Genomic DNA, 72089 nt, shown 5'->3' with positions numbered 1-72089 from the left:
CCACCACCAGACGTGCCCACTTGTGCAAGAATACTGCTTCATCCGCACAGGCTCATCCGGCTGGGCTAGTAGGTGGACAATCACGATGCGAAATTTTAACCTAATCGCACAGGTGCCAGAATGGTCCATTGCCCACTTACATTGAGAGATCCTACGTGAAATGCCCAGCAGGGCAACGCGCATGGCGAACCAGTTCATCAGCATTCATGGAATCAGAAAATCTGTGATAAAATGACATGTTATTCAGCAAGATTTCATGCATTAGACGAAGACAGCATCTCGATTGGACACATCGAGCCCAGGAGGCCGAGTCAACTTCAGCAAAAAAAAAAAAATGGTTCAAATGGCTCTGAGCACTATGGGACTCAATTGCTATGGTCATAAGTCCCCGAGAACTTAGAACTACTTAAACCTAACTAAACTAAGGACATCACACACATCCATGCCCGAGGCAGGATTCGAACCTGCGGCCGTAGCAGTCGTGCGGTTCCAACTTCAGCAATATACAAAATACACAAGACGGCATCTTAGGCGTCGGTCGCCATGACAACGCTGGGAAGGAAGGTGGTCTCAGTATATTCAGTGTCAAAAGTCCTGCTGTGTGTAGTTGCATGAGGTGTTCCAGCTTAGTGGCAGCTGAAAAGTTCTATGTCCAGTTGTAGTTTTTTGTTTAGGATTTCTCCACGCCAGCTCATTTCACCTTCCATCTATAGTTTCTAGCTTGAGTCTTTTTTATTTTCTTTTGCGGTTACCGCTGACCCGGCTAGGTTTCGAAAGTGGCCGCTAGAGCGGAATCGACACAGGTCTCGGAATAGCTCAGTGGGGAGCTAGTCCCGTCGGCAGTGCTTGGAGCAACGGACATGAGGTGCAAACCGCCACGACGTCGTCTCTGGTTCGTTGTTCGCTCTTCTTCGCCAGGACTGGTCAGAAGGCAAAATATTTGGCTCGCCTATGCGTGCATTTCTGGTTGTTCAGTTCTGCGCACCGATTTCCCTTTCCGCAAGCTCTTTGAGTTGATGTTCCTGTTTAGATTCATTGAGCCGCCTTGTACGCCATTGTTGTTTGACTCTTTGTGAATCTACGAGAAGTTTACTGTCCTGTCTGCTCTGTATATTTTTTGAAGTAATTTGTGTTAATACGCTGGCCAGTTAATGTTATATTGTCGATTGGTGTCACTGTGTTACGACCAGCTTTCACGCATAATTAATTACATTCCTGGAAATGGAAAAAAGAACACATTGACACCGGTGTGTCAGACCCACCATACTTGCTCCGGACACTGCGAGAGGGCTGTACAAGCAATGATCACACGCACGGCACAGCGGACACACCAGGAACCACGGTGTTGGCCGTCGAATGGCGCTAGCTGCGCAGCATTTGTGCACCGCCGCCGTCAGTGTCAGCCAGTTTGCCGTGGCATACGGAGCTCCATCGCAGTCTTTAACACTGGTAGCATGCCGCGACAGCGTGGACGTGAACCGTATGTACAGTTGACGGACTATGAGCGAGGGCGTATAGTGGGCATGCGGGAGGCCGGGTGGACGTACCGCCGAATTGCTCAACACGTGGGGCGTGAGGTCTCCACAGTACATCGATGTTGTCGCCAGTGGTCGGCGGAAGGTGCACGTGCCCGTCGACCTGGGACCGGACCGCAGCGACGCACGGATGCACGCCAAGACCGCAGGATCCTACGCAGTGCCGTAGGGGACCGCACCGCCACTTCCCAGCAAATTAGGGACACTGTTGCTCCTGGGGTATCGGCGAGGACCATTCGCAACCGTCTCCATGAAGCTGGGCTACGGTCCCGCACACCGTTAGGCCGTCTTCCGCTCACGCCCCAACATCGTGCAGCCCGCCTCCAGTGGTGTTGCGACAGGCGTGAATGGAGGGACGAATGGAGACATGTCGTCTTCAGCGATGAGAGTCGCTTCTGCCTTGGTGCCAATGATGGTCGTATGCGTGTTTGGCGCCGTGCAGGTGAGCGCCACAATCAGGACTGCATACGCCCGAGGCACACAGGGCCAACACCCGGCTACATGGTGTGGGGAGCGATCTCCTACAATGGCCTTACACCACTGGTGATCGTCGAGGGGACACTGAATAGTGCACGGTACATCCAAACCGTCATCGAACCCATCGTTCTACCATTCCTAGACCGGCAAGGGAACTTGCTGTTCCAACAGGACAATGCACGTCCGCATGTATCCCGTGCCACCCAACGTGCTCTAGAAGGTGTAAGTCAACTACCCTGGCCAGCAAGATCTCCGGATCTGTCCCCCATTGAGCATGTTTGGGACTGGATGAAGCGTCGTCTCACGCGGTCTGCACGTCCAGCACGAACGCTGGTCCAACTGAGGCGCCAGGTGGAAATGGCATGGCAAGCCGTTCCACAGGACTACATCCAGCATCTCTACGATCGTCTCCATGGGAGAATAGCAGCCTGCATTGCTGCGAAAGGTGGATATACACTGTACTAGTGCCGACATTGTGCATGCTCTGTTGCCTGTGTCTATGTGCCTGTGGTTCTGTCAGTGTTATCATGTGATGTATCTGACCCCAGGAATGTGTCAATAAAGTTTCCCCTTCCTGGGACAAGGAATTCACGGTGTTCTTATTTCAATTTCCAGGAGTGTATATCGGGGTCCCATGAATTATTTAGTTGTTAAAATATTGAGTTTGTTTTTAAATAGTCGTACGGAATAGAAATAGTAGTTTTTACTTTGTTTCACAAACTGGTGGCCTCTCTCATATTAATACTATCCAGCCCCTCAAGTTTTGTGTGTTGTGACCTCCAGGTAATGGTAACACCATAGGGAGTTCCTATTTATACCTTCCTGCAAGAATTTACAGCTCCCTTTGAGTAGTTCTCTTTCACACCTTACATTCTTAGTGAAGCTTATTTGTTTGGGCTTATGATCTTATTGGAAAGGTTCTACAAGTGCAGTCGACGGTAAACAGTGACGTTCAGTTGCGGTGTAATTCAGTGAGACGTTTATGTTCGGTGTTTGCTTGACAGCACCAGCAAAGATGCGGGAACAGCGTTAGTGTCGGCGGCCTCTTGCGGCGTGGGCCTCGCTTGCTGCGGCCTTGTAGACGGCTCTCCAGCACTTCCTAGCGCGGCTTGCTATTTTTTTTGCAGTCGTGTGTCCGGACTGTCTGGACTCTCTGTGCTCAAGTTGAGTACCTTGTGTTATCTGATTAGCGCTGTAAATGATATTTTATATGATTGATTGGCTTTGTGCAGGAATTTTTTATTCTTTATACGTGGACAAGGAAAAGAAATTCCCGGAATTTTCCTGGATTGCATGGTTAAAAATACACTTTCTACCGGGTGAAAGTACATTTTACCTTATCAATCCTTTGAATGATTAAGGTTTTATACACGGGCTTACAATTTCCCGGCACTTTATAAAACGAAACTCAGGGATAAAGACACTGTAACACTACCGCCCCGTCGGACGTGCGTTAGTTCAATAAAGCCTGTACTGTAATAAGTTCACGGGCTTCACCTTGTAAACAAGGATTTAGTACATAAGTTGACCGCGTGTACCTAATGGAAGCAATTCGGACTTATTCAGTCAGTAACTACAGTGATGCGTCAAGCAAATGTAAAGTACAATTACGCGTTCGCATGGACAAGAAGTACACACAGTAGATACTACCAATGATTAATAATACGGTCGCCAGCCTAATTAGGCATTGAGTGAGTTTTTCCCTGTACAAGTGGTAACATGTACAAGCATAATGACATGTAGTAATGTTGCGTTTTTATGGCAAAATTTAGAACCAGAAAGAATCTACTGAACTAAGGTTTTCTTCTTTTGTACTAATTTGGATGAGCTAAATTTACACAACACCACACAGCAATGATTACTACGGGCTGCACTTTGTATATTGATCAGACTGAAATCGGGCATAGATTACCCTAGAATCAGCAATTTTGAAAACACACATACAATGTCACTATTAAAATTGGAAAAAACACTGATACACTTAGGTTTAATATAGAAATTAATTTTACTGTTCAATCCTGATCAGCACACTTCAAAATGTGCAAGAATGGGCAAGAGAAAGGGGGGGGGCCTTGAAACTGTTATAGTCGTTATACTGAAACTAGTAAGCCCTGAAGGTACATTAACACTCAAAATTATCAACCTATGGATTACTATTCTTTTGTCACGCTTCTGGATTAATTGACTAACATTCTTTCAGTCTCAAATGGATTAAATAACATTGCTATCTCAATTCAAATCTTATCTTTCAATTTAACCACACTGTTGTTCTTTACTAACATTTACATTTGCACTCCTAACTTTCAACTGCTTTATAGCTTAAATTGGTCTGCAGATAATTTAGTACTAAATGTAAACTTTCAGTTCGGGATACTCGGGTTGCACAATAGGTGGTAAGGACCCTGTCTAGGTCAATGATAAGGATAAGTGATGGCTAAAGCAATTCTGGTAAAAGTCACGTTATTATTGAACAGTTAAAACAGATTCGACACTGGTCCACACAGATACACTTCTAAAGATGAAATAAATATTTGACCTGTGCACGTCGGTGCGGCGGATGGCGGGCAGCGAGATAGCGGGCAGCACAGCACACATACAAGCACGGCTAAGGCTCTCACAGTATCGGCACTTTCATTCTTCTTAGCGTCGTAATCTTTCCACTTTTGTGCCTAAGGATATAGCCATGCCAAGTAGTCGTCGGAATCGGCCCATCCGAGGCTTAATGGTATCCACTTTTCCTAGATAGCCTCCTCGGTACAGTACATGTTCCTCTGACCGATGCCCAACTCCGACTGTAATACTGAGCCCGTTGTGCCGAACCGCGCCAGTGTGCGTTTTCCCGCGCTCGCCTGCATCCACCTTTTCCCGCGCCCCTACAGGTAGGGTATTCACCACAGGTTTTCTACTACACATATTCTAATGCATTATCTACGTATGGACCAAGTGTTTAAATTACAATTTTCACATTTTACAATAGTTTTAACATTAAATACATTTCCTTTTGGTTATCAAATCGCTTGAAATCTAACATAAATAATAACATTCATTTCAAAAGTTGTGTACAGTTTCTTTAACATGACACGAAAAGAAAAAAAATCCAAAATAATATTTACATTATTTTACATAATTTCAGAAAGAAACATTTATCTAAATGCATAAAGAAAAAAATTATTATAGGTACATTATTGTTACACATGCCCCTGTTTCCATAAAATTTTCTTAAGTGTAAATTTTATGGGAACACTAAATTTAACAATGATACACTGGTTCTGAATCTTTACGTAAATGTTCAAGAAGATTTACACTACATATTTCCTTCCACTCACTGTATATAGGTTCATACTATTTTAACATATCAAGACCAGTTTATTGTTATTTATTTAAGTGCCTTTTGCACAGTCCCACTTCCCATTCTAACATTAGTAAAATAGCAATTTAATCATTTTTTTCCCAAATTTCTTAAAGAAATAATTTAAAATTCTGGAATACACACATTTAACTACAAAAACAAATGCATATTTCGTATACACTATAAGATAATTTGTCGCTGCTTGCTTTGAATAGCAGTCCATTTCTTAACTTATTAAACAAAACACACACAGAATTTTCAGAAAATTATTTACACATATTTGCTGCCTATTATGTGGATTTGGGCAGTCCATTTCATTTCATATTGTCACATCCTCTGGATTACATTTACTATTTTCCATCGACTATTTATCTGCCCCCATTGGTATTTGGCAGTCCTTCATATTATGGTTCATACACTGCCCCTTTTCATTTTAGACAGTTCCATCTTTTATCTGGCTGAAAGCATTTATCCTTTCCTTTCTGTCCTTTCCTCCATACATTTTTACAGTTACAGTACAATTGGTCATCTGAAACTCACATAACTACATTAGTAAACTTTCAATGGTATACAGACATTTACAAAGATTAGTTACATTTGAAATAACTTGGGTTTAGCATAAGATACAGCACAATTACTCGTTCCTGGGAACATACAGTTTCAGATCCACAATATTTCTTACACCTAAAGGTCTTTTGGATTTTGGGTAGATTAGGTAGTAAGCATTTTCGTGTGGAATGTTCTGTATTATATATGGTCCGTTATAAATATAATTAAATTTTGAAATCTCGTGGTTTAGTTCACTAGACTTTTCGTGGGTTTTTAAAAGAACATAATCTCCAATTTTAAATTTTGAAACCTTTAGATTTTTATCGTGTCTTCTAGATCTAGATTCAGCTTTTTGCTTTGCCCTTTTTATTACCAATTCTTTCTTTTGATTCAATCCCAAACTTGTACAAGGTGTAAACTCTAATTTTTCTTCAATTAAACTTTTACTACTTCTGTCTAACAAAATTTCTTCCGGTGGGAATCCTGTAGTTTCATGATGTAATGTGTTCATGACATTCTCAAAATCCGATATGAATCTGCCCCAGGCTCTATGATTGTGACTGCAGTATGTTCTACACAATCTCCCGACTTCGCGCATGTACCTTTCAACCGGATTGCTTGCAGGATGGTAGGCTGCAATATATTTAACCTCCACACCATTTTTCTCCATTCCCTCTTTCCAAATTTTGGATATGAACTGGGGTCCATTGTCCGATAGTACTGCCTTGGGTTTCCCGATGGTCCTGAAGTATTCGACCATCCTACTAAATACAGCTTTTGCTGTGTCTTTTTTCAAGGGGTATAGTTTCACAAATTTAGAAAATACTTCCATAATCACCAAAACATATGCACAATTTCCCGAAGTCTTTGGGAGGGGACCATATAAATCTACCGATAATAAGTCTAGGGTGTCTTCAGGCAATGTACTTTGCATCGGTCCCCTACTAGTTTTGTTCGGTACTTTGGTCTTTTGACAGACATCACATGACTTAATCCGTTCCTTTACCTTCTTACTTACACTACCAGTAATCACTACGACATTATTCAGTTTATCCAAACATTTTTTCGGCCCACTATGCCCCAATGCCAAATGAAAATAATCTATGACATCAGTATCAAATTGGTTTGGCCAACATACCCTCCATTCCTCAGTAACTAAATCTTTCCTCCTAAATAAAATGCCTTTATAAATTTTGTAATATTTCTTAATTTGAGGATACTGCACACTGTCAAAATTTACCTTCACTGATTTCCAGGTTGAATCCTCATTCTGATGGTACCTCATATTTTTACATATCTGCTCAATTTTCCTATTTCCAGAAATCTCTTTCATATACCTTATCTGAAAAGTACCCTCTTCCCCATTTTCATTGGGCACTTCACTCATACCATTAGGCAATCGAGATAAGGCATCTGCCACATAATTCTCAGTACCTTTAACATAGCAAATATCGTAATCAAATTGTTGCAGGTACAAAGCCCAACGAGTCAGCCTACCATTAAGTAAACGGCACTCTTTAAGAAAAGTCATAGCTTTGTGGTCGGTATGTATAATGAGCTTATGGCCCCACAGATAATTTCTAATTTTCTTTAGCCCCCATACAATGGCTAAAGCTTCCTTTTCCGAAATAGTGTAGTTTCTCTCGTATCTTGTTAGGGTTCTACTGGCAAATGCGATAGTCCGGTGTTCGATTTCTTTGCCCTCACAAATTTCTTGGAACACTTCTATGCCAATTCCATAAGCACTGCTGTCTGTACTCATATGGAAAGGTTTTGACAGTATGGGGTGATGCAAAATATTGTCATTCAAAAGTTCCCTTTTAAGTTTTCAAAATCTCTCATGCATTCTTCAGTCCACACAAAAGCACTATTTTTCTTAAGTAAATTATTCAAATGAGGACTATTAAAAACTTGGCCCTTGACAAATTTTCTATAGAATCCACACAAACCTAGAAAGGCTTTCAACTGTTTTCTATTTCTAGGAGCTGGACATCCCGATATTGCACTTAACTTTTCCGGATCCTTGCCAATACCGTTTGTAGTAATAATGTGCCCCAGAAATTTTATTTCCGATTTCACAAATTCACACTTCTTCCATTTAAGTGTCATGCCCCCTGCTTGTAGAGCAACAAAACCTTTCCGTAATAACTCGGCATGCTCCTGCCATGTTTCTGTAGCAATCAGTAAATCGTCTACATAAATGGTTAACCGGGAACTCAGTTCTCTACCTAACACAAAGTCCAGTGCCCTAATAAATACTGCCACAGATGTGCTAAGCCCAAACGGCAATACTTTATACTGATAGCATTTCCCGGCGAATAGAAAAGCGGTATATTTACGGGATTCTTTACTCAACGGGATTTGCCAGTATCCGGCGGTCATATCCAGACTGGTTAAATATTTTACGTTATAAAATTTTTGGAGCATTTCGTCCAGATTCTCAGGCCTATCTATTTCCTTCTTTACAATTTTGTTTAAAGTCCTAGCGTCGATAACTACTCTCACTCCCCCATCCCTTTTGTTCACTATGATAAGGGGACTATTATACTCGCTGTTACTTCGTCCGATTACCCCCCACTCTATCATCTTATCTATTTCCAATTGAACAGCCTGCCTCTTTGATATGGGTATCGAAAACGGTCTTACGAAGAAAGGTTTATGCTCTATTGTCTCAATCTGGTATTCAAAATTCTTAACTAGGCCAGGTTTGTCCGAAAATACGGGGCTGTTACTATCTAAAATTTCAAGTAATTCTGCTTTCTGTTCGGGAGATATTCCCTCTAAATTTTCCACCATTCCCTTAAATTCATGCCCCTGCTTGTCACTCTCATTTAATAATTTCTGGACATGGTACACCTCGTACTTGTTTGTCAACCCATCATTCCCTTGGTCAATCTCCAACAACAAAGAATCAATTTCTGAATCAAACACTTTCCCAATTCCCTCAAAATTTAATTCCAAATTCCTAAATGTACTATTAATTTTGATCACTCCCTGGCTACAATCAATAATAACCTTTTCTTTATCCAACCAATCTATCCCCAAAATCATTTCAGTACTCAGGTCTGGCACAACCAAAAAATCGTGTTCAAAGTTTTGTCCTTTTATACTAAATTCAACCAAAATCTGGTTCTTTACCGGCTTGCTAGCCTTGCCAGTAGCCCCAACAATTTTTACACCTGTTACTGACATAATAACTAGCCCAGGCTTATCACAAATGTGTTCGAAAACCGATTGGGAAATTGCACTTATCTGAGACCCAGTATCAAGAAGTACTTGCAATTATATATTATAAATTTCAACTGGTATTATTGTTTGTTTAACCGTCGAATGTTTTTCATTATCGTGATCTTCCTTGAGCAAATCCGGGTCGACGATTACATCGTCCCAAGATATGCTTTTAACATTCACTTCACATATATCAGGCGGTTTCTTTGGTTCCGGGAGTTCAAAGTCATTAATTACCTGAACCCTTTACGAAATAAACTCTGAGTCGTCCGGTGGTTCTTTCTTTCTTTGTTCGGACTCAACGTCTGGATTTTGTTTTGACACTTCATCATCATTAGGTACAATATCGTACTTAACTACATCCCCTTTATTTTCACTGATTTTTTCATATCCTCTTTCGGTAAAAGTATATTCACTTTCTTTTACCCCAAAAAATTCATCTTCACTAGAGTCATCACTACTCTCTTCCTCAACACCAGATTCATTTAAGTACGCTACTTTTGCACAACAGGGAAAGTTAGTATATTCAATTTTGTCTATATTAGCGTATCTTTCATCTTCTGAACTATCGTCGGAATCCGACCATTCCGGATCGCTATTAGGTTCTAACATAAAGGCTTTTCTGAGACAGGCACTAAGTTCCTCCTCAGTATTGTCATCAGGCTTAGATATTAATTCAATCTCCTCTTTTGGCGAAACGGCCTCATCCTCAGCTTTATTTACCTCTACTGTGACTTCATATTCGGTGTAATCCTCGTGGACTTTAATTACTTTTATGTAATCATCTGCCCCTTCTCCACAGTGCCTCTCGGTAGCAGCTTGCACTATTGGCGAATTGTTAGCAGAAGTTATTTCTTCGTCAATGCTGAGGATTTCATCCTCCAACTCCTCCCTATTATTAATCTGCGTCCTATTAGCAGCACGCGTACTTTGCACGGCGCTATTTATTCTCCCCTCTTCGAATTTGGGCCACGTCACTTTATTGGCGCCCCTATCATTTCCCTTCCTATTAGCTAATTTCTTCGCCTCATACTCCTTCTTAAAATCCTCCCACTCACATTGCTTTAGGCCCTTGTACAGATCGTCTATCTGCACGCGCCAATCATTTACTTCTGCTAATTCATTATCGCCCTTTACCACATTGCGAACACTGCTAACCGCAACTCCCTGTGTATTCACAGTCTCATCTATTGTTTCCTTTGCCACGGAATTATCACTCGTAAAATTTTTATTATCTCTTACGGCTACGTTCGCACCTACTGCTGCCGTATTGCTAGCTGCTTCTCTCTGAACAGATGTTCCGCTAGGCTGGGCCGTTGCCCTCTGATACTCCACTCGCCCGTTAACCTGGAGTATGCAGTGCGGCCGATATGACTCATGCTGGCTCGCACCTGACGCTTGTCTCGCCACTACATGTTGCGTCGCTTCACGCCTGTCTCTAACCTGTCTCATTACATTGCGGTCGGTCCGGTATCTTTTCTTAAATCGGGGCCGGTATGTATTGTCCGCTTCCGTTTGGCCCGCAACGTTCGCGGAAATTAGTTTCCCGCGTCGTTATTATTTTGCGCGGTGTACTCTCGACCGCGACCTGGATAACTTCCTCTGCCTCTTCCTCTGCCTCTTCCTCTCTGTATTACATTGACGCGAAATCCGTCGCCGTCATTTCTTTCGTCATTGTGTCGGGTATTATGGTTGCCAAAATTTTGATAATTGGCACGACTTGCGCGCCAATGATCTTCGTCTTCGACCCTTTCCAGAAATGCTTGGAAGCTACGATGGTTGCTTCCTACATACCTCTTTGAATCTTCTGGGAGCTTTTTATACAGTTCCCAGATAATTTCTGAATCTGATCTCCGGCCTCTTAAATGTGTCAATTTCCGGTACCAATATTCACAGAAATCTTTCAAAGAATTCCTGCCTCTGTTATCATGCTGTTTGGCCATGATAAATTCGCGCCATAAATGGTCCTGCTTTTGTTCAGACCAATATTCTTCGGTAAATTTTTGCCTAAATTCTTCGAACGTCATTCGTTCGGTATTTAAATTTATTCCCCAGCGCTTAGCGTCACCTGCTAAGGCGCTAATTACTACATTTATCTTTTCCTGATCAGACAAGTGCTCAGGAAATACTCTCTCGCAATTTTTGATAAAGTCTAACGGATGCCACCCGTTATGTTTCTTGGCTGGATCGAAGCGTTCCTCGTCTTCTAACAGCTTCGTAATTGGTGCGCCATTACAGACCACACCAGGCCTATCTTTAATTTTGCTCTCTAGATCGAAAATTTTGCCTTGAATTTTCGTGCAATTTTGAACACATCCGGTTACTTTTTCACCTAATTCTTTTTCAGTGTCTACAACTACCTTTTTCAACTGAGATATTCCGTGTTGACATTCGTTTACGATCTCAGTTTTAAGACCGAAAACTTTTTCGTCTACCTTAGTTTCAACCAGAGGTTCTACTTTCTCTTGTATGTTGAGAATTTCAACATCGAATCTACGGTTAATGTTACCAATTTCCTCCTGCATAGTATCCATATTTTTGTTAATAGTATCAATTTCAAATTTCAGAGTATTTACCACAGAACTTAAATTACCTACTTTTTGTTCTACTTGTTCTATTTGTTTACTAATTTTAATTCCCTGTCCTTCAACCTGTGCTTTAATTTGATCACTTTGTGTTTTTAGCTGCTCGTCAACGTGTGTTTTGAGCTGATTAACCTGATTGCCGACTTGTTTTTGAAGTTGCTCATTCTGTGTTTTAAGTTGCTCAGTCTGTCCTGCAATTTGTTTGGTTAATTGTTCTAATAGATCGTTCATGCTCAAAATTTTTACACTGTTTTGTTGTACGTAATCCGTGTGTTCCGAACCTACTTCAAAAGTTTCTTTCGGTTCTTTCTTTATCTGCGGTGAATCAAATATGTCAGTGGATTCGTTCACGTACCCACTATCATCTACAAAGTCACCCTCTTCTTCCCGTTTTGTCCCTTGCTGTGTTCGAGGCGATCGCGACATTTCAATCTGTTCATTGACGTGTTCATGGTATTGTATGTACGCCAATTGTCTTCCGCTAACGCCATCTGTTATCTGGCCGCGTAAACTCATGCTACTACTCGCCGCATTCTCCATTTCGCTCGGCACATCTACCCTGTCTACGTTCCTGTCCATATTGAATACCAACTGTACCACACTATTATACTTGACTCACACTGCAGTTTACTTTGCAAAACTTTATTACTGTTCGTGCCACTGAACATCCACTGTTCGGTCTTTACGTTAGTTTATAACCGACAACAACTTGATGTCCTGTCACCGGGAAGCCACTTGTAACACTATCGCCCCGTCGGACGTGCGTTAGCTCAATAAAGCCTGTACTGTAATAAGTTCACGGGCTTCACCTTGTAAACAAGGATTTAGTACATAAGTTGACCGCGTGTACCTAATGGAAGCAATTCGGACTTATTCAGTCAGTAACTACAGTGATGCGTCAAGCAAATGTAAAGTACAATTACGCGTTCGCATGGACAAGAAGTACACACAGTAGATACTACCAATGATTAATAATACGGTCGCCAGCCTAATTAGGCATTGAGTGAGTTTTTCCCTGTACAAGTGGTAACATGTACAAGCATAATGACATGTAGTAATGTTGCGTTTTTATGGCAAAATTTAGAACCAGAAAGAATCTACTGAACTAAGGTTTTCTTCTTTTGTACTAATTTGGATGAGCTAAATTTACACAACACCACACAGCAATGATTACTACGGGCTGCACTTTGTATATTGATCAGACTGAAATCGGGCATAGATTACCCTAGAATCAGCAGTTTTGAAAACACACATACAATGTCACTATTAAAATTGGAAAAAACACTGATACACTTAGGTTTAATATAGAAATTAATTTTACTGTTCAATCCTGATCAGCACACTTCAAAATGTGCAAGAATGGGCAAGAGAAAGGGGGGGGCCTTGAAACTGTTATAGTCGTTATACTGAAACTAGTAAGCCCTGAAGGTACATTAACACTCAAAATTATCAACCTATGGATTACTATTCTTTTGTCACGCTTCTGGATTAATTGACTAACATTCTTTCAGTCTCAAATGGATTAAATAACATTGCTATCTCAATTCAAATCTTATCTTTCAATTTAACCACACTGTTGTTCTTTACTAACATTTACATTTGCACTCCTAACTTTCAACTGCTTTATAGCTTAAATTGGTCTGCAGATAATTTAGTACTAAATGTAAACTTTCAGTTCGGGATACTCGGGTTGCACAATAGGTGGTAAGGACCCTGTCTAGGTCAATGATAAGGATAAGTGATGGCTAAAGCAATTCTGGTAAAAGTCACGTTATTATTGAACAGTTAAAACAGATTCGACACTGGTCCACACAGATACACTTCTAAAGATGAAATAAATATTTGACCTGTGCACGTCGGTGCGGCGGATGGCGGGCAGCGAGATAGCGGGCAGCACAGCACATATACAAGCACGGCTAAGGCTCTCACAGTATCGGCACTTTCATTCTTCTTAGCGTCGTAATCTTTCCACTTTTGTGCCTAAGGATATAGCCATGCCAAGTAGTCATCGGAATCGGCCCATCCGAGGCTTAATGGAATCCACTTTTCCTAGATAGCCTCCTCGGTACAGTACATGTTCCTCTGACCGATGCCCAACTCCGACTGTAATACTGAGCCCGTTGTGCCGAACCGCGCCAGTGTGCATTTTCCCGCGCTCGCCTGCATCCACCTTTTCCCGCGCCCCTACAGGTAGGGTATTCACCACAGGTTTTCTACTACACATATTCTAATGCATTATCTACGTATGGACCAAGTGTTTAAATTACAATTTTCACATTTTACAACAGTTTTAACATTAAACACATTTCCTTTTGGTTATCAAATCGCTTGAAATCTAACATAAATAATAACATTCATTTCAAAAGTTGTGTACAGTTTCTTTAACATGACACGAAAAGAAAAAAAATCCAAAATAATATTTACATTATTTTACATAATTTCAGAAAGAAACATTTATCTAAATGCATAAAGAAAAAAATTATTATAGGTACATTCTTGTTACAACACGTTTCGGAAATATCCTTGATCTGCATCAACTTGTAGGCTGCCTATTTTCATATTACATCGGAATTCCACCAAACACCGCATGTTACTTTCTGAATCATTGAAATCGAGATTGCAATGCGCTTTTGTACGCCGTTCGTAGTTCATGTCACGTGATCTCGCCAGGCGATAACAGCGGATATTCGGAGCATAGAACATTTAATGTAGTCAGCCAACAGCAACATCTCTGTTAAGTAGCACGAACACACAAACAGGGAAAGTTAATAGTTCAAATTAATATACATAGTGTTGCAACAAGAAAAGCAAAGCTTTCACATATAATATTGGTCTCAAGCTGCAAGAGATGCTAAGCTTTCGCATATACTGCTGATCTTTCTTGCAGGTGTTACACTTTAAGATAAATCACACAAATGTGTCACTAAAATTTTTAATAACGACACAAATGTCTGATCTTCAGGGTTCGAAATTCATCTAAACGGCTCGTCATCAAAGAGTTGATTTTTAAATGAGAGTCAAACGCTCTGTGATTTAATAAATTCATGGTACATTCTTGCACATAGCTCAACTTACGTAAAAGGATATTTTCTTTGAAAGTAACGCTTTTCAAACCACTACTCGCAATATTTTCCCGCGACCTGTTCGAAGTAGATTCTTTTCAGCAGTTGCCAGAGAGCGCTCATAACAGGCGACAACGCGCTTGAGTAGCTATCATGGTCTAGGAAGCCCGTATGCACGTACGTGTAAAACATTGAAAGATCATACATTACGTCAGAAAATAAACAAGTCATCAGAGAATACTGCAAGAGCATCGGAATTTCGTGAACCGTATTTAAATGTGCACATTTAAAGTGCATACTTAAAGGAACATTCGTATGTCCAGATTCCCAATGAAGTAGACCTCGACCTGATACTAAGCATATCAGTATGGTTTTCGGGATGTAAATTTTCTTGGAGCTCCAGTACTGTACTATGTCATGTTTGGTTCTTTATTATCGCATATTGTCATACATGCTAGAAAATGAAAACGTGCAATTGAAATGCAGCGAACGGTTGAAACTAGCCAGTACTGTGGAATTAAACATTTAGTTTCAAATACATTGACTGCCTCTGAGAAAAAGGTTAGTAAAAGTCAAATTTCTTTAGCAAATAGACAAAAATAATTTCATTGTTCCGCAAGGCGATTAACGCTTGCCGGCCGCGGTGGTCTAGCGGTTCTGGCGCTGCAGTCGGGAACCGTGGGACTGCTACGGTCGCAGGTTCGAATCCTGCCTCGGGCATGGGTGTGTGTGATGTCCTTAGGTTGGTTAGGTTAAAGTAGTTCTAAGTTCTAGGGGACTTATGACCTAAGATGTTGAGTCCCATAGTGCTCACAGCCATTTGAACCATTTTTTTTTATTAATGCTTGACTGTCAGAAAGGTGGAAATAAAATAAAATCTGAAACTAATGACTTATTTCAGCCTTCCGTCATTATGTGAACGTGTTTTAATTCACCTGATAGCTCTCGGCCACAGATATCCGTTTTGTTTTCATTTGACCTGAGAGTAAACGAAGGGGAAACAGTAAAATAACTAAATGTAAACAAGGGTAACGTGGAGTCTACCCCCTATAACTCAGACTGCTCTGCGCATCAGCCCCGGATCTACGACATTTGCGAATCGGCTCAATACTAAAAAAAATTGAATTTTCAGAATATGTTCATCTTGTAGCGCACATCTTTCTGAAAAGTCTGAAACATAAACAATATGTATCCGAGGAAATGTAAGACATATTATTTGGTGTTAAGTATGCCAAAGTGCTGTGCCAAGCATCTTCGTCAAGCATTTTTCTACCGCACGTCCAAACTACATTCAGGAGAGTGGAAACTGAAATGTCCTGTGGTGCCTCTCCTGCTCCCTGCCGGCCGGTTTGAGAGCCTGCCCCTCTTTAAAAAAAATCTCGCAATTAATAGCGGATGGGATTATTTGTAATCGAGAGAACAAGTACTCTTCAGAAAAGCTGAACTCTTTATTGCCTATTAGTTAATAACTTACTGTTTTGTGTGACATAAAATTAAATATTGGATATATAAAGCCAATACTGACAAGAGACAAGCACGAAATTACATATTTCTCCAAACCTTAGCTCCTAGCATTTTTTGCCTCTCTAATCTTTACATGGCGTGCTTTTCTTTCTGCGGAAGAATCTCTTACCTCATCAAAGTTCGTCAAACGTTTTGCTACATGAAAAATCGAAATGTCGTTATCTAATACTGAAAAAGCTGTTAATACAAATAATACCCAAGACTGGTGTGATTTCTCGATCTGGTTACGTCTATTTCGTCACTGTCTCCTACAGAAAACAAAATAGGCCTTTTTAATATGGTAGCAATTTTGAAACACACCAAATAAACGAGACTGTTTTGGCACAAATGGCCATTTTTATAACACGACAGAATATAATCCACGAAGTACCAATATCAAATGCCTATTAGGCCTACTACAAGCAAAAACTTTACGTTAGGAAATAGTTTCACATTCCATTTATATGCACCAGCTTCTCAAGCATGAGATCGAAAAGTAGTATTACGAAATTTTTATATAAATTTGGAATCGTCTTATTCTTCCACAATTTGTGTGATATCCCCGTTTCTTCTCCTTCCTCGTTCTAACAAACAATCTTCTCATCATCAACTCTGTAGCTATTGCTACTACTGTCAAAATTTGTTCGAAGATTACCTTTACAAACCCTGTCAGAATCACAGGTTTAGTTATCCCGCGATTATTTTCCGGTTAGGCGTTATTACGTGTTCGAACAAGACGTTTTCCGCGTTACTTCCAGAACAGAACTTACGCGGCTGCTAGCCGGGGACTGTACTACTGGCCCTTACTAGTGTAGCGATCTAGCCAAAAAGTTTCTGTCAAAATTTCATTTTCTTGGATACAACGAGAAGATAATACGTTATCTTACTCACCTGTTATTCCTGTCAGTCGTATATTTCCATTCCGTTAGTCTAAATCTATAGGTTTCGCTACTAATTATAACAACACTGATCATTCGCAAACCCAATCACCCACATAATCAGACAGCGAATGGCATTCATCCGTTCGGCTTTACTCCGCTCAGCTAGTATAACCCTGTCCCCTTTAGTCTGCAGAAAATTTATTTGTAGATGCGACGAGGATTCTCCCGACAGAGAAAACACACATTCAAAAATCAACTTATATTTCATTCAGAAATCAACTTAAAATGTGTTCAAAAATGTTCAGAAGCCAACAGGGAAGCGTTTCGAAATTATATGAATAATCGGTAGACAAACATGCGATGGATGCTGGGCGCTTTGTTAAACAAGTTTTTTTTTTACAAGGATATGAATTTGGCGCCCCCTTTTCCTGGTAGCATCAAGCTGCTTGCTGCGACTGCTTCCACAGCCAACAGCCACCTTCCTGTAGCCAGAAACGGATGAATTTTCTACTCAAACGTGACGCAGCTGCGCATGCGTTCGCGCGTAACTGGTAAAACAAATCGACTGTAAGCTGTTGCGCCTTCACGCTCATAGGAAGCAATTTGGTGTTATGAAGCACTGCATAGTCTTCCTAAAGACTTTGACACATTTTCAATTGACAGATGCATGCATGATCACTGTGTGTCGTTGTTGTATACGGCGCATTTCTTTTACAATTTAAGTTATTTCTCGTTTTTTTCTCTCGTTTATGTTTTATTGTTGAAGTGTTATTCTGCAGTAGCGGGATACACTAATATCCTTTGTTAGAGTATCGGCTCTTACCAATCAAAAATGCAAAAATTTAACTGAAAACTAAAACAATGAAAAACTCCCGGGTTTTTCCCGGTTTTCTCCCGGATGAAAAAATTCCCGGGTTTTTCCCGGATCTCTCGGTTGTCCCGGGTCGTATACACCCTGAACTAGGACCACGTTAACATTCAGTTCCTCTTCTCCTTTTGTTCTTGTTTCCTATTTTTCCAGTTCTCCCTCATTTTCTCCTCTTGAAGTCTCTTCCTTTCTTCTGTCCATGTTGTTCCCGATTTTTTTATTTATTCTGATTTGAAAGCTTTCCAAATTTAGTATTTTATTTTTAAAACGGTTTCTTTCTGCTATTTCTGATTCTTTCAAGTTGTTTCTTTCTAGATCTTTCCATACTTCTGTAATCCATGCTATTGTCGATTTTTTCCTTCGCGAAATGTAGGAGTATTTTTTTTGTTAGTGTATTTCCATCAATTCGGTAGAGGTGTCCAAAAAAGTTTATCTTCGTTTGGCCATTACTTCTGATATTTTATCTATATTTTTGTCGATCTCCTCATTAGTTCTTATTTTCCTACCTTTTGCTGTCTTAGTTGAAACCATTATTTTTCTAATAATCCTTCTGTCCAGTAACTCTAGTCTGTCAGTCTTATAGTTCATCATATGCATTCAGATCCATATAAACATTCTGGTCATACCACTGTCGTGTAGTAATTTAGTTTTTATTTTGCAGACATACATTTATTGTTGTAAATATTTTTGGTCAAACCATATGCTCTTTCCATTCTGTTAATTTTTACATCTATTGTAGACTATTCTACTCCAGTCTGTTGTATAGTCTCCCCAAGATATTTAAATTTGATTACTCACTCTACTTTTTCTATTTGTGTTTCTATGAATTTTGGGCATTTTTTATACTTGTCGTGAATTTTGTTTTTTCACCTGATGCTTTGAGTCCAGTTCTGTTTACTATTTTTTCCAGAAGGTTTATCTGAATAAATGCTTCTATCAGGTTTTCTGAAAGTATTGCAAAATCATCCGCAAAAGCCAAGCACTTTACCTTAATTCCATTTGTTTTTCTTCCCAGAGTTATTGGTTCAATTTTGTGATTTTTAGCTCCGAATTCCAGATCCTTACAATTTTTTCTAGAACACAATTAAACAGTAAAGGTGATAAACCTTCACTGTGTCTAAAACCAGTTTTTATTTCAAATGATTGAGATTGTCCTCCCATAAATTTGACTTTAGATATTGTACCTGTTAGTGTTTCACAAAATATATATTCTCTAATGATCTAATCTATTGTTTCTCTGTCTACACAATCAAATGCTTTCTTGAAATCGCAAATGACACTATTACTGATCTGCTGGTTAATATTCTGTGGCGGTTTGACTTTAAGTTAAAAATTTGTTCTGCACAGGATCTTGCCTTTCGAAAACGACCTGATATTCTCCCAGTTGTTTGTTTAAAGTATCTACTACTCTGTTTCGGAGAACATTTGATAATATTTTGTATGCCACTGGCAGAGGTGACACATCTCTGAAATTATTGACATTTTGTTTGTCTCCTTTTTATGTAGCGTGTGAATTAATGCTGTTTTTCAGTTTCCAAATGTTGTCAAAAAGCCCCTGTAGCTCCTTTATGATTTTTGGATCTGACCACTTCAATAATTCTGCTGTAATGGAGTCTTCACCACTTGTTTTATTGTTTTTGAGTGTTTTGATGGCTTCATAAATTTCTAATCCTCTTGGTAGGAATTCTTCCTCTAGATTTTGAGATGTCAATGGAAACTGCAGTTTATATGTTGGAACCGGACCGTTTAACAGCTTTTAATGTGAAACTTCCTGGCAGATTAAAACTGTGTGCCCGACCGAGACTCGAACTGGGGACCTTTGCCTTTCACGGGAAAAGTGCTCTACCATCTGAGCTACCGAAGCACGACTCACGCCCGGTACTCACAGCTTTACTTCTGCCAGTATCTCGTCTCCTACCTTCCAAACTTAACAGAAGCTCTCCTGCGAACCTTGCAGAAATAGCACTCCTGAAAGAAAGGATATTGCAGAGACATGGCTTAGCCACAGCCTGGGGGAGGTTTCCTGAATGAGATTTTTTAACAAATAAATTAATAAATTGTGATAAAATTTCACAATATTCTTTGTTATCTAATCCCATTTTGCCACTCTCCTCTTTGAAACAAATACTTGGTGCCTGATATCCTTGTAGTATGTGTTTAAAAGTTTGGTAAAAATTTCTAATACTACTTTTGAAATTTTCTTCTGTTGCAATAAGCTGAGAATTTTCAAACATTCTTCTGATTTTCAAGATTATTTTTTTATGTTTCTTTTGTTTGTCTGAATTTTCGAACATCTCCATTTTTGAGCTCTTTCTATCAGTGCTTCATCACACTTCTCATTCCATCATATCTTGTTTTTATTCTTGGCCAATCCTAAAGTTTCCTCTGCTGCTTGAGTTATTTGCATCTGGAGTCCACACCAATCAACACCTTTACTCATCTCAATTTCTTCTCTAAATTTTTATATATTTTCTTTTTTAATATTAGCTGTAGTGGTGTTGTATCTGATCACTTTCGTGATCGCCTTTTCTATTTTATATGGGAGAAATTTTATTTTAATCTTATAGAGACAATCATCTTAGTCAAATTCAGCATATCTGACTGTTTTAACATTAATAATTTCCGTGATATACCTTTTAGATATGGCTATTTGATCCAGCTGAAATTCTTCTAGGTTTGGATTTGGATGTCTCCAAGTTTTGGCTTTTTTTGGTAGTTTGGGGATGTGTGGACATGAGTTTGAACTGAAACATTTGACACATATTGGTCAGTCTTTCACCATTTCTGTTTGTTCTTGAGTGTGCTGGATATTCACCTAAACTAGCAATAAATTTCTTTTCCTTCCCTATTTGATCAATGAAGTGACCAAGAAGTATGCAGCATTCCTTTTAGCTGTGATAGAAATTTCAGATTCTAGAAGATCCCAGAATTGATTTACTTTCTCCAGATTTCTTTTGTTGTCTGCGTTTATAGGTGCATGACAGTTTATGAGGGTGTAACTTTTATTCTTGCACTCTGTTATTAACATAGATATTCCTTCTGAATTCGGTCTAAATTCTGTTATACTGTCTACGATTTTTTTCTTCAATTAAAATTCTGTTACAAACATAGATATGTTTTCCATTGCTCTGACTGCTGGTTTCCCTTTATAAATTCTTTAATGCTGTGTATCAAATACATTCTCATCTAAGAATCGTGTTTCGTGGACTGCTATAATTTGTGTATTGTTCTTCTGCAGAAATAATTCTAATTCTTTTTGTTTCCCAATTTTTAGAAGAGAATTTATATTTCATGTTCCAAAGCAATACTTCTTCTTGAACTGAAACTTGGAAAGCTTTTCAATATATTCCGTCTCATCTTCATCGCAAATTTTGGGGCTCCCCAGAAACCTAGGTCCCATTGCATTACATGATATAATGGTGTATCCCTCATCAGAGTTAACTTTCAGAAAAATATTACACACACAGTTCCGAATACTGCAAGAGCTGACAAGTGCGAGAATTATCGCACTATCAGCATAATAGCTGCTGACCAGAATAACATACAGGAGAATGGAAAAGAAAATTGAGAATATGTTAAATGCAATAAGTTACGCTTTAGGAAAGGCAAAGGTACCAGAGAGGCTATTCTGACATCGCAGTTGATAATGGAAGCAGGACTAAAGAAAAACCAAGACACGTTCGTAGGATTTGTCGACTCGGAAAAAGCGTTTGACAATGTCAAATTGTGTAAGTTATTCGGAATTCTAAGTAAAACAGTGGTAAGCTATAGGGAGAGTCGGGTAATTTACAATATATAAAAGAGCCAAGAGGGAATAATATGAGTGGACGACCAAGAACGAAATGCTCGGATTAAAAAGGGTGTATGAAAAGGATGGAGCCTTTCGTCCCGACTCTTCAGTCTGCACATGATGAAAATAAAAGAAAGTTTCAGAACTGGAATTAAAGTTCCTGGATATCAATGATACGATTCGCTGATGACATTCCTATCCTGAGTGAAGCTGAAGAGGAATTACATGAAGTGCTGAATGGAATGAACAATCTAATGAGTACAGTATATAGACTGAGATTAATGGTTACGAAGTACATGAAATTAAGAAATTCTGCTACCTAAGCAGTAAAATAACCAATGACAGACGAAGCAAGGAGGAATCACAAGAGCGTTCCTGGCTGTGAGAAGTCTGCTAGTATCACACGTAGGCCTTGATTCGAGGAGGAAATTTCAGAGAATGTACGTGTGGAGCACAGCATTTTATGGTCGTGAAACATGGATTGTGTGGAAACCAGAACATGAGAGAATTGAAGCATTTGAGGTGATGTGTTACAGACGAATGTTGAAAACTAGTTGGACTGATAAGGTAAGGAATGAGGAAGTTCTGTGCAGAATCAGAGAGGAAATGGATATGTGGAAATCACTGACATGGAGGACAGGATGATAGGACGTTTGTTAAGACATGAGGGAGTGGATTACATGGTACTATAGGGCAAAAACAGTAGAGGAATACAGAGTCTGGAATACATCCAACAAATAACTGTCGACGTAGGTTGCAAATGCTACTCTGAGATGAAGAGGTTGGCACAGGGGTGGAATTCAACCCAGTCAGAAGACTTATGACTGAAGAAAATCCAATTTAGCAGTTGCTTAGTTTGCCAAAGTATTTAGATGCTACTCTTGAGTAATGGTGATTTCACTGGATTTTATGTACTGAATATTTGTACTGCAACTGTGGAAGAGAAATGTCATTTGGCTGTAAGAATATTTTTTTCTTTTCTTTTTTTTTAAAAATAAATGTTTCTGATCACTACATGCTGCTAATGCAAGTTTATTTGAAGCTAATAATTCTTTGTTCCCTGTTATTTAATTACTGGTTGATTTTTCTGTTTGTGAATATTTTGCTCGTTTTTAATAAACTTCGTTAAATTATGTGTTATTTGCTGTCTCTGTACCTTTCCACTCCCCTAACATGTATCTGCCGCTTCAGTTACATTAAAGTATTGTTGTCAATCGTGGCAAGGTGCGAAAGGATGCATGAGGTTGGTGGTTATTTCCCAGTTTAGTTGTGGACTACACGTGTGAACTAGTAGCTCGGTAGTGTGAGAGGAGGCCAAATTAACTAATTATGTAAAATACAGAGTAAAGTGTTTGCTCTAAATTAAAAAATAACATCCATAGGAAAATGACTTCCTCTAACTTTACAACGCCTCTCGGCCTGTACAATAAAATAATCATGAGAATAGACAAAGAGTACGTGCTGTAACGCAACAGCCAGCTGTACAAAAAGGGCTATAGTTCATAGGTTACTTCAATTACTTACGGCAGATATACAAGATAGACACACAATAATGAATAGAGCTTATTTACTTATTTTACGGAGCAGGAGGTATTGAATGGATAGCCATGAACGTTACCACGCCACTTTCGGGATTAGGGGTTTTCCACCTTCACCAGCTGTTACCACGCTGTGGTTTTTCGGCGGTTTCCCACATCTGCCAATATGAGTTCTGAGCTTTCACGTGATTTACAAAACTTTTCGAGGGGTTAATCTCACTGTCACATGAGCTAACTACAACTGCAGACAGATGAGGCACACAGCGAGGGAAAGGGGCGACGACAGAAAGGTAGTCCGACCACACTTTACAATTAACACAGTCAAATTAGGAACGACAAGACGATCGCGTGAAGATACCGGAGAGGGCCAGGAAAATGAAGAGACAAAACTGATAATCTATTCCCTACTACCACGAAGCGCCAAAGGAACTGATATCGGGATGAGTATTCAAATACAGAGATATATAAGCGGGCAGAATACTGAGCTACGCCGTTGTAAGACTACAAGGGTCTGGTGCAATTTTTAGATCGGTTACTGCTGCTACAATGGCAGCTGGTGTTATAGTCGGAGCACGAGCGAATGGTCTCATCATTTCCGAGGTAGCGATGAATTGGGGATTTTCCTGTAGGACCATTTCACGAATATACAGTGAACATCAGGAATACGGTAAAACATCAAATGTCCGACATCGCTGATGCTGGAAAAAGGTCCTGCAGGAACGGGATCGACGACGATGATGAAGATGTTTCGTTTTGTGGGCGCTCAACTGCGCAGTCATCCGCGCCCGTGGGAAGTCCCAATTTTTACACAGTCCAATTCTTTACACAGTTCAATCAATCCACTTTCACGAATGATGATGACGATGAAATGGTTAGGACAAATACCCAGTCCCCAGGAAGACAAAATCTTCACCCGGCCGGTTATCAAACCCGGGACCCCGTTATGCAGATGCAGCAGTGCTGACTACTAGACCACGAGCTGCGGGCGACCAACGACGTCTGAAGGGAATCGTTTAACGTGACAGAAGGGCAACTCTTCTGCAAATCGCTGCAGATTTCAATGCTGGGACATGAACAAGTATCAGCGTGCGAGCCATTCAACGAAACATCATAGAAATATGATTTCGGAGCCGAAAGCCCACTCTTGAACCCTTGATAACTGCACGACACAAAGCTTTATGCCTCGCCTGGGCCGCGCGGGGTAGCCATTTGGTTTTAGGCGCGTTGCCACGGTTCACGCGGCTCCCTCCCCCCCCCCCCCCCGCCCCGTCGGAGGCTCGCCTCCTCCCTCGGGCATGAGTGTGGATGGGTAGCTTTTAGCGTAGGTTAGTTTAAGTTAGATTAAGTAGTGCGTAAGCCTAGGGACCGATGACCTCAGCAGTTTGGTCCCATAGTCCTTACACAAATTTCTGAAAATTTGCCTCGCCTGAGCCCTTCAACACCACCTGGTCGGACGAGTCTCGTTTGAAATTGTATCGAGCGGGTGGACATATACGGTCGTGGAGACAACTTTATGAATCCACGGATCCTGCATGTCAACAAGGAACTGTTCAGGCTGGTAGAGGCTCGGTAATGGTGGGCAGCTGGAGAGATACGCGACGATTGATACGACTATATAAGTCGCTCGCCATTAGTATGGATTGACAAGGAGAAATTACAAAGCTGCCATGATGTCCTCGATCAAGGAAAAAACATGAAAATGGTAGTGGAGATTCATAAATTAGTTATCTCATTCAATTATTGTTATACTGCTGTGGGTTAATTTTGTTTTGGGTTGGGTTGTTAGGGGGAAGAGACCTAACAGCGAGGTCATCGGTCTCATCCGATTAGGGAAGGATGGGGAAGGAGATCAGCTGTGCGCTTTCAAAGGAACCATCCCGGCATTTGCCTGGAGTGATTAAGGGTAGTCACGGAAAACCTAAATCAGGATGGCCGGACGCGGGATTGAACCGTCGTCCTGCTGAATGCGATTCCAGTGTGCTGACCACTCGCTCGGTGCGTAATTATGTTTAAGCCTTCCTCGAGTGTAGTGATTCCATTGTTTTGTCATTCCCAAGCTAGTTCTACTTACTCGGCATTAGGAAAGTACCAAACTCTAGTGTGAAAACATATTTGTTAAGATTTTATATTTAAATTTTATCAAGGATGTTTGCGATTTCTTCTGTTAGAAAGGAGTGACTTCTTCGCTTAAAATGGAGCTCTAGTCTGACCTGTTGGCTGCCTGCACAGCTGCGTGTACTGGAAAGTGTGGTACAGGTTTTTCAGTAGCGCAGCAAGTGTATAGTGAAGGACATTTACTAATCATGTTCATTCTTCATTATTTGGTGTCTTCGATGCAACATCTCCATAATACTGGGCTAGACACCGGTAGTGACTAGTCTGTGGCTGGCGACATGCTGAGACTTTCACAGGTGGTGTAGGCAGTGACCGTTCTGACACAACGTGACTTAGCAATTTCGTGCATCAAGACCGATCCACGTGGCACCAAGTACACCTCTTGCTCTATGAAGCCGGTAGGAAGTGCGCACTCTCCATATCTATTCCAGCAATTTCCTAGATCTGCTGGAGAGAAGCAATTTCACCCGCTTGGTGGCCACTGCTCGTTGGATACTGTTCAGACCCCGGACCCACAGCTTTGGGTAGCCTAGACTCTGACACTGATCGACGAGGCTGGTGTCACTTAGCCGTACATTCTAGCAATGACTGTTATGGAGACGGCGCCAGGTTAATGCACGTTACCGAAAGACTGACGTATCGGCTGAGCGAGGAGCCTTAAGCCTTGATGTCCAGTGGGGCCGTATTCGTACGACTAACAGGTTGACGTATGATGGTGCGACTACAGTTCACTGATAGAGCTGTCCATTCAAGCCGGGTAACATTATACACACGGCCGACAATCAGTGAGTCGCGAGGCAACTAAACTGAAAATTTAAATAATGAGACCATTCCTAGAACCATTGCTAGAACAGTTTGAGGCAGAGAGTCAAAACAAGAACTCAAGTCAATTCTTCCAATACACAAAAAATCGGAAACGTTGATTTCAGAGCCCAACTTTTTCCATTAAAGATAAGAATGACCACTTGATAAATGACAAGGAAAGAATTGTAGAAAGATGGAAAGAATACTTCTCAGAACTGTTGAATCGCCCAGAGCAAAATGGGATATTACCTGCAAACACTATGGAGGAAAGGAAAGATGAAGAAGAATTGGAAGTTAGTGAAGATGTGAAAATCACAATCTAAGCACTCAGAAACAACAAAGACCCCATGGGAGGACGGAATAGCATCAGAATTAATCGAGGAGGGAGGTGAGAGCTTACACTTAGAGATATATAGACTGACCCAGTGGATGTGGGAGAAGGAGCCACTGTCAGAAGAATGGAAATTCGCTATAATATGCGCAATATACAAGAAGGGAAGCTAAATGGAATGCGATAACTATAGAGGAATCAGCTTGTTGAATGTAACGTATAAGGTGCTGTCCATCACCATCCTCAGAAAATTGCAACCATTCATAGAGAACAACATACAGGAGTACCAAGCTGGCTTTCGACAATAAATCACATTTTCACACTAAGACAATTGTTTGAAAAACATTGCAAATATGATAAACATATCTACAGCCTGTTCGGCGATTTTCAACGTGCATATGACAGCATGCACATGAATAGCCTATACAATGCCACGTGGGACCTCAGAATCCCTGAAAAGTTAGTGAGAATGTTGCAAGGTTGTATGTAAGGGTTAAAGGCAGCTGTACGTTTCCGAGGAGCCACATCAGAAACATTCAAGACTGAGACAGGCCTCAGACAAGGGGATGCTCTCTCATGTGTTCTGTTCAATGTCATTTTAGAGAAATTAATAAAAGATTGTAGCAACAGGAGAGGGCGGGAGTAGAGATGGACGGTAACTTCAATTGTCTCGCATATGCAGAAGACGTAGTTCAATTAAGTGAATCAAAGAAAGAGTTGAAACAAATGTACCAGAAAATGGACAGTTATGCACAGAAGTTAGGGCTCAAAGTGAATCGAGACAAAAACAGAGTTCATGCAATTAGGAAGAAGACAAGTTCAGGTAGAATTTCTTGAGATAGATGGCAAGAAATTCAAGAGAGTAGACCAGTTCAGATACTTGGGATCTTAGTTTACCACGAACAACAACATAAAAATGGACATCAAGGAAAGAACAGCAGTGGGAACAAGATGCATGCATTTCCTCAGAGAGACGCTTGGCTCTAAATCGATCACAGTGAACACTAAGATAAAAATCTACAACACAGTGATGTGCCCAGCAGTAATGTACGGTTCAAATGCGGCTCATCCCGGCGGAGGTTCGAGCCCTCCCTCGGGCATGGGTGTGTGTGTGTGTGTTTGTCCTTAGGATAATTTAGGTTAAGTAGTGTGTAAGCTTAGGGACTTATGACCTTAGCAGTTAAGTCCCATAAGATTTAACACACATTTGAACAATTTTTTTTACGGTTCATGAACATGAAGCATGACTAAGCGAAAAAGGGAAAAACTATTAATATTTGAAAGAAGAGTAATGGGGAAGATAAGGGGGACAGTTTTAGATAACGGAGAATGAAGGAGGAGGAAAAACGAGGAAATCTACCTTCTGATGCGACAACCAACTATCCTACAGAAGATAAACAGCGAAGGAATTCAATGGATGGGCCACGTAGCCCGTATGCCAGATGGAAGACAGGCGAAGATGGCACTAGCAGGAAAACCAAACATCAAACACCCCACTGGACGACCAAGGCCGCACTGGATGGACCTCCTGGCGAAGGACGTAGCAGCCCTGGGAATTTAAGACATCTAGAGGAACCGGGCAGAAAACAGAAAGGAATGGAGGCAGTTTGTGGAAGCAGCGCGTGGTCTGCAGGGCCTGTGACCGCTGAATATCTGTCTATCTATCATTCCTAGTGTCAAAACTTGCACAAATGCAAACTTCTTTGAAGACGTGGCTTTCTAAAGCACGACAAGTGATAGAATGTGCGACTGGAGAAATGACTGCAAATTGATATTACTACAAAAGATATTGCAGTTTGTAAGCCCGATAATGTTAACATTGCACTCAAATCTATAGACTGGTTACACAACAGAGTAGGGGGAAGCACCAGCAGCTGCATTCACTTGGCCGCTAACATAAGCCTAAAAGAGATGTGCTTCTGTCTGCGAGAAACGCGGTGTCAATGCGGAGATAAATTTTTGCTGCTCTTTTGCTCAGTGGGAGTGCACTACTGAAAGAGACAGTACTAGTTGCACACGGTCAGCGTAAGGTTAAAGGCGTACTTCTCAATTTTGATTTTAAATACATTTCTTAGAATTTTTCAACTGTTTTCCTGAATGTACACTGTACATTGGGTATCACATATTCATAAAATCTGATCGCACATTAAATGGTTTTTGCTACGTCGTAATTAGCGTTTCCGCTTAGTTTCCACACTAGTGTTCTTTGCAGCTTCCAGTAACACTTTCCTCTCTAAGTTACGGTGGCCTTGCAATTACCACTGTGATCTTTTCTCAGTCACAAGACTTATAAGCTTCTCTACGTGCACAGTGGACGAGTGAATGCAAAATACACCGAGACACTAGCAACAACATGCGCTCGCTTGCACCGACTACGTGCGACTAATCCTATTTCACTGGGATCTGTCCGTCAGCCAGCCGGGTACGGCCGTATGCGGCCGCCTTGCTCATGTGCAGTGGACGCGGGCCAGTCCGGCTGCATGCCTTCTAATTAGTCGGCAGCGTGCGGTCGTATAACGCCGTCCAACTAGTCGGACGAATACAGTTCCACTGGAGGCTCAGCCTTGTACTCTCGGAGTGGTTGCGTTATGACATGTGGTAGGCCCCGTCACGTACTTGCCAGCGAGAAAGCCTCATTGTGCTATACCACGTGGCAACATGTTCAACCACCGACATCAGAATGTCGATTGCAGGGCGCTGCGTCAGCCGTGATACAGTGTTCGGCTGATGGACTGTATCAGTGTCTCCCCACATATCGCTTGACCGGTTGTGAAAGCTTACAGCAGTTCAAGTAGGACACCATTCATGCGCCGTGGAACATAAGATGGGGAACACTATAACTTTCACTGAAGAATCTATGCTAGATGAAATATACGATTATGATGTGGGTGCAGCCGGCCGGTGTCGCCGAGCGGTTCTAGGCGCTGCAGTCTGAAACCGCGCGACCGCTGCGGTCGCAGGTTCGAATCATGCCTCGCGCATTGATGTGTGTGATGTCCTTAGGTTAGTTAGGTTTAAGTAGCTCTAAGTTCTAGGGGACTGATGACCTCAGATGTTAACTCCCACAGTGCTCAGAGCCATTTGAACCATTTTGTTGATATGGGTGCAGCAATGAACTGAAATTTGATACAGTGCCGGAATCTAACACAAGTTCCCTGCGTAACGAATAGATGTGCCAATAGTTGGGCTACACTGGCACTAAAGCTGCCCCAGCTGCACGGATTACCGTAGTACGGCTCTCTCCCTGATACGAACTCTTATCAACGTCTCAGCCCTTTGTTATTTCCCTTCTATAGCCGCATCTGCTCTCCAGTATTGGAATAGCACCTCGGCACTGATCGAAGTGGGGTGAGTGATATATTTATCACCTACAGCTCATGTTTCCGAGACGTGGTGGTGGTGGTTGTTGGGATGTTTAAGGGGGGACTAAACAGCTAAGGTCATCAGTCCCCCATTCCAAAAACAAGCGAAACAAAGTCGCAGAGCAGATAAAACCCCAAGGGGAAGGAGACTGCACCCCCCCCCCCAGGTGCTAAAGAACACAAGTTAGGCAACGAACACTACAGAAAAGAAGAGTACAGACGAACACCAGACAGAAAGAAATAGAAGAAAAGAAGATGGCCGGAGACTGGTTGACTGACCACGACAACAATAAAGGGAAAGAGTCAACCATCCGATGAGACACCAAAACAGCAACAAATATGGAGAGACGCGAGGACAAAAGACACAGAAACGGAAAAGTGCAGGACCCCCCTAAATGGATCCATAAAAAGGACTAGCACGGATAAAATGTAAAACATTGTCAGCCATGGAGGCATCGTCGCATAAAATCAAAGGCAAGGTGCCCGGGAAATTAAAAGACTGCCGAAGGGTGTGCAGTCGGGGACACTCCAATAAAATGTGGGCGACCGTCAGCTGGGACCCACACCGACACAGGGGGGGATCCTCCTGACGCAAAAGATGGCCGTGCGTCAGGTATGTATGGCCGATGCGGAGCCGACACAGGATAATAGAGTCCCTGCGAGAAGACCGCAGGGAGGAGCACCACACATCGGTCGTCTCCTTGACAGCCCGCAGTTTATTAGGCATTGTCAAGCCTCGCCACTCAGCAGACCACATCCCAAGCACCTTACGGCGCAACACCAGCTGCTGATCGCGAGCCGTGAGGCCGATCTCCAAAGCTGGGGCGTCGAGCGCCCCTTTGGCCAGCCTGTCAACACGTTCGTTCCCCGGGATGCCAACGTCACCTGGCGTCCAAACCAAGACCACCGAACGACCAGAGCGGGCAATGGCGGAAACAGACTCCTGAATAGAGGACACCAGAGGAAAAGAGGGATAGCAGCGGTCGATGGCCTGAAGGCTGCTCAGGGAGTCACTGCAGATGACGACGGACCTACCTGAGCAGAAACGCATATGCTCAAGAGCGCGCAAGATGGCCACCAGCTCTGCAGTAAAAATACTGCAGCCAGCCGGCAAGGAGCGTTGCTCAACATGGGCAGCGTGAGCAAAAGCGTAGGCAGTGCGACCATCAACCAGGGAACCATCAGTGTAGACAGGCTCACAACCCGGAAATGATTCGAGGAGCGCAAGAAAATGGCGACGAAGGGCCACAGGCGGAACCGAGTCCTTAGGTCCCTGTGCCAAATCCAGACGGACGGACGGCCGGGACAAACACCAGGGAGGCGTAGGTGTACGGACCCGGAAGGGAGGCAGAAGAGGGAACGACCCCAGTTCTGACAGCAGGGACTGGACACGGACAGTTACGGAAAGCCCAGACCTAGGTCGCCGTTCGGGCAGATGGAGGACCATGGCAGGGAAAAGCAGGCGACGATTGGGATGGCCTGGCGAGCAATGCACGTGGACAGCATAGTCGGCGAGCAGTCGATGGCGGTGAATCCGCAGCGGGGAAACCCCGGCCTCCACCAGTAGACTATCCACGGGGCTGGTACGAAAAGCGCCAGTTGCAAGCCGAACCCCACAGTGGTGTATGGGGTCTAACAACTTCAACACTGAGGGTGATGCAGACCCATAGGCCGGGCTCCCATAATCAAGCCGGGACTGCACAAGGGCTCTGTACAATCGCAGCAGCGTGCAGCGATCTGCACCCCAAGACGTATGGCTAAGGCAGCGGAGGGCGTTGAGGTGCCGCCAGCATTTTTGCATCAGCTGAGTAATATGAGGAACCCATGTGAGCCGGGCATCAAACACGAGTCCCAAGAAGCGGCAAGTGTCCACCACTTCAAGCAGGTGGCCGTCGAGGTAAAGTTCAGGATGAGGGTGGACCGTCCGACGCCTGCAGAAGTGCATAACTCGAGTCTTGGCTGCAGAGATCTGAAAACCATGAGTCAGAGTCCATGATGCTGCCTTGCGAACGGCGACTTGCAGCCTGCGTTCGGCGACTCCCGTAGTCGTGGAGCTAAATGAGATGCAGAAGTCATCGGCATACAAAGAAGGAGACACCGACGACCCCACGGCTGCTGCCAGACCATTAATGGCCACTAGAAATAAGGAGACGCTCAACACCGAGCCCTGCGGGACCCCATTTTCCTGTATATAAGATGAACTAGAGGCGGCACCGACTTGCACCCGGAAAGAGCGGCGCAATAAAAAGGTTTGAAGAAAAGCCGGGAGCCGACCACTAAGACCCCACTCATACAACGTGGCGAGGATGTGATGCCTCCATGTGGTGTCATACGCCTTCCGCAGATCGAAAAATACAGCAACGAGATGCTGACGTCGGGCAAAGGCCGTACGAATAGCAGATTCCAGCCGCACCAAATTGTCCGTGGCAGACCGGCCCCGACGGAAGCCACCCTGGGATGGAGCGAGGAGACCGCGCGACTCAAGGAACCAACACAAACGCCGTCCCACCATACGTTCGAGCAATTTGCACAAAACGTTGGTGAGGGTAATGGGACGATAGCTGTCCACCACCTGTGGGTCCGCACCGGGCTTCAAGATGGGGACAATAACACCCTCTCGCCATTGCGACGGGAACACGCCCTCGCTCCAAATGCGGTTAAAGATGGTGAGGATGTGTCTCTGGCAGTCCCTGGAGAGATGCTTCAGCATCTGTGCGTGGATGCAGTCTGGGCCTGGTGCTGTATCAGGGCAATCGGCGAGGGCAGCGAGGAATTCCCTCTCGCTGAAAGGAGCATTGTATTCTTCAGAACGACACGTGCGGAACGATAACGGCGTCCGCTCGGCTCGCTCCTTTAGGGAGCGAAAGGCGGGGGGATAGGATGCAGTCGCAGAGCTCTGAGCAAAGTGCGCGGCAAGCCGTTCAGCAATGACGGCAGCGTCTGTGCAGACAGCGCCGTCCAGGGAGAGCCCAGGGACACCAATAGGGGTCTGGTATTCCGAGACGTATTGAGTTTCTCCTTCTTCACTATCGTAGAGATCATTACGTCTCAGGAACTTCAACTGAATATGATTGAACAAAATGTGTTATGTTGCAACCGTTTTGTAGCCTTTCCGTCACCACCGGCAATAACATTTACACCCAAACATGCTGACGATACGTTGTGAATTCGGTGCTGTTGTCATGTAGTAATGGTAATGACTGCAGTCGGAAAATACAATAAAGACTGATGTGGCCTGCTGTGGATACGCTATCGGTTCCTGTCTATAAGACCGAAATGGTTCGTAGTAGATAGGGCGGTTCATGTAAGGGCAGCAGGCGTCGTATCTGGCTCACACTCCAATACGATTACCATGAAATTAAAAACTGAACTGGAGAACAGGAAACTGTAATTTCATGATGGACATTTGAACATTTATTACAGCAGGAGAGCCCGCATCTCGTGGTCGTGCGGTAGCGTTCTCGCTTCCCACGCCCGGGTGCCCGGGTTCGATTCCCGGCGGGGTCAGGGATTTTCTCTGCCTCGTGATGGCTGGGTGTTGTGTGCTGTCCTTAGGTTAGTTAGGTTTAAGTAGTTCTAAGTTCTAGGGGACTGATGACCATAGATGTCAAGTCCCGTAGTGCTCAGAGCCATTTTACAGCAGGAGAGGTTCTGGAAGATAGTTAAAATTAACAAATCAACAAGAAAAATTAATTTATTAATGCCAAGAGGTAGCAAAAATGCTTTTTATTCTGTAGCCTAATAAGTTTGACGAAGGTAAAGTTTTGTTCGAAAATCATTGTAAAATTTCTGTTATGTATGTAAGAGTAAAAATCCAACTCTATCTAGGGTAGTTTCAGTCTTTTCTGTCATCGCTGTCAGATGCCTGTGGTCCCGGTTATCCAGGATCGTAGGTTGCCCACGTTGACGTAGACGGCGCCACCAAGGTTGCAGTAGCCGCTCCCCCACGACACGATGCCCACCTGCGTGCTGCCGCTCACCAGGGCACTGCCAGAATCGCCGTAGCACACGCTCTTCCCCGTCTCTCCAGCGCACAGCATGCGCGGAGTTACTTCGCGTCCGACGCTCGGGAACTCACACGCGGAGCGGTCCCTGACGCTGATGTCCACTTTCTGCAGGATGAGGGGATCGTCCGTCTCGGTAAACCCCCAGCCGGCCACTGTGACAGCGAGGCCAACTGGCGGGTCGTATCCGTCCTCTGGGAGGCTGACGACCGAAATGTTGGCGCCCAGTGGGAATGAACCGTCAATCTGCAAAATGAAACTTATGGTAGGGTGGTGGAAGGCAGTTCAATGATTACGGCATATCTAGATTTAGAGAAAGCTTTTGGTAAAACCAAATAGTACCATCGATTTCTAGCAGGAATAAAGGACAGTCAACTAGTTGTAGGTAGTGGTAGTTTTTACCGGCAACTGTCTGCACGTCCACACGCAAAATTAAGGCCCTTAGAATCAAGGGATTGTCACATCAGTAAAAACAGTCACTTAGAGTATCAAACCATGTTAGTGACTACATGACGGGCCAGCTACTGATACAGTGTTGATAATTCTTCCGGGTTATATGGCCGTAGTCCATGGAATACTTCTACTCCTAACGTTTCGTCCAATACCACGTTGGACATCCAACGTAGTATTGGACGAAACGTTAGGAATAGAAGTATTCCATGTACCACGGCCATATAACACGGAGGAATTATCAACAACAGTACCATCCGGTCGTGAAAGCCTTCATTGCACTGATACAGTCTAGTAGCCGGATATTGTATTACGACTGACGCAGCACCCGGCAATACAACATTGCGCCGTCGGTGGTTGAATGTGTTGCTACGTGGTATAGGAAAATGAGGCGTTTTCTCAGCCAAGAGCGTGATGGGCCTACCACTGGTCATAACGCATTATACACTGACTTAGCCTGTTACTCTAAGTGACTGTTCTTACTGATGTGACAAGCCTTTGATTCTAGGGGCCATAATGTTTACGTATGAAAATACAGACAGTTGCCGATAAATGCTATTTGGAGACAGGATTTACTGAGTGTATTGCTAATGTGAAGTTGTCTGTTCTTCTGAAGAACACGGGCTTAGATCCCTCGAAACAATGGTCAAGGTTATGTGGAAACCACCATTTTTAGCATCTGTTTGACTGTCCTTTATACCTGCTGTTCTTTAACCGTTGCTGTACTACAACCACGTTCCAAATACTGTCGATTTTTTAAATGTTCGCTGCTACGTATGTATCTTATACGAAATTAATCGTTATACTGTTCTGGTAGCTGTACCTGTTCTTGAGCAGCATATCTTTCCAATCACAGTAATACGTAAACGTGATTTCTGGAACACAGCAGTGTTTTCTGGCAGCATAACTGCTGTTTCTCTTTGAGGATACTATCGAACAGCTAGTGTTGCCCTAGATGCAAGGATATGCAAAGTCATGTTTTACTGTGCAATCACTTTCGTGATGCTTTCGCTGCTGCCTTCGTATTTATTGTGTCAATTGCTACATTTTTGTTGGAAGTGCATAATCTAGCTTTAGTAATCTGTGTATGATGACTCGTATCAGATTCACGGTACCCAAACCATGGATGTGTTGGGTTGTAGGTACAGGCAAGCTTAGGAGATACATTAGACCAGGACGGAGGATACTCCTCTTTGCGTGCCCATTATTTGTAAGGAATTTGTTTTTTCTGCAATACGTTGCTTTAGTAACATATCTTTAATAAAAGTATGACTGTGTTAATGCATGCAGGTCAAGAAACCCGACAACAATAGGGAGAGCGGTGTTCTCACAACATGCCTTTCTACAACGCAGATGATGACGCCTCAGACAGTCGATGACTTTGCGATCGGTCGGACTTCGTTGGCCCGTGTACGATCAAAACTTTGATGATTAATGCATTCACAGTATATGACATTTAATCATTCTGTCTGTATAGTAACACGATAGCTCATGAGACTAGGGAAATAAGGTCGAGCGAGGTGAAGCAGTAGTTAGCATGGAGCAGTGGTTGTACACTGGACTCGCATTCGGGAGGATGACGGTTCGAACCCACGTCCGGCCATCCAGATTTATGTTTTCCGTGATTTCCCTAAACTGCACCAGGGAAATACCGGCATAGTTCCTTTGAAAGAGCATGGCCGATTTCCTTCCCCATCCTTGACACAATCCGATCTTCTGCTACGTCTCTAATAACCTATATATTGATGAGACGTTAAACCCAGTCTTTCTCCCTTCCTTCCAGTGTAATGAGAAGCCTTGGAGGAGAAAATCTTACAATCTGATCACTTCGTTCGCTACCAGAGAAACATTGTCCCTCTACTAGTGAATGACTTTTTTAGATAATTTCTTTAAGGAAGCTGTTCCTTAATTCTGGTGTCCCTTTTTCTGCTTTGATTTCTCTTCGTAGAAAAGACGTTCATGGACTTGATATTGGTTACCTTTTCGTGATGTTGTTATTGAGGATTCTAGATGATCAGCTTAAAGGTGCTTAACGTTTTTCAGCAGATGCCGTAACAGGAACTACGGAATTTATCACAATCACTGTTAGTAAATTACAGCAGCCTGAACTGTGTGGTTTTTTCCTCGTCAGGGAAAGACAGTTTTCGACGCGTTTTGCTCGATTTTTTTTCTTGCTACATATTTGAAACAGGAGATATTGGTATACGTTTGCTACACAGATCCGGAGAAATGTACAGCAGGTGTCACTGTAAGAGCAACAATTTGTTGAACATAAAATGCCGAGGACTGGTTTTGGCCGTATTGTCGCTATACTGAGTCTCAGTTAATTCTGGTGAAGTACAAGGTATCCACACCGATATGCCCTATGTTTTGTAGCGGTTTAAAAACTGTACTTCTTTCTTTGCTTTAGGTCTGGCTTGTCTGTTTGGTGCAGTAGAATCTAAAGTTGCTGCCCAATTTTTGTCAACGTTCTGCCCGTTTTCGTGCTTCATTGTCATCCGTCCAAGTGAAAATGGCATCTTATCAGGAGGTTACACAATTCGCTTTGGTACGCAGAGTTTAATTTTATTGTTTGGTAAAAAATGAAGTTTGGCTCTGTTTATAAGGAATTATGACCACACGGCATGATGGAAGAGGAATAGCATAGACAGTCTGCGGTCACTGGTCCCGTACTGAAGCGGCACGTATTCTGTCGGCGAGCCTCTGAAGAACAAGCTGAGAATATTCATGATGCATTCCAACGAAGTCCATGCATAACTATTCCTTAGGCTTCATGGGAGCTTCAAATGTGACGTGCCACTATTCATAGGATCCTGAAAAAGTGATTCCGTCTGTAAAAGGGGCAGAATCTGCAGATCGTAAAGCACGATGACAAGTAATGGAGACAGGCATTTGCATGTAAGATGTTTCTCCGAATCAACCGGTATTCTGGTTTCTTGACCAGTATTACGTTTCCTCATGTCTTTGAATCTGCTTTAAGGATGACGTTAGCATTTGGGGATCACATAATCCACACAGTATCAGGGAAAAGCTGAAAGGTAATCCGAAAGTGAATATTTCATGGGGTTCATGTGCGTTACGATAGTTGGGTCGTTCTCCTTTGGAGAGGAGACCAGTTACAGAAGTCTGCTTTTCCCTAATTAGAAAACGTATTAGAAAAACCTTTGGTTCCAACAAAATGTTGCTCAACAACATTGATCGTTTGATAATCAGAAAAATCTGAATCGAACCTTTCCATGACACAGTACTGGGCGTCATTGACTCACAAATTGGCCTCCACGTTCTCTTGACATCACACCGATCGATTTATACCCCTGGGTCCGGTAAACGACAATATGTTTCACACTGCCTCGTGATGACTGGGCGTTGTGTGATGCCCTTAGGTTAGTTAAGTTTAAGTAGTTCGAGGTTCTAAGGGACTGATGACCATAGACGTTAGGTCCCGTAGTGCTCAGAGCCATTTGAACCATTTTGTTCCCCACTGCAGTTTTCGAACCTCCGTATTCGGAGTGTGGGAGCCGTTGCTAACATCCCTCCGGACACGTTGCAGAACACCTGAATGGAAAATGCATTCAGACTAGAGCATCACGTCACTGCAGCGGCTCACTTCGAAGTGTTTTGATGTAATGCAAATTTAATGTGATATGTAACTTATTTTAGAGAAAGAAACAAATTTATTTATTTCCATTTTGTGTTGGTAGCAATTTGAAAGTGGGTCATTTCGGTGTAAACTACGTAGATTTTTGTAGATCTCTTTAACAGTAGGACTGATACAGCATATAGAAAATTCTAAATAAACTTCAGTGAAATGAGAAGCGAGGGTCGTGACATTAAGAGCGGAATGGGAATCTCACTGGCAATCGCAGAGGAGAAAGCGGATGGGTGCGAACAGTACGTTGAAGGCCTATATGGGGGGGGGGGGGGGAGTTGTCAGATGGCGTGAGAGAAGAAGAAGCTGCATTTGACACGGAAGAGACAGGGATCCAGTATTCAATTCTGAATATCAATAGCTACAGAGGACTTGAAATCAAATGAGTCAGAACTGACAGATAATGTTCCATTGGATTCTCTGTATTTAGAGAGGAAAGTGCCAAAAATTCGATTTAGTGGGTATGTAGAAAGTATGAGGCAGACGAGATATCATCACACTTATCGAAAATTACTATCCACACAATTCGGAGGGTAACAAGAGTAGATAAGTGCAACAGATATCGTAGATTTATTGTAACAGCTCATGCACCGTAGTTGGCTCTGAGCACTATGGGACTTAACATCTATGGTCATCAGTCCCCTAGAACTTAGAACTACTTAAACCTAACTAACCTAAGGACATCACACAACACCCAGCCATCACGAGGCAGAGAAAATACCTGACCCCGCCGGGAATCGAACCCGGGAACCCGGGCGTGGGAAGCGAGAACGCTACCGCACGACCACGAGCTGCGGCCGCACCGTAGTTGCTGACAAGAGAGACATACAGGAGAATGGAAAAGAAAATTAAGGATAAGTATTACTCCAAGAAAAGTAGAGGCACCAGAGACGCGGTCCTCAAATTGCGCTTGATAACGGAAACAAGATTGAAGAAAAATCAAGATGAAATGTTCATAGGATGTGCAGACCGGGAAAAGACGTTCGAAAATGTAAAATGATTAGCTGATGACATTGCTATCCTCATTAAAAGTGAAGAAGAATTATACGATATGCTGATTAGGATGACCAGTCCAATGAGTACATTAAATGGATCGACAGTAAACTGAAAAAAGACGAATGTAAAGAGATGTAGCGAAATGAGAACAACGAGAAGCATAACATCAGAATTGTAGAGTACGAAACAGACGAGTTAGCTAATTTTCAAATCAAAATAACCCGTGACGAACGAAGAAAGGAGGACATAAAAATTAGACTAGTACAGGAAAAAAAGGAATTTCTGGCCAAAGATGTTTATTAGTATCAAACATATGGCTTCATTAGAGTAAGAAATATTTGAGAATGTACGTTAGGAACACGGGATTGTATGGTAGTGATTCATGGACTCTGGGAAAATCATAAGAGGCGAAAATGGATGCGTCTGAGATGCAGTGCTGAAGATGAAGGTTAAAAATTACGTGGACTGGTAAGATACAGAACGTGGAGGTTCCTCCTATAATCGGTGACGAAAGGAAATTATGGACAACATTGACAAAGAGAAGGGACAGGATGGTAGTACGTGTGTAAACCTCTTCGTTTTCTCATTTGGCACATGTAGACTTTCGCAACAGTTTTTTTGCCATAATTAGGCGTATCGTTCCAATTATAGAAAGGTGGTCCTCGATTGTTGACCTCCTTGTTCACAGTTGTCTAATTAGGGCGCAGCAGCTTAGATGCGATTCGTGTGTTACTTTACAGCTGGACGGGTGCAGGAAATGGTTACTGCTACAGTTCGAAAGAGTATGTAAAAATTATTTTGCATAAATATTGGACTGAGAATCTGTTTGTTTTCCCCTAACACTTCGCTATCTATTCGAGGTGTTGAGAATTACTTCAGATTTGAATAAATTTTGTTATTTATTATGAAATGGCATATTCCATGGAGATCTTCATATGTAGATCTCAGGACACAATGCATATTTTCTAATATCAATTTGGTCTTCGATAAGGGAATGCCGAAATAGGTCTTATTTCAGTACTCTACAGCATTATATGAAATGTTAAGGGATAATCAGTTAGAAGTTCTTTTCAGTGGGAACTAACTGCTTGCTCAGGTAACGAATTCTCGTTTTTGACTGAAGTTTGTGCTGCTGAGCTTGATGAAACTGACTGTAGCTAGGAGAGAAAGACGTATCTGTACAGTGAATTCTTCTAACAGCGAAGTTGTAGATGATGCAGAAAAAAATGAAGAAAAAGCCAAAAAGATGTCTGTTGCAACCTGTTTCAGAAGCTACGTTTTAAAATGTTTGCCAACTACCGAAATTTGTTGAGGCTAGGAAGGCCTGAAACTGCAGGAAACCTGGCTGCAATACCAAGATAAGAGGCATGTACGTCTGTAGTGCAATGTATTTACGTTTTGTGGAAAATAATTCTTCTGTAACTTATCATAAAATGTACTGTAATGATGTATTTACTAGCAAAAGCCCATTTTTTCTTGAAAGAAGGTATTGTATTATTATCATTTTCTTGCGTTTGTGTAGCAGTTTTAGAGCACCAATACAAATACCTTTTGCAAACCATATACTCCAGAAATGTTATTATTATTAATATTGTTACTTTCTATGTGCACACGCATATACGGTTTACTGTTTCCATATTCGTAAAATATTTGGAATGAAGAAAGTAGAAAGAAAATACAAACCAAAACCTCAATTTATGCTGTTTTGGATATTTAAAATAATATTTTACTTGCATTTGTGTCATGTTTGTATATTGCTTTGCTGCAGGACATGAAGAAAAGTTTCCTGCTAATATATTTTATCTCATGCATGGACAGGTTTAGACTTCAGGGAATTATGTCCTTGGTACTAGAGGCAGCCGTAAAGGGTAAACACTGAAGGTGAAGACAGAAACTGGACGTCGGATGCAAGGGTTGCTCTGAGGCGAAGACGTTGGCACAGGAGAGGAATTCGTGGTGGATCGGTTCCAAAACGTCTGAAGCGTGACGAGTCAAAAAAAAAAAAAAAAAAAAAAAAAAGACTGAACGAACACTCACCCGCATGACCGCGATGTCGTAGTCACCAGAGATGCTGTCGTGTTGTTCGTGTTCGTAGACTTCGGCAACGTCCAACACTGTGCCGCCGCTGTCACGGTTGGAGGATCCGGCGCGCACAGTGTACAGCGCCTGGTACGGCGCTCTGTAATCGCTGACGCAGTGGGCGGCCGTGAGGGCCCACTCGGTTCCGATTATGGAGGCGCCGCACTGCTGGTAGCCGCCGTACAGCAGGGCCAGAGTCCACGGGTAGTCGGAGATGCTGGCTTCAGAGCCGCCGATGACACGGCCTTGAATCCGCGACCTGATCCGCAGCGCCCGTGGCTCCACCAGCTGCAGCTGCACAGCCAGCAGCAGACACAGCACTGCGACCTGGATGCCTGCCATAGCGGGTCTAACGTCTCAGCGAATGAGCAGTCCATATATAGCTGCCCTCTCCCTACTGTTATCTCTGTCCTCCAGATTGCTCGGCTATGAAGTGTCTACTTGGAGAGTTTTATCAGTCGATGAACTTTGTCACAACTTTGCAAGACAGGAAGTATGTCTTCATCCCAGATGATGAGCAGTTTAAGTTTCGCAAGTGTTAGAAGCATTGACGGAATGTTCTCGTGTACAGATTCTCGTCAGTAGAAACATGTATTTGAATCCGGTAGCAACCATTCGAGCTGTCCATATTTGACTGAGGTTGGGAACTGTGCCTGTTTATAACAGACTGCAGGATCCTAAAACAGGATAGAGCGAAGTCAGGGTATCACTGGCCGGTCTGTAATATACGAACGGTTAGGAGTAAGTGCAGAAAGACGTACTTCCCGTGAAGGCAGACTGATTATGTGGATCGGTGCCAATCTCTGTCACAAGGCACCTAATAGCGGCCAGTATTTTGGGACTCGATATGATGCTCGCAACAGGACGCTCAGTGACCTGAGTAACACTACCTATTTCCGACAAGATTAATTACTATACTGAAGGTTAATTCTCCACATTAGAATAAGCAAGGGTGCAACAAGTTGAACAACAAAGTCAGCCTCTCAGCCAATGGGTTAATCGCTAACAGAAGCAGGAACCACTAGCAGCATTTAAGTACAAACTCTGAGAGCAGCTCTCCTAGTGAGAGAAGCAGACTTTTTGGTGGGCTCAAAGGGCACTGAGCACTACGAGTTCTGAGGTCATCAGTCCCCTAGGACTTAGAAGCTAACTAACCTAAGGACATCACACACAACCATGCCCGAGGCAGGATTCGAACCTGCGACCGTAGAGGTTGCACGGTTCCAGACTGAAGCGCCTAGAACCGCTCGGCCACTCACGCCGGCTAGACTTTTTGGAACGTACCAAGGCTTATAACGAGTGATATGGAATTGGTGTCCCAATGATCTCACTGAGAACTCCCTCTCAATACAAGAACAAGTGATTTCATGGACTTGGGGACGCACTATTACTCCATTCTCATAGCCGGCCCACCAATACACCGGAATTTTACAGGCTTCAGCCAATCTGATGAGTAGCTTTGCATAGCCAGGGCGTCTCTGATCAACCACACCCAGGTTGCTCTCCTTCTCCTACCCCGAGGGTAGGTATTGTTTTTTGAATTTGCGTTAACAATCTCAAAGTTTGGTTGCAATAGAGTTCAAATGAATGCTAAATGACACTTTCCTTGCTGTTATGGCCACCAACAACAGTGTTTTACGTCACATGGTTCCGCCCAGAGGCCTTTTTTGAGTGGGGATCGATGGTGTAACACTCTGACTAATATAAACGTAAGGACGTTGTGATTCTTAGGGACAAGTATCAAGCTCGCTAAGCCTGCAAGATGTACCTTTTGTGAACATCTTCTACTGCGACGCCTTACTACAGCATCTAGGCTGTGGATGGAGTTACCAGATAATTCTCTGAAGTGAAATTTCTCCCCAGGGACAGGTGCCAAGCGCGTTTGCGCATTTGCGGGGCTCTATCGTTACTGTTGACCTCTGGTGTCATAAACGCTACTACTTTTGCCTGCTGTCTGCATTGTGTCTCTCATTTCTTATGTTGCAGTGTCTTAACTGGCTTCCAGTCGCATTAAGCTTAACAATGTACAAGTAATTACATCGTCAATATGTGACACTGTTAAGTTAACGAGTCGGGGTGTGGGATGTTGAAAGCTTGAACGTGGGAGGGAAGCTAGAAAATCTGTATAGGCAAATACAAAGGCTCAATCTAGATGTAGTAGCTGTCAATGATGTGAAATGGAGTGAATACAGCCGGCCGCGGTGGTCTAGCGGTTCTGGCGCTGCAGTCCGGAACCGCGGGACTGCTACGGTCGCGTGTTCGAATCCTGCCTCGGGCATGGGTGTGTGTGATGTCCTTAGGTTAGTTAGGTTTAAGTAGTTCTATGTTCTAGGGGACTTATGACCTAAGATGTTGAGTCCCATAGTGCTCAGAGCCATTTGAACCATTTTTTTGGAGTGAATACGAGGATTTCTGGTCACATGAATGTAGGGTAATATCAACAGCAGCTGAAAATGGTACAACGCGTGTAGGATTCGTTATAAATAGGAAGATAGCGCAGATAGTGTTTTAATGTGAACAGCTAATTGATAGGGTTGCTCATATTAAAATAAAAGCAAACCAATACCGGGAACGATAGTTCAGGTATACATGCCGACGTCGCAAGCTGTAGATGAAGAGATGGAGAAAGTATATGAGGATACTGAAAGGGTTATACACCACATGAAGTGAGATGAAAATCTAATACTCCTGGGAAAGAAGGATGTGGTTGTGGGGGAAGGAATAGAAGAAAATTTCACCGGGGAATATGGGCTTCGGGCAAGCAATGGGAGGAGAAAGACTAACTGAGATCTGTAATAAACTGAGATCTGAAATAAATTTCAGCTAGTCACAGCGAATACTCTGTTCACGAATCACAAGAGGAGGAGATATAATTGAAAAAGGCCCTGTGATATGGCACGATTTCAGTTAGATTACATTATGTTTAGACAGAGATTCCGAAACCAGATACTGGACTGCAAGGCGTACCCAGAGGCAGATATATCCTCACATCAATATGCAGTAATGATGAGGAGTAGGTTGAAATTTAAGAGGTTAATCAAGAAGGATGAATATGAAAAAGTGGGGTACGGCGCCATTATGAACAAACGAGATACGCTCGAAGTTTTCTAAGACTATAGATGCAGCAATAAGGAATAGCTCTGTTGCCAGTAAACTTGAAGAGGAATGTACATCTCTAAAAAGGAAAATCACAGACGTTGAAAAGAAAAACATATGTAGAAAGAAGGTAACTGCGAAGAAGCCATGGCTAATTGAAGAAATACTTCTGTTGATCCATGAAAGAATGACATATAAAAATGTCCAGTGAAATTCAGGAATAAAGAAATGCATGTCGCTGAGGAATGAAACAACAGGGAAGTGTGGGGAAGCTAAGACGGAACGGCAGCATGAAAAGTGTGAAGAAATCGAAGAAGAAGTTATTGTTGGAAGAACTGACTCAGCATATAGGAAATTAAAAATAACATTCTGGTGAAATTGAAAGCCAGGGTGGTATCATTAAGATTGCAACGCAGATTCAGTTGTTAAATACAGAGGAGAGAATGGGTAGGTGGGAAGAGTATACTGCAGGCCTCTTAGAGGGGAAGATTTATCTCATGTTATAGAAAGGACAGGAGTCGATTTAGGAGAGTGAGGGGATCCAGTATTAAAATCAGAACTTAAGAGAGCTTCGAGTTCTTCAGATCAAATAAGGCAGAAGGGGTACACAACATTCCATCAGATTTCTAAAATCATTAGGAGAAGTGGCGCCAAAATGACGATTCAAGTTGATGTGCAGGATGTATGAGTCTGGTAACATACAATCTGACATTCGGAAAAATATCATCCACAAAATTCCGAAGACTGCAAGAACGATTTCCTGATGACATTGCTGCACTGAGTGAAAGTGCAGAAGAATTATATGACCTGCTGAATGGAATGAACGGTCTAATCAGTACAGAATGTGGACTGAGAATAAGTAGAAGAAAGACGAAAGTAATGAGAAGAACGGAAATCAGAACAGCGAGAAACTTAACATTAGAACTGATGGTCAAGAAGAGCTAAAGAAACTCTACTACCTAGGCGCAAAATAACCAAATACGGAAGGAGCAAGGGACGTATCAAAAGTAGAATAACATTTGCAAAGGGGGCATTGATGGCCAAGACACTTTTACTAATATCAAATATAGGCCTCAATTTGAGGAAGAAATTCCTGAGAAAGTACGTTTTGAGCACAGAATTGTATGGTAGAGAAACATGGACTGTGGGAAAAACGGAAAAGAAGACAATCGAAGCATTTGAGATGTGATGCTACAGACGAATGTTGAGAATTGGTGGCTCTGATGGGTAAGGAATGAGGAGGTTCTGAGCTGTATCGGAGAAGAAAGAAGTATGTGGAAAAGACTAACAAGCAGAAGAGATAGATGTGTTAAGACATGAGGGAATGACTTCCATGGTACTAGAGGGAACTGTAGAGGGCAAAAACTGTAGAGGAAAACAGAGATTGGAATACATCCATCAAATAATTGAGAACGTGAGATGCAATTGTTACTCTGAGATCACGTGGTTGGCACAGGAGAAGAATTCGTGGTGGGCCACATCAAATCAATCAGAAGTCAGATAACTCAAGAAAACAACAAATGCAAATTATACTGTATTTCTAGCGAAATGAAGTTCAGGACAGACAACTGGCTACATACAGCAAACCAGTTGTGATATAATCCTTTGATCCATCTGAAGATGAGCGAGTAAGTCTTCGAAATGCGTCGTGTGAGAAAATAAAAGCGACTAACACAAATAATGGTTTTAATTTATCTTTTCTAAAATCAATCTGCGAGTGTAATAAGGGTGTAGTGAACGCCCGTGCCATCGGTGACTATTGCAAATGTAAACTGGAAATTTTCTGTGCTCCGTAGCTTAAGTTGGTGAACGTTAATATTGGACGTCTTGTAACGTACCCTCTCTGTTATTGTTTTTGTTTTTTTGTTATTGTTTTTTTATATAGTTGTAGAGATATGAAATTATTGTAGCGGTTTGCTTAGTCAGTCGTACTTCGGAATTTTTTTGACGTTAAATGGAGCCTGAAATTTGCGTAATAAATACTTCGCGTGAAGTGCGATTTGCGGTATAAAAAAAATTAATTACGGAGATGCAACCCACAGAATATTAACAGAAAAACTTTAGAACAATGCGCATGACTGACTAGACGCATTCTGAGGGTACGTACATTCGCGTACGAATGGTTGCGACCTGATGAGAAAGATCTATATTAATTTTTTTTTGTGTAAAATTATTACGTCGTAACACACTCGGAGATTGCGAACGCAGAATCAGGGTAGAGGCACGTACTTTCTATCATTCCTGTGGCCTGGGTAAGAGAATTGCAATTATTTAAACTTAAGAATATTTCTTTTTCCATCGGACTCCTATTTTTATACTAAAAGGAAGATTGCAGGTTCTGAATGTCTCGGCCAAAAACACATCGAAATTAAGCTTAGCGGCCACCAAATGAAAGTAGTGAGCACAATCACGTACTTCTATTCTTGAGCAGCGCCGTCGTAAAAATCGTCGCCTCCATCTAAAATTCGCCTTCTCGAATTAACAGAATAATTTGTACTCCATTGGTATGGGATTTAGGCTCGATTTTGACAGAAATTATAAAACGCATTTTTCATCATTTAACACCTTCATTTAACACACACATATACATGAAGCAATACAGTACGTCTTTACGCCAGCACATCAGAACAAAAATGTAGTCAATACTAGAAGTAATAAAAGAATCTCGAAATTAGTCCTTTGTGTCTCAATGATAAAAATGTTTTTTAGAGTATTCCTCTGGTATGACAGTCGAACAAATTTTCTTCTTGTATCTTTGAGATTAAATTACAACATTTTTTTTAGTTCCTTTTCATCGCCCCCTTGGGCGCATTGTCCGAATAAATGTCAATTTTCCGGGCAATGAGCACAAACACATAACACTTGTCAGTTATACACACGTAATGGGATTGCACTGTCAGTGTCTTTCTTCCCATGTCTTCATTCTACAAACATCGTTTTGATGCCAGTTGTGACACAAGGCAATGAGGACAAAATATATACATTAGGATATACAGAACACACATAAAACACGCAAACGTACATACTGTACATACAAAATCTTTTACATTGTCTTTACATCGTATTTCACATAAAATCATGACATCTGGATAATTATACACAGAATTGTTACGTACTCCTTTTACCTTCTTTCTCTTCTTTTCTTTCTTTTTTATGTCGTACAGTATACACAAAATTATTTTATTATCTCTTTGTAAATATATCGCCGTATAAACGGCCTTTTCGTTCACATGTTGACAATAAAATTCATTTTTCATAAGTCTTTGTCTCTTGAGTAAAAAAAAAAATTACAGGGAAGTCACATATTTATTGGAGTGTACGGTTCTAGGGTGTGGGGCTAGTAGAGGTGTCTGGGGCAGCAAGAGGCGTTAGTTCTTGCTTAGAGTTGCTTGTGCTTTCCACTGCTTGCCTCTTCTACACCAGGATCTCCTTAGTGACATCCTTTTCGCATTTCACTATTGTCTCGTCATCGGTAATATAAACATGTAACAAATAAAAATTCACATGGATTAGTACTTAATACCAATATATATATATATATATATATATATATATATATATATATATATATATATATTCCTGACCTGAACCAGCTCAACATAACAGCAGACACAATAAACGACAGAATACAGTTCAGAAGCATCATTAAGAAAAGTAAACTACATGAGATACAATGCGACAAACGAACAGGCATAAAATGGACCGAAGAACGAAAGCAAGATCACAGCCAGAAGATGAAAGAAATATGGGCAACCAAAAAGGCAATCAAGATGAAGCCGAAGACACGAAGCCGACAAGAAGCATGGACAGAGGACCGGAAACAGAAACACAGCGAGCGAATGAGGGAAGTTTGGGCAGCAAGGAAGGCAGCAAAAGGAACTGGCCATGTAGTTTAGTCCAAATGCGCTCTTTAAGGGCAAAACACCAATAATATATATATATATATATATATATATATATATATGCGTTGTTCAAAAGTAACGTGGGACGTGAATCATGAGCTGTGGTAGTCAGGCTTTATTTAGTTACGTCGTTAGCCAATAATGCGTCAGATGCGCATAACTGCAGACGCAACAATGAGTTTCATGGCGCGCTGCGCGCCGTTTGGAACTCAGCAGTTGCGTAGGCCCACCGCCGTAAAGCGATGCCGCGCGTCCCGGTCCATACTTTTCAGTGTCTCGTTCAGTGTTCGCAGAATTTGCGAAAAACCAACCGCACTTATTTCAACTTGCCGTACATCTTGGCTGTGGGAAGGGACCACTGGGTGCTTTCCAAGTTTACTGCACAAAAGGTAAGTACTGCACTTCACTATTTGGCTTGCAACGGCACACTGGCCTATATAGTGCACAAACACTCGTACCGTAGCAGGCTTCCTCGATTCACTATATCTCTTTTACCTCGAAGAAAAGGGTTTGTGATATGAAACGTATTTTCACTTGTCTATTTGCGTATAGCTCACAAGCCACTGACACTGAATAACTCATTGTCACTGGGTAAATATACACTGTCCTGTTCATTATCTAGTTCGTTCAGAAACAAAACTGTAGCTCATGATACCACTAGCTTGTCTTTTATGATAAATACCCACGTTCGTTATTTTTTTCCTGTGCTTCTATACGGAACTACGGGGAGGAGGAGGAGGAGATTAGTGTTTAACGTCCCGTCGACAACGAGGTCATTAGAGACGGAGCACAAGCTCGGGTGAGGGAAGGATGGGGAAGGAAATCGGCCGTGCCCTTTCAAAGGAACCATCCCGGCATTTGCCTGAAGCGATTTAGGGAAATCACGGAAAACCTAAATCAGGATGGCCGGAGACGGGATTGAACCGTCGTACGGAACTACGTCGGCGTACTTTTTGCTCACAACATTTTATTACATAAATTGGTAGGTGATTTTGTTCTCAGAGAGTACGTGCCTCTAATACTACATTTCGCGGTCGCGACACTGCCTGACATCTCAAAGAGCATAGGAGAACACGCTTGAGAACAACAGCCCTTTCTAAGTTTATGTCGTACTACTGATGCACTTATGTATTGAAGTGACAACACTAGGACATGAACGCACTATAAGTGTTTTTTAGAAGTTGTCTCCAAATGAGGCAAAATCTGTTCGTTTTCTACCCGCGAGTTACTATGTGGGTGGGGGGATTTTTTTTTTTATCCTTTCGTCACCCAAGTTTGTAACAACGCATGGTACACACATCATAAACAAACAATTAATACAAAAATAAAATACATACATAAATAAATCACTATACTTAAATTGCTAGGTAGTACAAACAACAGATTAATAATGAAGCTTGGCTGCTGTGTGCTACTGCCTCTAAAGTCTGTGCTTGCGTATATGGTGTTTCTTTGTGTTCATGTTTGTGTTACTTTTTCCTTCCATCAAATATCTTCTGCTCAGACTGGACAAAATATTATAAACATAGCAAAAAACATAAGTGTACTGCGTCCCTCTAAAGTCAGCCTACATCCTTAGTGCTTTCATACTGAAAAAATAGATTATTAAAATCCTCTGGCGTTAGTTAGTGTCACGGAGTGTATTTCTCAGTGATCTTGGAAATGTTTTATTACGTCAATCGTCAGTCATAGTGGCATTAATGGAACTTAGTGGCTTTTCTCCGCCGATTGAAGTCTCGCAGTATCTCTCCGAGCGCCACATGTAAATAATTGTTTGTTTCGGCGTTAACTCATTTTTTTGTCGGCTAGTTGGTTTACTGTAACTTACCTTGTACATACTCCTTTATTTTGTTATAAGAGACGGTGTTATGTTTGCGTCAGTTAACATTCACTAATCGTATCTCAACATCGTACTTGCATCAAACATGTATATAAAGTTGAAAAAAAAATATGTATGACAGTAAGATCACACAAGTATTTATTCATGAATCCTATCTTTAGGTGCACTTTCCTTAGATTAGGTTACTGTGCGTATTATATATAGTACGCTAAACTTTCATTAACAGCTAGAAATCATTTTTATGATTGCAGCATCAAAAAAAAAATTAACATAATTTTCCATGCGATACATTTATAGATAAAACACACAATACTTTCTCAGCAACCTATAGTGTACTTGCGTCACACATTTATCCTTTGTACCTTAGGGAGTCCAGTATTTTTCTGTAACTTACCCGGTATCTTACTGCTTTGATACATTAATAGCATAAAAAAATAACTTACATCTATATTGTTCCGAGGTCTGTGCTAATTGTTTGCTCCAGATACCTCCATATATAAACTTAAAACTAAAATACCACTGTGACCAAACAAAAACATTCCGTCAAAACTTACAAGTACACTTCGTGTTAAACATCCCTAGTCACCAACTGACGCGTGTGTCCTAGCTTACCAGTGTCTTGCGTCCACGTTCACTGACAAATGTAAACAATAATAGTGAAAAGTTCTTATTCACTTAGCTGCATAAGATGTACTTTCTTTATCCTAATAGTGTTCGTTCTCTTTTTCACAGTAACTTATTTTATACGTGTCCATTAATAGGTATGGCGTGTGATACTTAATTATAGTAGAATTTTCTTAAGTCTCTGTGTGCACACAGTCCTTTGATCTTGCCATTGTGAGGGTATGGAAGTAAATAACATCCGTCGTGCGGATTATTTAATTATTTAAATATAAGAATATTTCTTTTTCAGTCGGACTCCTATTTTTATACTAAAAGGAAGATTGCAGGTTCTGAATGTCTCGGCCAAAAACAAATCGAAATTAATCTTAGCGGCCACCAAAGGAAAGCAGTGAGCACAATCACGTACCTCTACTGTTGAGCAGCGCCGTCGTAAAGATCGTCGCCTCCATCTAAAATTCGCCTTCTCGAATTAACAGAATAATTTGTACTCCATTGGTGTGGGATTTAGGCTTGATCTTGACAGTAATTAGAAAACCCATTTTTCATCCTTTAACACATTCATTTAACACACACATAGACATGAAACTATACAGTACGTTCTTACGCCAGCACATCTGAACAAATAGGTAGTTAATACTAGAAGTAATAAAAGAATCTCGAAATTAGTCCTTTGTGTCTCAATGATAAAAAAGTTTTTTTAGAGTATTCCTCTGGTATGACAGTCGAACAAATTTTCATCTTGTATCTTTGAGATTAAATTACAACATTTTTTTTAGTTCCTTTTCAGTATGCACGATAGAGAGTGCGGGCCACCCCTGGGTGATTCTGCGCAATTCTAAATTTCACCTGCTATAACCGGATGGCGCTACTTCTCTTTCTATAAGGCATTTAATTCAATGATCGACATTAAAACCATCTAGCTGCCGCGGCTTAGCGTTGGTAGCACTTTGTATCTACGGCTGTACGCTTGTCTAGCTTAGTTGTACACAGAGACTTTCCTCATGAGTCGATCTACTAGTGAAAATAGTATCAAAATCCGCGAATATGTGCGAGAATTAATTACATTTTCCTTCTCGTATCTGTACAGGAAAAAACAAGCAAAGGCTAACGTAGGACAGAAGTTCCTAATATGTTAAATGCGTAGGTTTCATTTGTCCCCTCTGTTAAAATTGCGATCTGGATAAAATTGTACAAAGTTCATTTCAGCATGACGTTTATGTAGGAAATATAATCATAAAACCAAACAGTAATCATCGCCTATAAGAGGCGAAACTTCCATCTATTCCTGGGAATGTTTGCCCCAAACTGATAAATTATTACTGTCAAACCCAGTGAATGTATGTCATTACTACTTAACTCTACGTAACTTATACTGTTTAATCTCATCTTCCCTAGGAGGTCGAGCATTGCTATATGTAACTCCGAAAGTTCATACAACAAAACGTTGTGTTGCTCAGCAGTCATGAGGCTCCCATTTCCGTTTCACGGTTGGTTTTTCCCATTTCACACATTCACTCTCTATCCTGTCTACAGTTGGGTCCCAAATTTTCCCACTCTGTGGCTGACCGTAGTCTCCCCCCCCCCCCCTCCCTCTAAGTGGCCCAAACGTCCACAGTGGTAACATTTGATGTCAGCAAAAAGAATACCCCTTCCGTATCCACTCGGATTACTACGCCAATAGTCCGCCATCGTAGCTGCGTGGACATCGCGCCGGCTTGTCATGCCGAGGGTCCCGGGTTCAGTTCCCCCCTGGGTTGGCGATTTTCTCCGCTCAGGGACTGGGTGTTTGTGTCGTCATCATCATCATTCCATCCTCATCGTCAAGTAAGTAGCCGAAGTGGTGTCACCTCAATAGACGGCTACCCGCCAGGAGGCCCTCGCCACACGACATTTCATTTCACTACTCCCATATCTTCTACAGTCGTTACTACTCCTATGGCTCCAGTTAAGTTCATAACCTAAGGAAGAACTTTTATCGACACGTCAGGTGCTAATAATTGCAAAAACGTATCTAACGCAGTTTGCTCTGTTTCTAACACAGTATAGGTAGTAACGTTGATTTGCCCTGTGTTGTCACCCAAACATGAGATGAATTCGTCTTTTCCTTGAAACATGGCTTTAATTGCTCCAGATACTACCAATAACAATTTTTTCCATATTAATGCGCTAAGCCTTTTCTGAGCATTTCAAATGTTTTAGCATTTATTACGACCTCGTGGTATATGGCAAACGTTTTTGCTTCTCCTGCCACATGTACTTTAGCTTTGTGTGAGAATTATCACTCTAATCTACAACCCAGCTGTGCTGTTTCCAACAGCCAACGAATTGTACGTCTTCTCCTGCATTGAAAATTCCTGGCAGATTAAAACCGAGACTCGAACTCGGGACGTTTGCCTTTCGCGGCCAAAACATCTACCGACTGAGATACCCAAGCACCACCCGTCCTCACAGCTTCACTGAAGAAAGATAGGCTAGGTTAGGCTAGGCTAGGGGTGCAGATGACCTAGACGATCATCTGTCTACTCTGAAAGCATTTGACTGCCCAAGCAAGTGTATATTATCACTCGTTTTCGCCTCTTGATCCAGCAACGACAGAATTGCTTTCTGAGTAGCTATCATCTACTCCCCTGATCAACTGGTTATAAATCCTTTATCTGCAATAGTAAGAGAAAACATATTAGAACAAACACCGGTAAATACTCAATAACACCGTAGCATTTTTCATCACTACTTAATCTTTGCGTCTCAACATCAGTCACTCGCACTTACTTGATTATCTGGCGTAAAGATCAGGTCTTCTTCCACTCAAATACAACTTTGAAGCACATGGTTGGACGTAGATCACACTATTTACCAGAAAATTGTATTATGCACAACTAACTGTGCACGCAGCCGCACACGTAGAAATGTTAATGGATGCGGAGATCCAGGAACGGTAAACTACTCAGCCCATAGTTAGCACAAGAACCAAACAATATCATAAATTTATGTCAGTTGGTAACATGAGCATCTTTATCTAGTGAATACCATTTCTGCAGTGCAACGCATCCACCATCAAAGTGTTACAAAGCACTAACAAGGCACAATATGGAGGAATCATTGGAATGCGCTCAGAAGCAGATTAAGCCACTTATCAAAATTATGGTAACAATCACCAGAAATGCAAAAAGTTTAGGGGCACCAATAAGGGAGACTATCAAAGAATATATTTTTGTGTACCCAAAAGCAGCTCAGATCACCTTTCAGAAACTATTTTAAAAACACCAATAATACAAAATAGATCCAGAGGCGCTAGTAAGTATCAACTTCAAGAATTACTTAAATACACCGAAAAATAAGTTAGCTCACTTATTAATCTCTTTAAAACATCAGTAAAGTGAAATAGGTTAGATTAGAGACTAGAGTTTATCGGCGAAGAACGCCAAGCGCTTAGCATCGGGAGTCAGTGACGACCCCACCAGTTTTACATAGATAGAATACAATTAGGTTTTAGATCTCTTTTACAGGAAAACAACGACGTTATCATGCATATACTTGTGTCTCGAAGGAAATACATATAATTTTAGGTGAGATACTAGTTCTACCCTTTTTTCCCTTTCACCGTTTAGGGCCTAAGAACGCAAACGAATTTACCACATAAAATGTGTGTCACCTCAGAGGATTAAGCACCAAAAGAGCCTAACGTAAGGTGCCGCCTGGACAGTGTGTAGTTACAGTTATCAGAAATGCCTAAGGTACACAGACGCCAACACTGCCACTCCTTTTGGAAATTTAAACAAGGGAACTGTTATATTTTGAGGGAGCCGAACTCCCACGAACGGTGCCAACATTTACTGACATCAACATGACATCACTCACTTTGTCCCCTATTAGCAAAGAAAGGTCGCGATATGTTGTAGTGCAAAGTATACTCATACATAGCGCAGTTAATCGAGTAATAAAATATACATACACCAAAACAATTGTAGCTGCTGTAGACTATTAGGAGAGGAGATATCAGTTGTCGAAGTTATGATCAGAAATATCTAAGTAGTAATGATGTATTACACAAGTAGATTATTTGAGACACATAGTAAATAAAATTTGTATTACATGGAACACTCTTTAACAGAGTTTCCTCGCTTGAGTACACTAACGGAAGCAAATAATAAGCAAGTCGGCAATAACAGCATGGTCAATGCATAGACATTTCTAACGGTGCATATTTGATGAGAGTAGGTTGGTCATGGAAACACTCTTGGGTTAATCCTTCTTCCAATCAGTACTCCAAGAGTGTCTTCTTTCGTTAATCCTTGTTCGCAAGAGTGTTTAGAATACACCAGGGAAGTATTTGGTGTAGCCGTATTGAAAAAAATGTTAGTTTGATTAAGTTGTATGGGCATTTTGGTGGAATAAGCTTTTTGATGAGTTCAGCGTCTTCGGGAATGATGGAGTTTCATAATTCGTCATCTCTATTGCTTGTCCTGGAGTCAACAAAAAGATAGGCTTTACTTTCTATCTACTTCCAGCCAATAAACTTTTATTGAAAGACTTTCAAATCCCTCTTCGTCATATTAACAAATCTTCTACCAGTGCCTTGATTTTAAGCATATTTGTATTCAAATTTTCAGGAAAACGACTGGTGGGCTCCGATACGAGGATATACAATAAACGGTGTAACAGAGTACCAACCATAACAATCCCAGGTATTATCATATAAGAATGTCTGCTTGCCCCTATGGATCCAACCACAACAATGACAGGCTTGCTCCCCTTCACTGCGATAGTCCGTCCGCATTTTAAATCTCATTCAAATCTTGACTGGTCGGCACTAATTATTTCGTGGGATGGTAGACGTTTTTCTTCATTGAGAGAGCTGATTTCTCTCAGAAAGTTATAAGCTTTTCTTTAACTTTCGGCATCACATTCAGCCAACCGCCTGCTAAAAAAAAAAAAAAAAAAAAAAAATCTTCAAATGGCTCTGAGCGCTATGGGACTTAACATCTGAGGTCATTAGTCCCCTAGAACTTAGAACTACTTAAGCCTAACTAACTTAAGGACATGACACACATCCATGCCCGAGGCAGGATTCGAACCTGCGACCTTAGCGGTCGCGCGGTTCCAGACTGAAGCGCCGCTTGCTAACCTTGTGGATAATTTTACGACAGACATTCTTATTCCTGATACTAAAATGTAGACTTCCGCGGTCGGAAATATGTCCATTATAATTATCCGGGCTGTTATGCCGTGGTTGGTTGGTGAATTCTTTGTCAAATCCCAACGTTTCGCCCCCGTCTGCGGGAAACATCTTCAAGGGACAAAGGGGCAAAGGTCCCGAGTTCGAGTCTCGGTCGGGCGCACAGTTTTAATCTGCCAGGAAGTTTCATATCAGCGCACACTCCGCTGCAGAGTGAAAATCTCATTCTGGAAACATCCCCCAGGCTGTGGCTAAGCCATGTCTCCGCAATATCCTTTCTTTCAGGAGTGCTGGTTCTGCAAGGTTCGCAGGAGAGCTTCTGTAAAGTTTGGAAGGTAGGAGACGAGGTACTGGCAGAAGTAAAGCTGTGAGTACCGGACGTGAGTCGTGCTTCGGTATCTCAGTTGGTAGAGCACTTGCCCGCGAAAGGCAAAGGTCCCGAGTTCGAGTCTCGGTCGGGCGCACAGTTTTAATCTGCCAGGAAGTTTCATCTTCAAGGGGGTCTGTATCTCGATGGAAGGTTCAACACACCCACTGGCGCGCTACTGACTGCCGCTGAATTCCGTGTCCGCGCGCTCCCGCGCCGCGGCGTGACGTCACGTGTTTTGAAAACGTCAGTGCAATTGGCCGCTGTCCGTTGCCGTCGATCGCCGTTGCCATCACCCAGTAGTGGACGCGTGGTACACATCTTCTTTAACACCGGCATCCATATACCGGTCAATTTCACGCCCTCCTCCTTACGATTGAAATTATGTTTGGAAGAGCACAAGGGCAATTGTAGAAGAGAAGAAACGGAACGATCAGCTGTTGCGGAGCATACTTTCCGGCCAGGGAACCACAATATTCGTTTCGAGGAGACACAAGTACTAGGGCCACAAGCGGATATTATGAAAGGCTCTGCAGGGAGGCAATCGAAATGGCTAAACACCCTAATAATTTTAATCGTAAGGAGGAGGGTGTGAAATTAAACGGTATATGGATGCCGGTGTTAAAGAAGATGTGTACCACCCGTCCACTACTGGGTGATGGCAACGGCGATCGACGGCAACGGACAGCGGCCAATTGCACTGAGGTTTTCAAAACACGTGACGTCACGCCGCAGCGCGGGTCGCGCGGACACGGAATTTAGCGGCAGTCAGTAGCGCGCCAGTGGGTGTGTTGGACCTTCCATCGAGCTACAGACCTCCTTGAAGATGTCTCCCGCAGACGGGGACGAAACGTTGGGATTTGACAAAAAATTCACCAACCGACCAAGGCATAACAGCCCGGATAATTATAATGGACAGTCTTAATCCTACATTTAAATTTCTTTACCCAAGAGTAGGAAACTATGATCTACAGCCAATTCGGATGGTCAGCTAACTTCTTTATTTTCAGTGCCCAGGTCTCAATATGCTGTCATGTGTTATTGCTTTTTCCTGTCTCCTTCTTATAAAATGATCACGTAATTCACGATTCATGCAACATTTTTGGGTTTAATGAATACGTTGTTTTAGCCTGTTTACAAGATTTTGTGATACACTTTTGCTCTTTATTTTCCTTATCTGTACTAGCACTGCTGTATTTTTCAGGCGTCATGTCATACCAGTTGCTCACCCAGACAGCGAGAGTAAAAATTTTCGTCTTTTTCCCTTTGTTGTTTGGTTCATATCTTGTACGGATCAGCTAGATACCCTTCTCGAAATATCGTTCGTTTTCTTCTACATAATGGTTGATAATATGAACCGCTGGTTCCCTGGAAATCAGCTACTAGTGACATTGCTTCATGCCTCACAACACTACCATTTTCCTCATCTGGCGCCTCGTCATCTAATGCATTTTCATCTGATACCTCTTCATCTATTAAAAGAGCAGTAAACTCTGCTACTGCAGCTATCTCTCCTGTCAATTGTTGCTTTATGTTTTCATAAATAACACGCTCTTCTCATATAGTTAAATCTTCTACTATACAAAAATAGCCCATCGACAGTTCCACAATTACTGTTTGTCTCATTGTCCCGATTGAAATACCTACTAACTCTGTAAACACACTTCATCAATGTAATGCTAATCTGATCCACTCTAACAGCAAACACAAACATCTTACTTATAGTGATCAATGCACTGCTTGCAGAGCGACACGTAACTGCAGCACTCTAATAGAGAGGGGCAACCAATTACCGCCCATCGCCTCTTCCCTCACGTTTCAGAACCGATACAGCACAGCACCTAAAACGTTACGAGGTCTTGTTCTTTCTCTTCAGTAAGAAAACAAAACTAGTTTTATTCTTTGAACATAGCTGTTAAGGTTCAGTGACCGTGTCAGAATTATATAGTAACAAATAAGCCCTCGGTCACAAATATTAAGTCAAAGTTGACCTGGTTTCGACGCTACTATGAGCGTCGTCTTCAGAATTAGACTAACTGTACTAAAACATTAGGTATATAGTACATTAATAAAATTAAAGTTTGTACTGACTGGAAAAGATGCAGTACTTACAAGTCACATATTAAAAAAGATCTCGGCCGGAAAGGCGACGTCATGAACACTTGTCAGATGGCGAGCTGCTAAGGGCTGCTCGTACTGTGGACAGGGTTTGCAACAAGACAAGACCGAAGTTATCAATAAGGAAGCGGGAAAGCTGGTGGCTGTGTTTATATGGAGTGGACTGTGTCGTATGGTCCTGCTGAACCGATCATTGACTGGGAGTGGTTACGTTCTACTATTTGGAGATCATTTGCTGCCGTTCATGGACTTCGTGTTACTAAACAACAGTGGAGTTTTTATGGATGACAATGCAAAAAGGCATAGGGCCACAGGTTTATACGATTGGTTAGAAGAAAATTCTAGACAATTCGAGCTAATTGTTTGGCCACCCAGATCGCCCGATATCGGACGTAATCGAGAGGTCGATTCGTACACAAATTCCTGCAACGAGAACAGTTCCGCAAATAAGGACAGCTATGGAGACAGCATGGCTCAATACTTACGCGGCGGACTTTCAGGTCCTAACTGATATCAGTCGGTTGCCTGCATTAGGCCGGGAAAAGATGTGTGACACGATGTTACGAGGTACCCCATGACTTTTGTCACCTCAGTGAAGTGTAGACATTTTACATTACCTGCAAATATGAATACAAATTTACTGAAAATAAAGACACCTGTACCAGATTTGTTAATATGACGAAGAGGGATTTAAAAGTATTTCCATAAAAATTTATTGGGTGGATGTAGATGAAAAAACTAAAGCATATCTTTCGGTTGACTCCTGGACAGGCAATACAGATGACGAACTATAAAACTCCACCATACCCGAAGACGTTGAACTCATTGAAAAGCTGATTCCACCAAAGTGCCCACACAAAAATTTTGTCAAACTTATCACAGATTGTATCTTCTAGCAATGACATTGAACTACGACGTAGAGACCGCTTCTTACACATTACATCTTTTGTATGCTTCCGATTCTTTGGTGCACGTTCCTGCAACTTAATGAAACTTGCATTTTTTCAATACGGCTACACCAAAGTCTTCCGTAATGTATTCTAAACACTCTTGTAGTACTGATTCGAAGAAGGATTAACGGAAGAACACACTCTTGGAGTACTGTTTCGAAGAAGGATTAACGGAAGAGTGCTTCCATGACCAACCTACTCTCATCAAATATGCACTGTTAGAAATGTCTAAGCATTGACCATGCTGTTATTGCTGACTTGCTTATTTTTTGCTTCCGTTAGTGTAGTCAAGACAGGAATGTCTGTTATCTACATCTACATATACGTGATTACTGTGCTATTCACAATATAGTACCTGGAAGAGGGTTCAATGAACCACCTTCAAGCTGTCTCTCTATCGTTCCACTGTCGAACGGCACGCGGGAAAAACGATCACTTAAATTTTTCTGTGCGAGCCATGATTTCTCTTATTTTACCGTGATGATCATTTCTTGCTATGTAGGTGGATCCAACAGAAATTTTTCGCAATCGAAGGAGAAAACTGATGATTGAAATTTCATGAGTAGATCCCGTCGCAACGAAAAACGCCTATGTTTTAATGATTGCCACTCCAATTCACGTATCATATCTGTGACACTATGTCCCCTATTTCGCGATAATACAAACTGAGCTGCCCTTCTTTGCACTTTTTCGATGTCATCCGTCAGTCCCACCTGATGCGGATCCCACACCGCACAGCAATACTCCAGAGTAGGGCGGACAAGCGTGGTGTAAGCAGTTGCACCATCTAAGTGTTCTGCCAATGAATGCCAGTCTTTGGTTTGCTCTACCCACAATATTATCTATGTGATCGTTCCAATTTAGGTTATTTGTAATTGTAATCCCTAAGTATTTAGTTGAATTTACAGCCCTCAGATTTGTGTGGCTTATCGCGTAACCGAAATTTAGCTGATTTCCTTCAGTACTCATGTGAATAACTTCACACTTCTCTTTATTTAGGGTCAATTGCCACTTTTCGCACCATACAGATAGCTTATCTAAATCATTTTGCAAGTCGTTTTGATCATCTGATGACTTTACAAGACTGTAATTGACAGCATCATCTGCAAACAATCTAAGACGGCTACTCACATTGCCTCCTATGTCGTTAATATAGATCAGGAACAACAGAGGGCCTATATCACTTCCTTGGGGAGCGCCGGATATTACTTCTGTTTTATTCGATGACTTTCCGTCTATTACTACGAACTGTGACCTTTCTGACAGGAAATCACGAATCCAGTCGCACAACTGAGGCGATACTCCGTAGGCACGCAGTTTGGTTAGAAGACGATTGTGAGGAACGGTGTCGAAAGCCTTCTGGAAATCTAAAAATATGGAATCAATTTGACATCCCCGGTCGATATCACCTATTACTTCATGAGTATAAAGAGCTAGTTGTGTTTCACAAGAAGGATATTTTCTGAATCAGTGCTGACTAAATGTCAATAAATCAGTGATTTCACCGTTGTTATCGCGCAGTGAAGGTATTGATTGCGTTCTAAAACCCTACTGCAAATCGACGTTAGTGATATAGGCCTGTAATTCAGCGAATTACTCCTACTTCCCTTTTTGGGTATTGGTGTGACTTGAGAAATTTTTCAGTCTTTAGGTACTGATCTTTCTGTAAGCGTGTGGTTGTATATAATTGCTAAATATGGAGCTATTTTATCAGCATACTCTGAGAGGAACCTGACTGTTATACAATCTGGACCGGAGGCCTTGCCTTTATTAAGTGATTTAAGCTGCTTCGTTACTCCGAGGATATCTACTTCTATGTTTCTCATCTTGGTAGTTGTTCTTGATTGGAATTCAGGAATATTTACTTTATATTCTTTGGTGAAGGAGTTTCGGAAAACCGGGCTTTAGTGGCACTGCCACCAGTGATTTCACCGTTGTTATCGCGCAGTGAAGGTATTGATTGCGTCTTGCCACTGGTGTGCTTTATGTATGACCAGAAGCTCTTTGGGTTTTCTGCCAGATTTCGAGGCAGAATTTCGTTGTAGAAATTATTAAAAGCATCTAGCACTGACGTTCGCGCCATATTTCGAACATCTGTAAAACTTTGCCAATCTTGGGGATTTTGCGTTCTTGTAAAGTTGGCATGCTTTTTTCGTTGCTTCTGCAAGAACGATCTGACCCGTTTTGTGTACCACAGGGGATCAGTACCATCACTTATTAATTTATGTGGTATATATCTCTCCATTGCTGTTGATACTATATCTTTGAAAACATTCCACAACTTTTCTACATTTACTTGATCAGGTCGGAAAGAGTGAAGACTGTCTCTTACAAAGGCGTTAAGAGCATTTTTATCAGCTTTTTTAAACAGATATAGTTTGCAGAATGAGATTTTCACTCTGCAGCGGAGTGTGCGCTGATATGAAACTTCCTGGCAGATTAAAACTGTGTGCCCGACCGAGACTCGAACTCGGGACCTGAGTTCGAGTCCCGAGTTCGAGTCTCGGTCGGGCACACAGTTTTAATCTGCCAGGAAGTTTCAGATATAGTTTGCGTTTCTTTTTGATGGTTGCAGGTGTTATGGTATTCAGCCTAGCAGCAACTGCCTTGTGGTCGCTAATCCCTGTATTCCTCACAACACTCACTATTTGTGTCCAGGATTATTTGTTGTTAAAATGTCAAGTATGCTTTCGCAGCCATTTACGCTCCAACTGGGTTCATGAACTAATTGTTCAAAATAATTTTCTGAGAAAGCATTCAGTACAATATCGGATGATGTTTTATGCCCGCCGCCGGCTTTAAACGTATAATTTTTCCAGCATATCGAGGGTAGGTTGAAGTCACCAGCGACAATAATTGTATGAGCGGGGTACCTATTTTAAATGAGACTCAAGTTTTTTTTGAACTGTTCAGCAACTATGTCTTCTGAGTCGGGGGGGGGGGGGGGGGAGTTGTATATAATTGCTAAATATGGAGCTATTTTATCAGCATACTCTGAGAGGAACCTGACTGGTATACAATCTGGACCGGAGGCCTTGCCTTTATTAAGTGATTTAAGCTGCTTCGTTACTCCGAGGATATCTACTTCTATGTTTCTCATCATGGTAGTTGTTCTTGATTGGAATTCAGGAATATTTACTTTATATTCTTTGGTGAAGGAGTTTCGGAAAACCGGGTTTAATGACTCTGCTTTTGTCGCAATGTCATCAGTGATCTCACCGTTGTTATCGCGCAGTGAAGGTACTGATTGCGTCTTGCCACTGGTGTGCTTTATCCAATTAATAGTTTAGTCCGATTGTCAGGTATAGCCTCTACCCATACTATTTGACATGAACTATCTACTTCAATTTCGCTACAAGGTGTTGTGGGTTGGCAAGAGAGCCAACCCGGTACTACAAGAGCAAGCCGAAAGGCACGCGTTTTAGCTCACGCAGGCTGGCGTGAGGTCTGGAACAGAACAAGGAAATTAGACTTAAAAAGTGACGTATCTGGTGGAATACTTAACTTTAGTCCATAAATGGTGAACATCGCGCTTGATGGTACATTATTCATAATCTCAATAGTAACTGGTAATGGCACCTTGCTAGGTCGTAGAAAATGACGTAGCTGAAGGCTATGCTAACTATCGTGTCGGCAAATGAGAGCGTATTTTGTCTGTGAACCATCGCTAGCAAAGTCGGTTGAACAACTGGGCGAGTGCTAGGAAGTCTCTCTAGACATGCCGTGTGGCGGCGCTCGGTCTGCAATCACTGATAGTGGCGACACGCGGGTCCGACGTATACTAACGGACCGCTACCGATTTAAAGGCTACCACGTAGCAAGTGTGGTGTCTGGCGGTGACACTACCTCTGACAGCAGTAAACACTCCACCCCCAACTCTATTTAATCTATCCTTCCTGAACACTGTTAGATCATTTGAAAACAATTCAGCTGAACTTATTTCCGGCTTTAGCCAGCTCTCTGTACCTACAACTATTTGAGCTTCAGTGCTTTTCTATTAGGGCTTGGAGCTCTGGTTCTTTCCCAACACAACTACGACAATTTACAACTACAATACCAATCGTTTCTACAACTACTTTACTGTGTTTTACCTGTCTACTTTTAGACGGACGCCCCTTTCTGTGGTTCCCTGAGGCCCTCTAACCTAAAAAACCGCTCAGTCCCTTCCACACAGCCCCCGCTACCCGTGTAGCCGTCTTCTGTGTGAAGTGGACTCCTGACCTATAAAGAGGAGCCCGTAAACCCACCACCCGCTAGCGCAAGTCAAGGAATCTGCAGCCTACACGGTCACAGAACCACCTGAGCGTCTGATTCAGACCCTCCACTCGGCTCTGCAGCAAAGGACCACAGTCGATTCTATCGACGATACTGCAGATAGTGAGCTCCGCCTTAATCTCGGAAGCAAGAGTGGCAGTCTTTACCATTTCCGCTATCCGCCCGAAGCCGGACAGAATCTGCTCCTACCCAAAGCTACACACGTCATTGGTACCGACATGAGCCACCACCTGCAGCTGGCTGCACTCTGTACTCTTCTTGGCATTCCAAAGCACCCTTTCCAAATCTGGAATTACTCCCCCCCCCCCCCCCCCCGGAATGCACATGGAGTGCACACTGGCTTCCTTCCCCTCCTTGGTAGCCATGTTCCAAAGGGGCCCCATTACGCGCCTAACGTTGGAGCTTCCAACTACCAGCAAACCCACCCTCTGTGATTGCCCAGACCTTGCGGGCCGAGAAACTTCCTCTGGAACAGGGTGACGACTGCATCCGGCTCAAAGACATCGTCAGCCGCAGATAACGCCCGAAACCTGTTCGTCAAACGAACCGAGGAGGCCCTACGATCGGCCCTTCGGTAAGTTTTTCGCTGCCTGACACGGATGAGGGGTAAACCTTAGAGCAGGCAGTACCCGGGGAAGTCACAGCAGTGGACCGATCGGAGCACACGTTGGACGGGCTCGACGTCCCTCGCATCCCCGCGTCCGATCCCCCACAGTGACGCACCTTGGCAGCAGCCTCAAGTTGTTTGACGGAAGCCAACGCAGCCTGAAGCAGTGAGCGAACGGTCGCCAGCTCAGCTCGCATCTGTACACAACAATCACAGTTCCTATCCGTTACTGCAGTCGCTCCTGTTTGAAGCTCGTAAAAATATGTAACAAGCGAACGGTCTACTCGCCTTATTAGAACGAGGAACTAGCGGTGCTGCTCTCGCTGACGATCTAACGGACATATAATACAAATATTATTGACTCTTTGTCTGAAATAATCTGTGTAATAAATCATTCCTACTTAGATATTTCTGATCATGGCTTTGATAACTGATACCTCCACTCCTAATAGTCTACAGCAGCCACAATTGTTTTCGTGTATATATATTTTAATCCTCTATTAACTGCGCTATGTATCAGTATCATTGGCGCTACATCATATCGCGACTTTCCTTGCTAATAGGGGACAAAGTGAATGCTGTCCTGTTGATGTCAGTAAACGTCGGCTGCCTCAAAATATAAGTGTTCCATTGTTTAGAATTCCCAAAAGGAGTGGCAGTAGTGGCGTCTGTGTACTCTGGGCATTTCTGATAACTGTAACTACGCACTGTCCAGGCGGCACCCTCCTTAGGCTCTTTCGGTGCTTAATGCTCTGCATTTTATTTGGGAAATTCGTTTTCGTTCTTAGGCCCTAAACGGTAAAAGGGAAGAAAGGGCTGAACTAGTACCTTACCTAAAATTATGTGTATTTCAATCGACATACAATTATATGTGCATTAGCGTCGTTGATTTTCTGTTTTAGAATTCTAAAACCTCATTATATTCTATCCATGTAAAATTGGTGGGATGGTCACTCACTTCCGATGACGAGCCCTTGGCGTTCTTCTCCGATAAACTCTGGTCTCTAATTTAATCTATTTTACTTTACTAATGTTTTAAAGGCATTTATAAATGCCCTAACCTATTCCTCGGTGTATTTAAACAATTCTTGGAGATGATACTAGCGCATCTGGAACTATTTTGTATTATTGGTGTTTGTAAAATAATTCCTGAAAGGTGATCTGAGCTGTTTTTGGGTACACCTAAATATATTCTTTGATAGTGTCCCTTATTGGTGCCCCTAAACGTATTGCAATGCTGATGATTTTTACCATAATTTTGATAATTGTACCTTGTTAGTGGCTTTGTAACACTTTGATGCTGGATGCATTACACTGCAGTAATGGCATTCCCTTGATAAAAGTGCTCAGGTTACCAACTGACATAAATTTATGATATTATTTGGTTCTTGTGCTAACTCTGGGCTGAGTAGTTTACCGTTCCCGGATGTCCGCATCCATTAACATTCCAACGTGTGCGGCTGCGTGCACAGTTAGTTGTGCATAATACAATTTTCTGGTAAATAGTTTCATCTACGCCCAATCATGTGCTTCATAGTTTTATTTGACTGGAAGAAGACCTTAACCTTACCCCAGATAATCAAGTGAGTGCGAGTGACTGATGCTGAGACACAAAGATTAAGTAGTACTGAAAAATGCTACGGTGTTATTGAGTATTTACCGGTGTTTGTCCTAATATGTTTTGTCCTACTGTTTCGGATAAAGGATTTATAACCGGTAGATAAAGGGAGCAGATGATAGCTACTCAGAAATCAATTCCGTCGTTGCTGGATCAAGTGGCTAAAGCGAGTGATAATATACACTTGCTTGGGCAGTCAAATGTTTTGAGTGTATATAGTTGATCGTGTACGTCATCTACACCCCTAGCCTAGCCTAGCCTATCTTTCTTCGTATAAGGCAGTGAAGCTGTGAGGACGGGTCGTGAATCGTGCTTGGGTGGCTCAGTCGGTAGATCACTTGCCCGCGAAAGGCAAACGTCCCGAGTCCGAGTCTCCTTCCGGTACATAGTTATAATCTTCCAGGAAGTTTCAAGGCAGGATATGGCGTACAATTTGTTGACTGTTGGCTACTGCACAGTTGGGTTGTAATTCAGAGTGGAAATTGTTACACACAGCCAAAGTACCTGTGGCAGGACAGCAAAAACGTATGTGATAGACCACGAGGTCGTAATAAGTGGTAAAACATTTGAAATGCTGAGAAAAGGCTTAGCGCATTAATATAGAAAAAATTGTTATAGGTATTATCTGGAGCATTTAAAGGGGTGTTACAAGGAAAAGACGAATTCATCGCATGTTTCGGTAATAGAACAGGGCAAATCAACGTTACTACCTATACGGTAACAGAAACTTGAGGTATGGTGTAAGAAACAGAGCAAACTGCGTCAGATACGTTTTTGCAATTATTAGCACTTAAGGTCTACATCTACATCTACATCTACATCTACATCCATACTCCGCAAGCCACCTGACGGTGTGTGGCGGAGGGTACCTTGAGTACCTCTATCCGTTCTCCCTTCTATTCCAGTCTCGTATTGTTCGTGGAAAGAAGGATTGTCGGTATGCCTCTGTGTGGGCTCTAATTTCTCTGATTTTATCCTCATGGTCTCTTCGCGAGATATACGTAGGAGGGAGCAATATACTGCTTGACTCTTCGGTGAAGGTATGTTCTCGAAACTTTGACAAAAGCCCGTACCGAGCTACTGAGCGTCTCTCCTGCAGAGTCTTCCACTGGAGTTTATCTATCATCTCCGTAACGCTTTCGCGATTACTAAATGATCCTGTAACGAAGAGCGCTGCTCTCCGTTGGATCTTCTCTATCTCTTCTATCACCCCTATCTGGTACGGATCCCACACTGCTGAGCAGTATTCAAGCAGTGGGCGAACAAGCGTACTGTAACCCACTTCCTTTGTTTTCGGATTGCATTTCCTTAGGATTCTTCCAATGAATCTCAGTCTGGTATCTGCTTTACCGACGATCAACTTTATATGATCATTCCATTTTAAATCACTCCTAATGCGTACTCCCAGATAATTTATGGTATTAACTGCTTCCAGTTTCTGACCTGCTATTTTGTAGCTAAATGATAAAGGATCTATCTTTCTGTGTATTCGCAGCACATTACACTTGTCTACATTGAGATTCAATTGCCATTCCCTGCACCATGCGTCAATTCGCTGCAGATCCTCCTGCATTTCAGTACAATTTTCCATTGTTACAACCTCTCGATACACCACAGCATCATCTGCAAAAAGCCTCAGTGAACTTCCGATGTCATTCAACAGGTCATTAACGTATATTGTGAATAGCAACGGTCCTATGACACTCCCCTGCGGCACACCTGAAATCACTCTTACTTCGGAGGACTTCTCTCCATTGAGAATGACATGGTGCGTCCTGTTATCTAGGAACTCCTCAATCCAATCACACAATTGGTCTGATAGTCCACTTGCTCTTACTTTGCTCATTGAAAGACTGTGGGGAACTGTATCGAACGCCTTGCGGAGGTCAAGAAACACGGCATCTACCTGTGAACCCGTGTCTATGGCCCTCTGAGTCTCGTGGACGAATAGCGCGAGCTGGGTTTCACATGACCGTCTTTTTCGAAACCCATGCTGATTCCTACAGAGTAGATTTCTAGTCTCCAGAAAAGTCATTATACTCGAACACAATACGTGTTCCAAAATTCTACAACTGATCGACGTTAGAGATATAGGTCTATAGTTCTGCGCATCTGTTCGACGTCCCTTCTTGAAAACGGGGATGACCTGTGCCCTTTTCCAATCCTTTGGAACGCTACGCTCTTCTAGAGACCTACGGTACACCGCTGCGAGAAGGGGGGCAAGTTCCTTCGCGTACTCTGTGTAAATTGAACTGGTATCCCATCAGGTCCAGAGGCCTTTCCTCTTTTGAGCGATTTTAATTGTTTCTCTATCCCTCTGTCGTCTCTAACGTCTCGAGAAAACTTCTGCCTGAGGTTATGGACTTGACTGGAGCCATAGGAGTAGCAACGACTTTACAAGATATGGGCGTAGTGAAATGAAATGTGTGGCGAGGGCCTCCTGGTGGGTAGACGTGATCGCGTGGTGCGAGTCTTTTGAGGTGACGACACTTCGGCGATGAGGATGGAATGATGATGATGATGATGACGACACAAACACCCAGTCCCTGAGCGGAGAAAATCTCCAACCCAGCCGGGAATGGAACCTGGGCCCCCCGGCATGACAAGCCGGCGCGCTGTCCACGCATCTACGGTGGCGGACTATGGGCGTAGTAACCCCAGTGGATACGGAAGGGGTATTCTTTTTGATGGCATCAAATGTTACCACTGTGGACGTTTGGGCCTCTTATGAGGCGGATTACCGTTAACCACACAGTGGGAAAATGTAGGAACGCCACCGTAGAGAGGATAGAGAGTATGAGTTGAATGTGTGAAAGCGAAAAAACAAGTCAATTTGTTACGTGTGAGTGAGCGGCTGGGAGAAAACGTTGAATTAGGTAAATCACTGTGTTTTATGCACAGTAGTGCTGCAGGCGTATTGCAGACTGACAGTGAGCAGGTTGTGCCGGTTAGTATAGATAATTTTTGGGATGAAGACTTTGATTTGCATATTGGGTTGTTGGTTGCCATTGTGGACTATATTGTTGATGGTGTACAACAACCAGCCAAAAAATGATTTTCGGTTATTTTATTCAAAAAATTCTGTTACGTTTTCGAATATTTTACAGTTCATTATCAGACGGCATTTCATGGTTTCATCAATACAGACTGTACCCTGGTTTCCTGTGAACTGCCCTAGGACTGACAATAATTCACAAATTACAAAAGGTGCAACCAATGTTTGCGCTACTGATTTGTGTTGGAATGCAACCTACGAATAATGTCCATTTGCTAATACAAATGCACCGGATGGACAAGTCACGTAAGCTGCACTTCAAAACAAATGTGTAGTGCAACCATTTTGGTTACACTTTTGTGATTTTTAAATTATTGTTTATCCTAGGGCAACTCACAGGAAAATAGTGTATGATGTGTATTGATGAAAGCATGAAAAAACAATCTGATGGCGAATTGTAAAAAAGTCGAGACCGGAAACGTTTCTTTTTGAATAAAGTAACCTAAAATAAAGGTTTGACTGGCTGCTGCACACCATCAGCAATTCATTTTATACTGCAGACAATGTGTCTAACCACATCTACGTATGACAAAAATGTCAATGTGGAGATTTCAGGTGAAGATTATCTGAATGAGATGAATTCAAACCCTAGCCATAAGGGAGCTATAAATGTAACTGCGTTATGGAAGGAAGAGGCAAGTTTAGTAGGAATGGACAAATTAGGGGAGGACGACGGTTCAGGCCCGCATCTGGCCATCCTGATTTAGGTTTTCCGTGATTTCCCTAAATCACATCAGGTAAATTCCGGGATGGTTCCTTTGAAAGGGGGCGGTCGACTTCCTTCTCCATTCTTCCCTAACCCTTTGGGGCCGATGACCTTGCAGTTTGGTGCCCTCCCTTAAATCAAGCAACCAACCACGAACCTACAAATTAGTGGTGGAGGAAATCTTATTAGAACGTGACGAAATTTTTAATCTTCATGGATCTTGACCAGATACAACATAGAATCGTAATAATTGACGAATCTCCTGTGCACAATAAACAATATCATGTACTTCATCACCTGCAGTCAGTGACGGAGGAGGCCATTAATCGTTAGTTACAGGATACTATTATTGAGGAAAGCACCAGCCTATTGGCTGAACAAGTCGTGATTTATCAAAAAGTGCACAAACAGATGAAGGCATATCTCTTTCACGCCAACTATAGATACCTCACTATATGAACGATTATGGACACATATCCAACAAAATATAAGGCGAATAATTTCCGGCAGTGTAGGTATTTTTCCATCATAAATATGCCAAGTGGCTATCATCAGACAGAAGTAGCAACAAAGAACCACTCGAGCATGGAATGCGTGATTCCGTAAGGACAATAGCTATATATGAGTCAAAGAAAGCGCTACCTAAATTTCAGCGTTTATTGGACGGAGTTTTAGGACGACTGACACCAACACAAAGTATGGCACCTCTGGATGACATAATTGTTGTTGTGAAAGATATGGAAGGCCGCGCAAAACAATCACCGGAGTTGTTTTGGAGTTAATGCTCAGCTCACTTGACTTTCAGTATGTAGAAGTGTAAATTTGTACTGTGTAAGGTTAGTTATTTAGGATATTCAATTAGTCATAATTGTGAACAGTCATATACTAGTCTAGTGAATGCCACGCCTTGTTTCCATATGCCTCAGACAGAAAAGGAGTTGAGGTCATTTTTAGGCTAGCCAAATTATTATAAGAAATTTATCGCATAATTCACAGAAACAACATGACAGCACCAACATTTACTGAAAAGAGGTGTTAAGATCCACTGGGCAGGAGAACGTGAAGGTGAATTTAGAAAACGAAAAGGGTATTGACTAGTGTGCTACTGATCTTCTTAAATTACTAAAATGAGCTCACATTATCTTGTAATGCAAGTAATCATACACTGGATTTTGTGTTGAGTAAAGGAGTAGAGGTGATGGAACATCTAGTCGCCTAGTCTTCACGTCAATAAAATAGTAAGGAGCAATAGGAAATCCAGAGCCTCATACACGGAGTGATGTACTTCCAATGTCACGTGTATGGCAATGGGTCACACACGATTGAACTGGTTATTAGGGTAAAGAATCCATCTAGTAGATTAATTTGTTGGGTGCTGAAGCTAGTTCGATTTTGTATCTGCTAAGAATCACAAGGACGCAGCGTGCCTCATAGCATGCCTTGACTGTTACAGATAATGGGTTGTACCGTTGTTGACTGTTAAAATATGCAAGCTGTTGCCAACGAATGGAAGATATCTTCAAAACAGACATAGTTTAATATGAATCCTTTGATATATATGCTAAAGAACAAAATCCAGTCTCATTATGAAAGAAAGTATTAAAACATGCAGCTGATCACTTGTTATCCAGCCAGGAGGGTTGAGGAACGATAGAACGGCCTCCATCGGAGCATTACTGCTGATGTACACATAAACAGGACGTGTAACAGCATGTGGCAAAATGTTTACCATAACCACAGTGGGTCGAGTTGACCCATCAGTGTGTTCCAGTAGAAATGTTAAGTGAAGCTAATAAGCCATTTTAAATGACTGGTATGCATATTTTAGGGCGTTTTGGTCAAATCAAAAGAGGGACGGTTATATTATGACCACAGTATTCCCAAATTAAGATGAAGTGCGTTACATCTGCAGGTGAATGAAGGTCCAGAGATGGTGGATAAGACAATAGGGAAAATGCTGAAGCGTTATGTGAACAGCCATCACAATGCTAGCCATACATTGTTGAAGCTCTTAGCTCTAAGACGAAAGTACAGGCTTATCACTGTTTAAGACTATCCAGCCTTTGGTAGGGAGGAGTGGCGAGCCATAGTGGCATATCGTAAGAACTTTAAGGGAGGTATGGACACAGGTACTGAAAACCAACTGAAAGGCCCTCACACGCCAGAAAAAGAGTGGGGCAGAACAGTGTAAATTTTCTTGAGTACCGTGCGGGACACTGGGTGATGTTAGAGAGCGGATACACCCCAAACAATGAAATAAAAGGAAATGCATCAAGTGGTATCAAGTTCCTTATAAAGTAGTCGAAAGGACTTCCCCAGAGAACATTAAGGTAGAGCGTCAGGTGCGTAAAAATGTTGTACATGTAGGACCAGGATCGTGCCTGGTAACAGTCCCGAAAAACTGGAGAGGGAATAGTAAGAGGAAGGTACAAAAGACTGTACCTGCATAAGTTTTGTGCACTACCATAGGCACCAAGAACAAGTTTTTAGCCAGTCTAGCAAAGAGTTGCGTTAGATATTATTTTATTGCGATGTATCTTCCGAGAAAAGATATTTGCTCTTTGAATTAGGAGACTGGTAGTGCATGAAGGTAGAATGGT

The 72089-nt window shown here is 42.2% G+C and overlaps 1 protein-coding gene across 1 annotated transcript; it reads right to left on the bottom strand.

Moving 5' to 3' along the window:
- Positions 1–33653: 33653 nt before the first annotated feature.
- On the bottom strand, positions 33654–41501 carry LOC126191172 (trypsin alpha-like). Its single transcript, XM_049931949.1, has 2 exons — positions 41114–41501; positions 33654–34227 (listed from the first exon to the last, which is right to left on the bottom strand). Exons 1-2 carry the CDS (start codon positions 41495–41497, stop codon positions 33835–33837), a joined length of 777 nt encoding a protein of 258 aa, XP_049787906.1. The 5' UTR covers positions 41498–41501; the 3' UTR covers positions 33654–33834.
- Between the last annotated feature and the right edge of the window lie 30588 nt (positions 41502–72089).

The sequence above is a fragment of the Schistocerca cancellata genome, chromosome 6 (assembly GCF_023864275.1).
Source record: "Schistocerca cancellata isolate TAMUIC-IGC-003103 chromosome 6, iqSchCanc2.1, whole genome shotgun sequence".
In the NCBI taxonomy this organism is placed as follows: domain Eukaryota; kingdom Metazoa; phylum Arthropoda; class Insecta; order Orthoptera; family Acrididae; genus Schistocerca; species Schistocerca cancellata.
This window is presented reverse-complemented; position numbering and strand designations above follow the sequence as displayed.

Coding starts and splice junctions, on each gene's coding strand:
- LOC126191172 (XM_049931949.1), bottom strand. CDS start 41,497: ATGGCAGGCATCCAGGTCGCAGTGCTGTGTCTGCTGCTGGCTGTGCAG. Junction 34,228..41,113: donor ACGACATCGCGGTCATGCGG/GTGAGTGTTCGT, acceptor TTCATTTTGCAG/ATTGACGGTTCATTCCCACT.